Source organism: Oryza sativa, chromosome 1 (assembly GCF_034140825.1).
Source record: "Oryza sativa Japonica Group chromosome 1, ASM3414082v1".
Classification (NCBI taxonomy): Eukaryota; Viridiplantae; Streptophyta; class Magnoliopsida; order Poales; family Poaceae; genus Oryza; species Oryza sativa.
Genome location: NC_089035.1, coordinates 14771637 through 14838609, shown reverse-complemented (window position 1 = coordinate 14838609; position 66973 = coordinate 14771637). Strand labels below are relative to the sequence as shown.

Sequence of the window (66973 nt, the reverse complement as noted above, 5' to 3'; positions counted from 1 at the left end):
AAATTTAACTTTTGCGAGTTGCAACAAAAAGAACAAAATAAACTGAAAATAAACTGAAAATAGTTATCGTACATTCGCAGATATATTTGTTATTTTTATTATAACTTGTAGAAGTAAAATTTTAACTTGCATATTTGTGGAGTGATATATTTTATATTAATATATCTTACCATTTTGTTTCAAATTTTTTTATGACTATTTAGGTGGCATGTACGAAATGAGGGATTTCTCCTCGAGGGATGAAATCACTTTCCCATAAGTGAAGTAATTAGCGAACTTTAAAAACTATATCCATCAGATCTATGTTTAGATACAGGATAGAGGAGGGGGAAAAAGAAAAGCAAACTACAGATTTATAGCCAACTGCAACATGGGTTCCAAGACATCATGCGTGTATGAGAGTTGTGCCAGGTATTAATCGTATAGTATATATTTATATGCAAACTACTTAGTCCATAAGATTGGTTATTGGTTAAATCTTAGAGCTATTAATTGACTATACTATTTAACTTGCTCTTTCTTACCTTTGATGACTCCTGCGATCAAAGATGGTGTGGGATCTTGCGGCTGGCCAGGCTTGACGAGGGCGCTCATGCGGCGGCGGCGACCAGGGCTGGATGAGGACGTTTGTGCGGAGGACGTGAGAGACGGCGGCAGCCGAGCAGGATGAGGACAGGACTCCGATGGTCGCAATTGTCGATGAACACTAGTGAGGGTGGCATCCATGGCGGATGCAGGAGGCAGCCGAGTTTCTTTTCCATCTATGCCCCCACAACCTTAGGATGCGCCATACAACCAGGCGATAAATTAGTCGTTGGCTTGTTCCATGTCATTACAAAATCCTATAGGAAGTTGGTATCATCCATTATATATGTGCTCTAAGACGCTAACACCATTGGGTTTGGTTTGAACTGAAAGGTATGAGGTCTCAAATCAAACATGTTCATGCTCTGGCCAAGCCTAACCCAACCCATTGTTATCCCTGATGACTACTATAATTTAGATAACAAATCACCAACAAATTAAATTGTAATGGTGTTTAGCATTACATTTGTTTATATTTGGAGAAAAAATACATTTTTTTTAGCAAAGCACTAAAGTGAATTACTCAAACTAACACAAACTAGATTCTGATTGGAGTGTTAAGTATGCATGTGATGTGTTGATTTAATGAGTTCGGGTGTCATGCCTAATAAGCGTGCACATGGTGTGGAGAATGAATGCAATTACCTTCATGCATAATTTGCGTGCAGCATGATTGGGATATCTTCATTATTATTAAAAAAATCCACAAATGAATCATAATTTGCTGGCATTATATATTTTAATTACTTCTATTAATTATGCTGTCATTGTGAACTAAATTCTACAAAAGATGTAGAGATTAAATCGATGTTACATAAAGCAAGCAAACATGCGTCCATGGAGGTTCTAGAGCCTAGATGCACCAACATGAAATAAATCTAAACCTGTCTTTTCGTGATCCTTCCGATATATACACTCCTTTGTCCCCCAGTTCCATGCCTTGCCGGCCTCCTCACACTTGATTGTGTGCCCCCGCTTTTAAAAAAACTCGTACAAATATAGTGCGACTCCTCTTTGTCTGTCCATGACGCTGAACCTTCTACTGATATGACGGTGTGGCTGATTGGATTGAATCCGTTCTGCTCCCGCACCACCCCCTCCTCTGTTTCGGCCATTTTCTAGTGCCACTTGGTAAGGAACTTGTATCATATATTCATATGATTGGAGTATATGAGGTTGATTGTCTAGTTTGACGCATCTTCTGTTAGAATTGATTATATTTTAGAACGGGGAAAATGATGATAAATCCTCTCTCCCACCACTTAGACGATTTGATGGCATGTTAATTGGAAGTACTTCATAAATATTTATTATTATTTTTGATAATGGAATAAAATGTATACTTATTATGCTTGATTATTAATTTATTATAGCGAGAAAAATAATAGAGATTAGTATATTTATGAATTATATATATGCTTTCATTAAAATAAACCCGGTGATCATAAAGATTGTTGTAAGATCTTATACAACATGCTTTGCTTAACACACCCTCCTCTTTTATTCAATTCTAACAAGTACTCCATCCGTCCTAAAATATAACAATTTTTAGCACTCAGGATTTGTCCTAAAATATAACGATTTCTCCACCAACATTCCCTTCCCAACCAATCACAACTCTCCACCATTCACTTTTCCCACCTACCTCCACTTCTCAACCAATCACAACCTCTTTCTATTCAATTATACCTACTTTCTTAATAACCGTATCCAACTCTAAACCTTCTTATATTATAGGACAGAGATAGTATGTAATTAACATAAAAGCATCTCTAAGGAAGTGGCTATTTTTGACTCTCCAAATGTCCTATTTGGCAACTTACCAAAAATTTAGAGAGCCAAGTACGTTTTACTCCAACAACATGTCCATTACACTCTCCAATTTAATAGTGGGTCCCATATGTCAGTCTCTGTGTTGTTCTTCACCCACCTCTCTCCTCCTCTCTTCTCTGCAGTGCGGCACGGCTATGGAGGTGGCGCCGGCAGGAGTAGCGCGAGCGACGGAGGACGACGGGAGCTACACAGGTGGCGGAGGACAATGGGAGCGGCACAGGCAGCGAAGGCCGGTGGGAGCGATGACTATGGCGACGTCGAATCCATGCGCGCGAGGCGACGACAATGGCAGATCCGTTCCTTGCTAGCCTCGTCTTCCTCGACAGCCATCCGCCATATAGCCTCCCTCCTTCCCTTGCTACTCCCTCGCCGTCGCGCCCTCCCTCCCTCACCGTTGCGCCGCCGCCTCCGCTCCGCTCGTTGCACTGGTCGGCCGGCGGTTGACCCGCGGCGGTGGATAACGACGAGGCAGCGGACGGCGGAGGATGCGAGTGAGCAGCGATGGAGGCGCTTGACCCGGCGACGATGGCGAGCACGGGCAGAGGATGCAAGCGAGCGACGGTGGATAACGACAAGGCAGTGGACGGCGGCGGCCTCGGCAGCGGTCGACGGCGTGGCGGACAAGGGGCAGCGCTGACGTGGTCAATCTAGGAGGAGGGGGATGTTGCTCCCGGAGGGAGAGAGAATATGAGACGGGAGGAAAGAGGGAGAGGGGAAAAGGCGTGGGGCCCACGATTGGCTAGGCAATTTTAGCTGGCTAAAGTTGGCCAGTGCGAGGAGGAGTTTGGCCAGCTGGATAGCCATGCTAGTCTGCTGGAGTGTGTTTTTATCCGAAATTACTAAGTTTTAATTTAGAGGAGATAGAGAGGCGGTTGGAGATGCTCCGCTCTTCTCCTCCACCTCCTGATCTCCATTCTCCAGTGCCTCCGTCGCACATCGTCTCACATCTCTGCCCTTGTGTTTGATCGCGCCGTCGGTGTGCCACGTGGGAATCGAAGAAGGATAACACCATCGATCGGCGGGCGTCCAGTGTCGTGCCAAACGGCTGACGTGTGTAGCATTATCTTAACATACTTATTAATTTCAGGGTGCGACGATGAAGTACGGGACGTACGACGGCCGCGCGGCGCCGAACACGGACACACGCGTACGTACGTGCGTACAACGTGCAACAACCACGCGATCAAACACGTACGCACGCGGCGGCGCGATAGGAAGCTCCTCGTATAACATCAGATCGAGCCATCCAGCGCGGGGGTGACCAACTATCACCGCCCGCAAAACGGCGGGTCGGCATCGGCATGGGCAGCATCCGGTGAGGCCCGTGCACATTACGAAAATATACCGTTAGGAATTACTTCATCCGTTTTAGAACTTTTTAGTATTGTCTATATTTATATTGTTAATAAATCTAAACACACAAGAACTTTTTAGTATTGTCCATATTTGTATTGTTAATAAATCTAAACACACATATATATGTTTAAATTCATTAACATATATATGAATATGGGCAATGCTAGAAAGTCTTATAATATGAAACGAAAAAAGTATATATGTGCAGTAAAAATCTAAAAACTATTGTTGTATTAAAAAAATGAACGTCTGATATTCGTCCATATTATCATGAGTAAAATTTTTACTCGTAAATTTACTTATGATAAAAATTTTACTCATGGTGACATGAACGAGTCTCTGACGTCTATTTTTCGATTTAAGGGTAGTTTTCAGGTTTTCAATATATATATGGTTTGCCCCACATATTTTCATGTGCACATAAGCACAAGGAAAAAGTACGAATGACCTTGTGCATGTAAACCTAAAAATATCGTGGTCGATCGAATTAACCCCCCAAACTCGAAAAAACCAAACATTTTAATTCTCAACTCTTCAATCTGGATGAATTACACCCTCCAGCACTATTTTGAATGGTTTTTGGCTAGGCTGCCTGATGTGGCATTTTGAACGTGGAAAAAAATATTTCTAAAATAATGGGTCCACCTATCAGTGCTCCATATCTCATGTGTTCTTCTCTTCTACCTCCCCATCTATCCCTAGCGTGGGCATCGACGCCACCGACAAGCCCTCTCGCCACCTCTGCCACCAGCCTCTCCATCGCCGGTGCCGGCAGCCACATTAGCACCTCGACGCCCTCCTTGGAGCAGCACACACCAAGGACATTTAGGTACGTCTTCTTCCGCTTCCTCCCTCCGCCGCCGTCGCCTTTGTCCCCACACCTCTTTGACTTGGGCAGCGACAGTCTTGCCTTGAGCCCTTCCGCCTCATCCTTTCTAGCCATCGCCGATTCAAGAGAACCAAATGGGGATCAAGAAGAGGTGATCTGGATTTGCTGCAAGGAGGATGAGGACGTGGCGGTGTCGTCGACGATAGCGACGATGGCACCAAAAGATTTGTGATTTTGTAATCGACGGGCAGCTAATCCGGCAAGGTTGTGTTTGTCAATGAGGATCTCGAGCTCTCTCAGGGTGGCGGCAGAGGCTCGAGACGTGCATCTAGTGGTGATGGGCGGACGCGGAGCTAGGGGTGCGATTGGTGGTGATGGGTGGACACAGAGCTCGAGGTGCTGGTGGTGGATCTGGCTGCAACAGAGGGAGAAGGGGCAGATCCCGTTGTCGGCGCCATGAGACTCCAGCTTAACGGTAGCCGCTGTCGCTGTCGGTCATCAGCTTAGCTTGTATGGTTGCCTCCACACTGCCGACCCCGACGACTAGGATGACAGAGTGTTCGCCGCCTCCACCATGTCAGCAAGAAAAGCAGATAAGGGGAGGGGAAAAATTGCAGCATTGACAACTGGGCTCCACTGATTTGTTTTTTGTTTTTGCTGGCTAGGCTGCCATGTGTATTGTCTGCATTCCATCAATTTTGGTCTGAAATTTATTTAAAGATTCAAATTTCAGTTGTCAAATTTGTGATCAAATAATTCTACCATCTTTGTTTATTTTGCAAATAAGTGTTTTTTTTTGCATTGAGAATTTTGTTGTCCCAAATAGGCTAGCATATAAGTATGAGATAAGGGCAACATAGGCTCAGTTTGAAAGTTCGTTTAGCTTTTGCAATTCTATCATTTGTCGTGATCTCATTTTCTAAATTGTTAAACGGTGTGTGTTTGCAAAACCTTTTTACATACAAGTTTATTTAAAACAATACTCATTTTTCAATTTTATATTTGTTAATATTTAATTAATCATTCACTAATAACCTCCTGTCTTGTTTCGTGTGGAACATATCAGTTTACCCCAAATATAGGTTGGAACGCAGCCATAATCATTTTGAAGGAAAATTACACTTCAATAATATATTAGTACAAGTCAACTCACGATCAAAACTATTTGGACGAGGCAAAATTTATGTGTATAGCAAGGTTTGAGGGAAAATTTATGGGCTAATGTTCTAAAAAAAGAACTAAGCCGAAGTTGCCTAACACGTTTGAAAACGATACTAGTGGTGATATCCGTACCACTAAAATATCTCTAACTAGCGCTTGTCTAAATTTAGAGTTAAAATATCTTTATATTTTATATTTCAAGATGAATGTAGCATTATTCTAGTACTCCATACAACATAACCTCTCCATCCCATAAAAAAAATTAAATTTAAAAATATACTGTTCATCCAAGTTTTTTTTAAAATACCACCCGCGACGTCACGCCCACGTCATTTTCGTGCAATGGTTGTACGAAATCGACGGTATATTTTTGGAAAAATTGTGCATCCCAAATATCCTAGAAATTTTTTCAATGAACAGTATTTTTAAAAATTTAATTCCAAATATGACACATCCTAATAATATAATAATATGAGACGATTACAAGTCACAAATCGTATTATTATTATTATATTTTTTTAATGGAAGGAGCGATGCACAATCTAAACACATCGCAAGTCAAACAGAAAAAAAAGGATAAATGAATTACCATGAACGGTTGTTTGGAAAAAAAAAGCAGCCCAAATGCGACCTGGGCCTCATACTTCATCGATCCCCTCCCGACTTCCCTCGACAAGAAAATTGTGATTTTGCTATCGCAAAAGAATGATTTCGCTGGAATACTATTCTTTCAAAGTGATTAAATGCTATTTTGGGTCTTTTGGTTAGAAATGATTTTGCTCTATTTTAATTTTTGTTTTGACCAAAATACCCTTGTCTCTTTTACCTGTTTGACCAGATCGAATCGATCTCATCCAGCCTCTTCGGCTCGAGGAGGGAAGCCTCGCCGCCGTCGCCCATGGTGGCCTACGCGCGGCGCCGCCGGCGCCACACCTGGCTATAGGCGGGCTGAAGAGGGATGCGCTCTGCCGGCTAGACGCCACGGCCGAGCACAAGCAGGACGAGAGTGGCCTGCCGTGCCGCTGCAGCAGGGGCGGACGGCAACGTCGGCGAAGATCGAGGGCACCCGCCGCCGCATGAGCGACTCTCTTCCACGCCCTGCCGAGAAGCCTCGCCGCCGTCGGAGCCCACGTCTATTGCTCCCATGGTGGTGCTGTGCCTGCGTGCGGCGGCGGCGTCGCCGCTGCAAACATCACGCCGGCGCCCCCGCATCGGCTCCGGCTCTGGTGCCGGCGCCTGCCTCCGCCGCTCCCCCACCTGCGTCCCGATGCCGACGTCCCTGCTGGAGGAAGGCGCCAATCGCGTGCGCCGTGGAGGTGGCCGGCGGTGGCGTAGACGCTGGCTTGTTGGAGCGAGCACCGCATCGGGATAGTAGGGGAGGAAGAGGGGAAAGAGAGAGGAGGGAGTATGACAGGTGGGACCACGTCGAGGGTATTTTGGTTAGACAAAAATTAAAATAGAGCAAAATCGTTTCTAATAACCAAAAAACGTATTTCAGTGAATACCCCTTAGTTTAGGATAGCATTTTAATGAATCACTTTGAAGATAGTATTCCAGCAAAACCATTCTTTTGCGATAGCAAAATCACAATTTTCTCTCCCTCGACGGCGCCGCTTCCCAACGTCCAATGGCGAGCAGCCGGCTCTCGATCCGGCGGGTGTAGTCTCCGCGGCGTCGGCGACGGCAGCGGGAAGCTTCAGCTTCGGCCAGATCGACGGCACCCTCGCCGCCGGTCTCCGATGGGACCAGGTATGCCCGCCTCTACTCCTAGGTCTGTCCGTGCGCCGCGCTTCGGTGCCGATCGATCCCAGTAACTCGTTTTATCCCACATCGCCGATTCTGATCAAGCGCGACCTCTTTATAAGGTCAGTTCGACTCTACTTCATCGCCTCACCAGGGGCACCCGCCCCGACTGAATACAGCGAAAATTATCGCCCCTGTGTGCATCGGCTGGGCATGTTTGTTTATATACCCCCTTCCGGTTAATAGCTGTAAAAAGAAGAAAAAAAAGGAGCAGTGAAAAGATTCAATACGGCAACGATAAGGTTGTGTCAGTCGGTCCTCTGGTTGGAGGCAGCGCTAGACACTAGCGCCTTAGCTTTTTTAAAATTTGGATTTTTTTTTTCTGTTGCATCCTTTTTTAGTCTGTCTTAAGCCAAGAGAAGCTTAAATAAAGTCTTAAAACATTAAGATGGAGTAGGAGAGGAATTGCATACAGCTGTTTCGATATGCCCTTACTGCTAGCAGTTTCGCCTTAAGATGCAAAACTTCTATACATTGCTGTTTTGATATGCCCTTACTACTAGCAGTTTCGCCTTAAGACGCAAAACTTCTAACCGACTGAATTTCCATGTTTCGACTGGATGCCGGTCAGAGATGACTTGGCAGATGAATAATTTTGGATTCGTACTCTGCAGATACGATGGTTAGCATAGTATTAGTAGTGCCTTGTCATTTATTCACTGAATTTTGGCTTATATGCAGTTCTATTTTTAATAGTAAATTTCTCTGTAAAATTTGCATTTATATCTGAATTAATTTACGCTGCAGGACTATGGCAGTAAAGATTTGGCTGGAACATCCAATATTTTCAGCCAATTGTCTGAAGATGTGATTACCAAGGATGCAAATAACTAGCAACAAGAGCAGGTATGTGCAGAGTTGCAGACAACCGCTGAGACTCAACCGAATTCATCCAGGCATAGAAACGGAAAAATAGACCATAGCAGCAATAGTTCTGATCAGGTAGATGAAGAATCCAACATTTTGAAGAGTCTTTTATGTTGCTCAGGGATTCATGTAAGTAATAATTTCTGATCCTTAAGTCAAATGATTTTTTTTCCTTAATTTTTGTTTGTAAAAATGACTGTCCTTTTTTTAATTTTCTCAGAGTACATAAATATGCTGAAGGAAATAGCATTGTCGCAAAGAGATGCAAAAGGTGAAACATGGGTGCTGAAGAATAACTGCCAGTAATTTTAGCTGAAGCTGACCGTAGCAAAGTTTTGGTTAGTGTAGCGAACTGCAAACATTAATTTCATTCAGATGAGACATGCAAATTTGATTGAGAGGAAATGTCTCCCATGTCTTCTTAAAACCTTGTGGAATGGCTAGCTGGTTCTTTTTGTAGGAAGGACAAATCTGAAACAAGAAGATGTAGGTGACAGGTACATACTCGAATACAAACATTTGGTATTGACTGGAGGACTGAAACATTTTGTTCTTTCCCAGCTTTCAATGCCATACAGTATTGAAGCATGTCCTGGTAATACTTCCTTCAAATTCGTTCTTTTCTCATTTGTCAGGTTGCGAGCTCCAACAAATTTGGTGCAAAGTTTGTTATGGGAACCTGGTATGGAGTGTACACGGGAAAAAGGTATATCAACAGAATGATTAACTGATCATGCTTAATTTGCTGAGACCTTTTACAGTGTTTGCATTTCTAAAATAGTATAGATCTAACGGCTCACGATGAAAGGTGCCTTATGAAAGGTATCAGAGGTAGAAAGGTACTAAGGATTAAAAGGTAATTGATAACAGGGCAATTATGTCTAACAACGTATGGACGTACCGAAAGGTACGGTGTAAGTGGATTTGAAGGTACCACAAGGTACCGTGTAAGTAGTTTTTAAAGGTAACGTAAAATATGATTTATGTGGTGGGGACAAAAATTACATTCTCTTCTATTCGGTTTCCAATCTTCAGTCGTTCTGTTTGCGTCGGTTTCCAAACTTTGGTCCGATTCACGTGGTACATATCATATTCGCATGATCTTGATAATTATTTCCAGTTAGTCATTAATTTTCATAGCAATTTGGTGATCCATCGTTTGATGAATGTAATCAAAGATCGAAAGGACAACAAATTGAGAAGATTTACGCACCTAACAAGAACAAAACAAGTTCAATGAGGAAGATTTGCGAAAAAAACTAAACCAATCGTCTGACAGATCGAGACCATGCGGCCGCTTCTAGCTCCGGCGAACATAGGCAGTCCTGGACCACTTCCTCCGGGTCCTCTTCCTCCGCCGCCCCTCCCTCCAACCACCGCCTCCGGCCACACGTTCACCGCCAGCCCTCAATTCTCCACCTTTCAACTTATCGAAGAACACGTAAACCTTACGTACGAATAGAACGTATCTAAGAACGATGCAACGCAACAGGCTACAAGCTAATTCCATCGATACCTTCTCATACCTTTTCATATGTGTAAAAGACACATTTGTCATTCTAATATCATCATATTTACATTAATGCCACCTATTACAATATTTTCTTTCCATACCTTGCCCCTCGCAGATCAACGGCTCACGTCGCCCCACCTCCTTGTACCTCGCAAACATCGTAAAATCCCTCTAATTTGTTATTTTCTTTGAGATAGCAAGAAGTAACTGAACTCACTACTTGAATTTGATATTAGGCAAACATTATCTGACTAGTACCAGCATTTTAATTTCTTTTTTCTGATTGCCCATGCGGGAACTTATTATTCACTTTTGATGTTTCAACCATTTTGTACAGTTTGTCCCTGCCTACATAATTCCTCTCCATGTTTATCTAAAAATGGAAAAAGTATTCGCCATGTTTATATTTTACAGCTTTCTAATATTATGGTCTGCCTTCACATGTAGCATCAATTCTATAGCAAACATTTTGCTCTGCACTTCAATCAGTTGGGCTTGAATTTCTCTCATAAATCGATTATGTAATGGTTATGAATTGCACTTCAAATTACATGCAGTACCTGTCCAGGTCGTTGGTTATTTGCCTCCATAAATCGATCCTTCGTATTTTTTTGCCTCAGGTCTCTGCTCTTATATAGAAGTAGTGAATTTTTAATTCCCATATACTACGCTATCCTTCTTCGAACATCAGTGCTAGGTATTTGTCAACTACTGCTAAATATGTGGTAAACATTGTTTACTAATTGCTATCCTGATGGTTTTTCTCATGGAAATATAGCTGGACTTGGTTGTTTACCGTATACGAGGAGAACCATTTGGATTGAGGCAAGGTGATCCATTATCACCATATTTGTTGCTCTGTGCTGAAGGCTTTTCTGCTATATTACTGAAGGCAAAGAATGAAGAAAGAGTTGGTGGGGTTAAAATTTGCCAAGGAGCACCATGCATCTCTCACCTGCTGTTGCCGATGATTCTTTAATTGTGATTCGTGCAAACGGGAAGGATGCAACACAATTGCAAGGAACTCCCCAATTATATGAGCTGCCTTCAGGGCAAATGATAAATAACGACGAGTCGGCTGTAATTTTTAGCAAGAACACTAGGGATCAGAAGAGAAGTGAGGTGATGCAAATGTTGCACATAACAAAGGAAACACAAAATGAGAAATATCTGGGGCTTCCAATGTAGATTAGAAAATCTAGAGCTGAAGCTCTTGAGTATCTAAAAGATAAGACTGGCAAACAATTCACAGGTGAAGGAGATTATGATCAAAGCTGCACAAGCTATCCCTATCTACGCCATGGCATATTTTGATTTAACAAAGGGCTTATGTGACCAGATAAGCACTCTCATTTGTAGGTATTGGTGGATCCAGCAAGAGAAGGAGAAAAAACGCATTGGATCAGTTGGGATAATCTGAAAAAGTCAAAGAAGCAAGATGGGCTGGGTTTCAGAGACATTTATGCTAGGATCCTTAAAGCAAGATCCAGGCTCTGTGTGCTAGGATCCTTAAAGCAAGGTATTTCCCTACTGCTGATATCCTATCTGCCCATCTGATCGGGAATATGTCATACACATAGCGAAGTATTGTAAAAGGTGTTGAGCTGCTGAAAGAGGGCATTATTTGGAGAGTTGGGAATGGCTAAAGCATCAATATTTGCAATGATGATCCATGGTTACTAATAAGAGGAATTACGAGACCAGTCACACACCTAAGGGACACAATTTGATCCGGACATTTTCTGTAATCCTCAAATCTGAAGCGGCGTGGGATGCATATTGATACTAGATGCCATGTTTGCAGGAGGCTTGATGAGGATCAGGGACACCTCTTTTTCAAATGTAAGTATGTTAAATATATCTGGAGAGAGCTGGGATTAGAAATAACAAGAAACATGTTTGCAGAGATGTAATCTGTCCATGAGTTAGTTGAAAAGATTACTGATCTAAACTATCGTATGCAGCTTCAGGTTCTCTCTCCCCTAAAATCCTAAATAATCGGTGGCATGAACGAAATGGAATACAACGAAAGAAAAAAAAATATTTCTACAGAGGGCGCTAGGGGTGTACATAGCGCTTGGCTTTTAAAAAAATTGTGAGATGAAATTCTTTTTTTTTTCCGGTTGCATTAAGGTCCCGTTCTTTTTATTCAATAAGAGTTAGATGAAGATTAAGATTTTCGTGGCACACTTTTCAAACTGCTAAACGGTGCGTTTCGTGCAAAAACTTTCTATATGAAAATTGCTCTAAAATATCATATTAATCTATTTTTCAAGTTTGTAATAATTACAACTCAATCAATCATACGTTAATACTACTTTGTTTTGCAAAATAAACTTAATCTTTATCTTTAGGAGATTCAAACACCATCTAACTGGTTACTCCACCAATTCCAAATTTGTAAGATGGAGTTATTTTCTTCTTAAACTCGTTGGCTAATCCTAATCCACCGGTTCAAATTTCCTTTGGATAAAAATATGTTGATGAATTTTTTGTTGTTGAACTCATTGGTTATTAATCTACCAATTCCAAATTTCCTTTGGATAACTAGTTCAAGCACTCCATGATACTCACATTCAACATACTCTGATACTCGTGCACATGATATAAAAGCAATAAAGCTCACTACTTATCATAAGTCAATATTATAGCTAACATGTATAATATGTTATGTTAGCTACAAGGTTAGTTTTATCTTTGTCATCCTCTCTCGTTCTCTCACTATGAATTTAATGCATATTTCTTGCAGCTTGTGTTGAGCTAACTCGTGCATGAGAGCCAACACTCTCTACTTCTCTTTACCTGTCTCTTTCACATAAGCATATAGTTTGTTTATAGCTACTATTATTATCCTTGCTCTAAGACTGTAAGAGCAGATACATTGCTGTGTTGCTAACCTTCTGCCAGCAATTTCGCTGTGAAGATGCCAAATTTTCTAACCACCTTGCCGAGTTTCGATTGGATGCTAGTGACAGATGATCTGGCAGATGAATGGTTTGGATCATACCCAAATGTAAAGTACCCCTCCGTATTTTAGTGTATGACACCGTTAACTTTTTATAAATATTTGACTATTTTTCTTATTCAAAAAATTTATGTTATTATAATTTATTTTATTGTGACTTGATTTATCATGAAATATTCTTTAAGTATGGCATAAATAATTTTATATTTGCACAAAAATTTTGAATAAAACGAATGGTCAAACGTTGGTTAAAAAATTAACGGCATCATACATTAAAATATAAAGTGAGCAGTAATTTTCTCTGCAAATTTTCATTTGTAGTATCTAATAACGATACCAGATTAAATCATCTGTTGAGTAGGCTAGGGAATGCGCATGGAAAACTAGGGAAATTAGAGGTGTACCGATAGAGGAGAAACATAGTACTGAAAGACCCTATTTTTAAGCCAGAAACGTAAAAGGATTTCTTAACGCTGCAAGAAGATGGAAATAATGATTGAACTAAAACATCGAATATTCTCAACCAATTGTCTGAACATGCGAATGCCGGGGTTCAATATGAACCGAGCTCATCCATTCATAGACGAAGGATCCAACATTTTGACGATCCTTTTTGATGGTCAGGCAATTCATGGAATCAAAACAATATATGATCTCTAAGGCAAATAATTTGCCTCGGTTTTTATTGCTCAAAATGATGTCCTTTTCTTTTTTCTGATTATCTCGGTGTGATCAATCATGTTGCCATAGTGAATGCTACGATGAACATAAGCTGCAGCTAGAAGCAGAAGCTTGGCGCCAATCACGGATGCTCAGAAATCATGGTAGTTTTTCTGTTGCTACATGGACCGCAAGACCTTGTGCTGCTGTGAGGCACCTACCATCCTCTGTGTTCTTGAACTTGATGGGTTCTCTTGGAGAAGTTAGAACCACTCTCCTACACACGCAAAACAGAACAATGAACTAATGCTTGATTAGTTAACCACTCTCTTTATCTCAAAATGATCATCATATATATTTATACACTAAGACCAAGAAAATCACATTAATCAAGACACCATGCACACATCCTCCCACAATACATGTATCGATTAAAACATCATGTCAATTACACCGTAGCGTGCACACACTTCTCCCATATTGTATTAATTGTATTCCGATGAAATCCATGTTAATGCGGTTATATGATGTTCAATTTGAGAAGTTTTGGATTCCATTATATGATGATCAATTTGGTGAGGGAGTATTAGCTATCAGAAACTCAAAAAATGGATTAATATGATTTTTTTAAACAATTTCCCTATATTTTTTTTTGCAAAAAAAAGACGTTTAGCAATTTGGGAAATTTGTGCATAGAAAACGAGAAAGTGAGTTGGAAACTTAGGTTGAAGTCAACACTCAATAGCCTGATGCAGAGGCATGTTCAGATTACTGCCAAAATAAACCTTATTGCCAAATTTTTAGCAAGTTGACAGTATTGCCAAATTTTAGTAGAAGAGAATAAATATGTTGTGCCAAAATTTCCTATGCATTACTAATATTTGATAACTAACTAAATGCAACTATATATTTGTTTATTTTATTAAATAATGGTATGGTTTAAAATGATACCAATCTAAATAGACCCTTCTTAGCCACCAGAAACTTCAAACAGGGAAGGGCCAAAGTCTTCAAACGGGTACTCTATAAATGGCAAACTCTGTTGTCCTCTGCCAAACTTTTGGGCAGGATACATGGCTGCGTGAACAAATCAATATCCTTGGCTTACTTATTTCAACTTGTAACCGCTATAAAACCAAACAACCGCATTACCAATTTGAGCACAAACAAAAATCCTTTAGAAAAAAAGAAAAAGAAAAGAAAAACAGGCGTGGACTGGGCCTGCAGCAGCTTGGGCTCGATGCCCAGGCCTGAAGAGAGAAGCCTAGCCCGTATAGGGCTTGCATCGACACTTGAGTCGATGGGAACCCTCGATCTCCCCCCTCACCTTGTTGCTTCCTCTCCTCCCCCGACGCCGCCGATTCCCCAATTCTGGCTCCGGCAGCGAGCAGCTGGCTGCGGACGCGCCGTCAAAACTCCAGGAGGATCTGGATCTCCGATGTACTCTCCGCGGCATGCCGGCATCGGCGGCGCGAAGATTCAGCACCGGCTTAGATCGACGGCGCCCTTCGCCGCCGGCTTCCGTGGAGACCAGGTATGCTTCTGCCTCTACTCCTAGGTCGATATGCGCGCTGTTCTTTGGCTCGGACTGAATCCATCCGGCAATTAGTTTTGTACCATATCGCCGATTCTGAGACAACACGACCTGTTTATTAGCTCGATTTGATTCTATTCCATCGCCACCCTAGAGGCACCCACCCCGACTGCAATGGGCAGCGGTAGGGCCGTGTACCCGCCTACCGTTCAGCCGCAAAAAAAAAAGAGCAGTGTAAAGATCCCCTATACGGGGCACGGCAGGGGACCCCCTGCCGGCCAGCTGCAAAAAAAAAAAAAGAGGAGCAGTGAAAAGATCCCCCTACTTACGGGGGCACGGCAGGCGACCCCCTGCCGGTCAGCTGCATCCATAAAAAAAAAAGAAGTAAAGATGCCCTAGAGGCACACAGTCGGGTCTCTCGGTTGGAGGCAGCGCTAGACATTAGCGCTTTGCTTTTTTGAAATTTGTAGATTAGATTTTTTTTCCCTGTTGACATTGCTACTCATGGGATAATTCAACCAATTGCAAAATAGTTCGATTACTCCGTAACACTCCTCCATACAACATACTCCATGCACACAATAATCAGAAAACCGTGTCTTAAGCAGAGACAAGCTTAATGTCTTAAAACATTATTATATGATGGGAGAGGAGATGTGATAGTATATAGACTGATCATCCAATAATTTCAGTAAATGTTTGACTGAAACATCCAATATTTTCAGCCAATTATCTTAAACATTAAGATAGGGTTGGAGAGGAGATACATTGCTGTTTTGATATTCCCTTACTGCTAGGCTAGCATAGTAATGCTTTGTCATTTATTCACTGAATTTTGGCTTATATGTAGTTTTATTTTCAACAGTAATTCTCTACAAAATTAGCATTTTACAGGAAAACAAATGAGAAAGTAGTCCCCGTGAATAGATCTAATGTATTTCATAACCATATTGTAGCTCGCACAAGCATTATCAAACAAAAACAAAAAGGCATACAACACAAGAAGCATTCAACAAAAAAGCATACGCAGACTATTGGCCGAGAAAGAGTTCTAGAAACCTAGTGGTGGCATCCCACAGCCGCTTGGGTCGGTTCTGGTACAACAAAATGGGTAGTTGACACAACTACTCACTAAACTTAAAAATTTAGCAGAGGTGAAATTTTTTTTAAAGCCAAAGATGTGAAGGATTTGTTCGAACTGCAAGACGATGACAATAATGATTGAACTGAAACATCAAATATTTTCAGCCAATTGTCTGAAGATGTCAATATCGGGATTCCAAATGAAGCAATAAGATCAGCCATGTGCAGCTTTGGCTGCGCCGACAACCTCTGAGACTGAGCTGAGCTCTTCTAGGCATGGATGAAGTATCCAACATTTTGAAGAGTCTTTTTTGTGCTCAGGGCATTCATGTAAGAAAATAAATTATGATCTCTAACACGAATAATTTGGGTCAATTTTTGTTTCTGAAAAGAATACCTTTTTTCTACTTTTCTCAGAGTGCAATCAATCATGAGGACATAATGCATGCTAACGATTACCAGAAGCTGCGCCTAGAAGAAGCAGAAGCTTCACAGGCGGCATAAAGGGAAGCTGAAGCTTTAAGGTTTTATGCCTATCATGGATACTTAGAAGTTGTAACAATTTTTCTGTTGCTACATGGACTGGATCATTGGACGAGCTGGTGCAGTGGTGCTGTGGGAACACCGTTCTGTTTTCAGATGGGTGCTCTAAATGGCAAAGCAACTGTCCCCTGCTGAACTGTTTTAAGAACTACTAGGAAGATACTTGTTCATCCTGAAGTCCTGATCTGCCAATCTACACCTTCATACAACTGCATGGTGGTTCAGTCAGCTCAATGAGCGTAACTGAACATTTGAAGAGCTTTTTGTTTTTTTAACAAGAACCACAATCTATCCATAATCCATGGATATGCTGCTGTTTGAGAACCTGCTGTCATATTGGCTGAAAACCGTTCCGGATTAAGTAAAGGGGGTGATTCGTCCGGATTTACAAGTTCAGATTATCAAATGTCTGGTATTAGAGTTTAAGGGGGTAATTTAGATAACCACAATAGGGGGGGTAAGCAAACACAATAGCATGTACACGTAATTAACTACTACTAGAGTACTTTCTTTATCTAAAATATACTTACCCCCTCCTTAAAAAATAAGTGATTTTAGACGGATGAAACACTTCCTAGTGCTACGAATCTGGACACACTTATATTTTGGGAGGGAGTAATTACCTGAAATTTGATGAGACATATCTTAATCAAAAATCGGAGTATATGTTTCATTGAATCCTAGTTACCGAGGTGTATGGATGCGATCGACCGGTGGACGACATGATTTTACGTACGGGATAAGCAGCCTCGCGTATCGCGGCGGTACGAACGGAGGCCATCATCCCCATCTTGCAACTTTGCAAGACGAGCAAATATTTAACGGCCAACCACCATCTTTTGGAATTTAATTAACTTACTAAATGGGCCGGAGCATCAATTATATGCGGAATAAGTTCATTTTACGTCCCTCATCTATGGATCATTTTACGTCCCTTGACCAGGTATTTCGTATCTCTTCCAACTGGTAAAACCAGTGTAAATCAACCTCTTCAATAGTTTTGAGATCAGTTTTGGCTCATGTGGTTGCATATGTGGCAGGTTAACTTGGTTTTTATTTCGACATGGCACTCACCTGGCATCACAATAAGAAAATAAAAATTAGAATTTAAAAAGATGGATCCACATGTAAGTCTTAAAAAACATACTCGCTCCATTTCATATTATAAGTTGTTTGACATTTTTCTAGTTAAAAGTCCTTAAATTTGATCAAGTTTGTTAAAAATAATAACATTTTTAATACAAAATAAATATATTATCAAAATATATTCAATATTAAATTTAATGAAACTAATTTATTGTAGATGTTGCTATTTTTTTTATAAATTAGTCAAAATTTTGACTTAATATGAAACGGAGGAGAAGGACCGATGTGGCAGCGCATCTCTTCTCTACTATTATAAAAATTGAAGATGTTTTTACCGATACTTTGGTACGTCATCCGTATATGAGTCGGTATTTAAGTTCGTCCGCTTTTGGAAATACAGGTCCCTATTTAAGTCGGGTTTTAAATTAGTTCGCTTTTGGAAATACAGGAGGAGTCGTATAAGAAATCTCTTTGAAAAAGGATTTGCTATAATTCTGGTGACATAATTATCACCAGATTACAGTCGATTATCACCAGGTGACATAATTCTGGTGCCGCTAACGTAGTTCTCCTATGCGCCATGCCCTTTTTTTTTTTTGCGGGGAAATGCGCCATGCCCATTGAACATTGCACAACATACATTCATCATATTTGTTTAGGCAAACAGCAACATGTATCACCATTTAATTACCCATCAACATGAATTCATCATATTTATTTAGGCAAACAGCGACATGTATGACCATTTAATTACCCATCGTGTTAGGCAAAGAAAAGAGTTACTCCTATATATATATATATATATATATATATATATATATATATATATATATATATATATATATATATATATATAGTAAATTTGTTTGGTGCTCCATGGTGCCCGGGCACCATTGTTGAAATTGAGTATATACCCAATTCAAATGAGTATGAAACTTTTTCAATTACTTAGGTATTAACATTAACTACTTTACTAACTAGTTTAAAGCAAGTTTGAACTGAATTTGAACTTGTTTTTGTTAGATTTTGATTCTAGGTATATAGCATCCATACATATAATTAGTTAGGTATGTAATCATGGATTGTGAAATAAAGTTAAATTTGAGTTTTTTTGTTGATAAGTATAGGTATGAATCAAATTATTATAACTAGGTATATACTCACAATTTGAAAATTTTGAAAAATTTGAGTAATTTTGTGCATTAGATACCATGGTGCCCCATATGAGTGTCCTATATATATATATATATATATATATATATATATATATATATATATATATATATATATATATATATATATATATATATATATAGACACACACATATATATATATAGTATACTATATAGTACTTACACTTAAATTATACACTACTTTTATATATATTTATATATATATATATATATATATATGTAATTTAAAAACTTACATATGTAATTTTAAAACTTATATTGTAAATACACTAAAGTTACATATGTAATTTAAGACAATACGACGTAAAATAGCCTTCACCCATTGTAACGTACGGGTATATTTTAGATTAAAAAAAAAGAGATTATAGTGACCATATGAACTCTGGGACCGTCAATCGGATAGGCTACTCAAGTACTGAACGACTCAAGCTCCGACTGGGTCGGATTCGGCTGCCCAGTGCCCACGCAGCAGAGAGCTTTCCCGACGGCGCTAACGCAGTGTTACATTAATGGGCTAAATTTTATTGACTCGCATGAAGTGCTATGAGTAATAATACCACCTTAAAAGTAAAGAGGTCTCAACTTAAATATGAAGCTAGTGGATAGACTTTGTTGACCGGTTGAGAAAATACGGTAACTGATTCTGTATCGGTAATATTAACGAGCACGTCGCTTACTGAATTAAGCACACGGTTGATGGTCCCGAATGTTACTCTTGCGCATCGCTTACTGAATTAAGCACGCGCGGTTGATGGTCCCAAACGGTAATAAACACAGTAATTGATTCTGTTTTAATGAGCATATTGGTTATTGGGAATTCTCTCTGCGGTTGATGGTCCCGAACAGTAATAAACATGGTAATTGATTCTGTTTTAATGATGGGAATTCTCTCTCGTTTTGTAACGGACGATAATATTAACGAGCACGCGGTTGATGGTCCTGAACGGTAATAAACACAGTAATCGAGCGCATCGGCTACCGAATTAAGCACGCGGTTAATGGTCCCGAACGTTACTCTTGCAGTTGATGGTTCCGAACGTTACTCTTGTGCACGCATATACTCCGCCAAAGGGAATGATCTCTCTCGTTTTATAACGGACGATAATATTCACGAGCGCGTTGGTTATTGAATTAAGCACGCGGTTGATGGTCTCGAACGGTAATAAACACGGTAATTGATTCTGTATTGGTCATATTAACGAGCGCATCGGTTACTGAATTAAACACTCGGTTGATGGTCCCGAACGTTAGTCTTGCGCACGCATATACATACTCCGCCAAAGGGAATGATTTCAATAGTGCATGGTTCTTTTGTTCTTCCTCTATTCCTCTTGCCGGTTTCTCTCTCTTTTCCTGCCCAGCATGATCCTTCCCCAGTCCTGTTCACCTGCGTGCACAGGTGCACGGGACGAGCAGGTGCCTCCAGAACTCCGTCCGCTTGCGTACTTGCACGGATAGGCGGACGATCAAGTTTTTGGGAGCGCTATGCGCAATTGCTCCTGTTCGTCTTCCTCTACATCGTCTTTGCCAACATGTCGAACACCGGAGACGACAGCAACATTGGAGACAATGAGAAGGAGGTTCCCGTCAACACCAACGGAGGCAATACTGCCTCAAACTCCAGTGGAGGGCCATCCTCAGTGTATAACCTACTCACGTTATTTCCTCAAGTTCTACTGTTAGTCGCAATGTTATTGCGTTTTTATGTCTATGTTGATGCTTATTTTATATTAAGCATGCTCATGATGATTCACTTTATCAATTGCACTAGTTCATACCCTATATGTGTCATGTTTATTGTCTTAATATTTTGAATTAAAATATATCGAATTATGACCATATTTCCAACACGCAGCCCATCTCCCGCAGCATCTCTGGCGACGCTGTGCTCACGTGTCGGCGGCAGCCGACACACAGCACCCAGTTTAGCTTGCAGGTGATGGCGGCGACGGGTGGGACTTGTAGGATTGCAAGTGGGATGGGTTGTGGGCCGTCCCGCCCCGCCCCACACCAGCCGCAAACTCCCTATGCGGGCAAACGGCAGCCCGCCCCGCACGGCTTGGCAGATTTTTCAGCCCGACGGGCACCACTGGACAGCCCACATTGGCATAATATTCATCAATCAGCAAACAAAACTGTACTATTTTCACGTGAAAATATTCACACAAGCACAGAACTACTCCCTGTCCCAAATTTAGCTAGGATTAATCCTAGCAAGAGAAGGAATAAAGCTATAAAATTGCAGATTAAACCTACCAAGAGAGGGAAGAAAATATAAAATTGCAACATCAAGAGGACAGTGAACAGGAAACAGATTCAGAGCTACTAGCTCAAGAAACATGTCAGAGAACTCACAAATTCAGCAGAGGTACTAGCTCAAGAACATGCAAGAGAACTCACAGATTCAGCAGAGCCACAAACACTAATAATGCTAAATGACCTGACAAGTGATTAACAACATCAAACTGGTACATAAGGATGTTAGTATTAACATGTGTTCAACACTTCATTTTTCAATGACATAACAAGTATAGTCCAAGCCAGTCCTGGCCTGCTAACCATTCTTAGCGACTTGATCCAAAACCAAATCTCACCCAAATGCTTATTATTTAATCTGAAGTTCTTATTCAATAATCCAAATGAGTAGAAATCACTTCTCATCAAACAAATCCCCTGCTGCTTGAAGAACAAACAAATCTTGAAGGAGGAAAAACAATTGACCGGCCGTCGTCGCTGCGGCACAAGGTGTGGCCGGCCAATTGGAACTGCAGCCCTCTTCCATGGCAGCTCGAAGTTACCTGCTCCCAGTCTCCCAGGCCGATGGAGCCAGTGATGGGTAGAGAGTTGGAGGCAGCAGCACGGGTAGCGTAGCAGGCTCGCCCCGAACACACGTGGGGGTTGGGGATGGCTGCTGCGGCGTCGTCTCGCCGAGGAAGATGGATGGGCGACGAGGAAGACGAGAGTAGCACCGCCGCGGCGTCGTCTCACCGCCGCCGTCTCCTGTCTCGGCTGCGGCGGTGTCTCGTGTCTCCCAGAGACCCAGTCTCGTGCCCTAATGTGGTGGCGCCCAACGGGCTATGCGGGATGGGCCAAACAATTTTGCAAGGTCCATACGGGATGGCCCGCTCGCAAATTTACGGGCTTTTTTGTGGGGCGGGACTGCGGGCCATAAAAAAAGCCCGCCCCACTTGCACCCCTAGGTGGGAGTCCGGATTCCGTACGTGAAGGCGGCCACGAACACCGAATTTTTCCAACCCCTCCGACACTTGTTGGGCCATCATGCTCTTTAATGGTGCTCGCACTGAAGTCATCCCCCCGCGGCCCTCCTTGGTCGCTTGCAAGCATGCAAAGAAATTACGTGTAAATTGCGAGACGAATCTTTTAAACCTAGTTGCTCTATGATTTGACAATGTGGTGCTACAGTGAACATTTGCTAATGACGAATTAATTATGCTTAATAAATTCAGCTCACAGTTTATAGGTGGAATATGTAATTTGTTTTGTTATTAGTCTACGTTTAATACTACAAATGTGTGTCCGTATATCCAACGTAATACGTCAAAGCTTTTCACCCTAAAAAATTAGGGCCAGAAGTTTCAATAAAAAAAGGTATGTAGTACAAGTTTTCGACTTTTCACTCGTAAGTCGTGACGTGGTGTCCTCGTAGGTCGCGGCTATTCGCCACCCCGCTGTCTCCCACCTCCCCGGCCGCCACCGCCGCTGCGCCGCATACTCTCTCGCGGGTAAGGGTAGGCATTCGGTCTAACCGATAAATTCGGTTAGGTTCTTCGGTCTTTTGGAAAATTCGGTCTTCAGAATCACAAGACTGATCGGTTTTCAAGAAAACTTAAGACCGAGCACTTCGAGCACTTCGGTCTTCGGTTAGTTCGGTTCGGTCTCGGTCATAGACTGAACTAACCATAACAGCATATGAACAACAAAAAAAAATTAATCACACAAAAATAAGTACTCCATACAAGATCAATGAATCGAAGTAAGTCGGATGAAGAACTACAATATGATGCCGCATATGATTCAGAAAAAAAAAAGAAGCAAATCAAATCAAATCGATCTTGCCATGACTTGGGTCCCGTCGATCTCCACCATTCTACCGACTACCAGAAGCTCCAGATCCCATCCACCGGGGTGCGGATACGACGATGACGCGAGCCACCAAAGCAGAGGAATCCCAGGCAGGGCCCACCCTGCCGCCGCCGCGCCGGCCATGCTGTTCCTCTCAACGCCGTCGTTCGAACTCTCTGCCGGCGCGAGCCTACCCTCGTCGGCGCTCTCCCCCCCCCCCCTCCTCCTCCTCCTCATCCTCCTCCTGACGCCGCTCACCAGTCACCAGCTGACCGAGCAGCAGTAGCAGGTAGCGCTGGCGTCGGAAGCGGCGGCGCGGAGGCTATGGCCCACGGGAGGTAGAGGAACAGCCTGCGGGAGGCTATCCGGGAGCTCCACCGTCGGTCACCAGCATGGCTGCACTGGGGAGGAGGGGATGGGGATGGGAAGGGGGTGGATGGAGAGGCCGAGAGGAGGAGGTTGGTGGGGGTGGACTACTGGGGGGTCGTGGGTGAGGATAAGTTTTTTTCTGGTTTTTGGAGGAAGAGGTATTGGGCCTAATCCAGTGATATATTTCGGTTTTTTCGGTCAATTCGGTTAACCGAGCCCTAAAACTGAATTTGACCGAACTAAATTCGGTTTGTAGAAAGTGCTGATTCGAATTTTTCGGTCTCGGTTAGTTCGGTTTCGGTCTCGGTCTCGGTCATTTCGGTTCGGTCTTCTTTGCCCACCCCTACTCGCGGGTGAACCCCTAATAGGAAGGAGCTGAATCCTATTCCTAGCCGACAACTCCAATGCTGCCCCCACCACCACCACTTCTGCCGGAGATGATCCCCGGTTAGCGAATGGCCAAAGGGATCTACATCCCGCCCTTCCACATGACGGCACGGATGGCGACGAGGGAGGCCAACGACAGCGCTGCCTCTGCCGCCGAGTACCAGCGTCTCAGCTAGGACACCCTGAGGAAGAGAATCAACGGCCTGGTGAATACGGTAAGCGTTGCCAACCTCAGGAGTGTGGCACCGGAGCTGCTCGCTGAGAACCTGGCCTGCGAGTTCCAGTTAACAATTTAATTTAGCATTGTAAAACAAAAGGACAACTCCTCCACTTATAGATGTATAAAGACTATCATGTTCGTTTCCACTACAAAGAGTGGATAAAATATTGAATATTTATGGCACGCTTTTCAAACTGTTAAACAGTGTGTCTTGTGTGAAAATTTTCTATATGAAAGTTGCTCTAAAATATTAGATTAATCTATTTTTCTAGTTTGTAATAATTAAAACTTAATTAATCATATGTTAATACCACCTTATTTTTCGTAAAACACTTAATTTTCATCTTTATCTTTTATCTCCAGGAGAAAAGAACATTGGTTTAAGATTTAAGATTTTTGGATAAAGGAAGTACTATATGGCCGTTTGGTTCTCTACCTTACCAATGATATCATTGGTAGTACCAAATTTTTGGCATATTTTAACACTACCAAATCTTTGGTATGGTAGAGATTTATTTTTTTTGAACGACTCGCACTAAGACGGTGCGAAGTTCTATTGATAGAACAGGAAAAAATTACGAGATTACAACCCTAGATGGTCATAACCAGGAAAATGGAAAAAGTATACCACCACCTACACACCGACAACGCCAACACACATATCTAGGAGAAGGTTAGCACGGACCGGCCGCTGCTAAGCGTGACCGACCGCCGCTAGGCCAACAAAGGAAGACAGTCGAGATCACCCAAAACCCAACCCTTACAATCAACACAACGCTCCACTCTATCCAAGTCTTCACGATTTAGGGATTGAGGGTGAGAGAGAAGAATGTAACTCCTCTCCCCCTAGGCCCTCCTACGCGGCCAACTTGTAGAAACTAGAACGCCACCACAAAAGGACTAGAATCTAGAGCGGGGTTGCACCAATTGCTTGAGGGGCTTCGGCAAGGGGATGCCTCGACGATGTCTCTAGGGAGAGAAGCGACGGGAAACCGCCACCGCCGTCCGTCAAGGTCTCAAAGAGAACCGAGACTGAGCTTTCACCTGGCAGCCACCCTTGAGGGGTGAGATGGCATGACAACGCTCTAAGGAGGGGAATGGCACTCGAACGTCATTGTTGTCGATCCGGCCAAGGCCAGGCTGGGTTTTCACCCGCTGTCCATCACCTGCCGATCTTCTACAAATGCACCATTGCTCCACCGCCATCAACACCTTTGCCGGCGCATGGGCTTCACTGCACCAGCGCCCCCCGCTGGCCAGTCTCCCCGTGCTGCCACCTCACCGGTCTCCATCTCAACCAGCTTCACCTCCTGCTGCGCACTTTGGCGTGCCACACCGGCACCGCCGGCCACACTCCACGCGCTCATCATGCTGGTTGCCGGCTGAGCCATCGCTGAGCTGGCCATGCCAGCCGCAATCCCTGCCAGCCATCCACAGCCTCCGTGCGCCGCCGTTGCGTCTGCCGCTGCCTCCCGGGTCTCAGCCGTCATCGTGGCCCTTCTGCGCCTCCGCCGCCGTTGCAGCCTCATGCACCTCCGCGCACGTCGCGCCTGCCTCAGCCTCCAGCACCTCCGTCAACCGTCGTCGTTGCCCGCTGCTTGCCGCCGTCGCTCAGCCACAGTCATTGTCGTCGCCAACGGCTGTTTGGCCAGATCCGGCCGCCGTGGGCCAGACCTCACCCGCCACCGCCACCATCGGGCGTCGCTGCCGCCGTTGCCACCACAATCGTGCGCCGCCGCCAGCCGCCTCCCCACCAGATCCAAATGCGGATCTGGCGGACTTTCCCACCGCTGCCAGCACTCCCAAACTCCGATGCCACCGCCGTGCCGCCAGATCCGGCCGAGCAGCACAGATCTAGGCGGTTTCCTCCGTCCCGCGCAGCCCCCCTGCCCGAGCGCAACAAGGGGAAAATGAAGCCCCGCCGCCGCCGTCACTGCGGCCGCATGGCTTTGCCGACGGCCGCTCGGGCTTCGGCGAGGCGGAGGAGGAAGGAGGGGGGACGCACGCCGGCGGGGTCGTCGCCTCCCGTATCGTCCAAGGGGGAGGGGCGACGCGAGAGTCTGTTTATGTGTATAAGTATATGGTAGAGATTTATTACATATGCTTGGATTGCTTTAATATGATGCCAAATATTGATGGTATAGATAATAGAGAAAAATATTCTAGATTAGTGCCAAATTGAATATAGGCATTGCCAATAATTTTTACTTCAATAGGATATATTATAACATCAATTCAAAAACATCATTCTCGGCAGATTGGCATGGGAACTAGGCGGTGGCCATTCTGTTGGGTGGCCCGCACGCTCGCGCCAAGTATCAGTATCAGTGATCGATCGGAGCCAGCCGCGTAGCCGACAGTGACACGTCGACATGGCATCTGCGCTGGTATAGTTGGCCGGGCACAAAATCCAAGTGAGCTAAGCAACCGATCGACACCAAGAGGCGCGAGTCGACACGATCGATTCTAAATCTAAACGGTCGCGCGTCGCGACTAGCCTGTCATCTTTTTGCCTATAATTACTTATAAACTAAAATTTAAATTTTTAATTCTAAATTTAGAGTTGATTCTGAGATTTATTTTTCATCTTAATTTATTTTTCAGTTTTTATTTTTAGATTGCTAAAGACACATATGTAAAAGTTTTATTCAGGAATTATTTTTCATCTGCAAACAAGCCAAACGATGACCCCGTGGGCCATGTGGGACGCAACAGCCTCGTGGGCCGGCATGTGATGAGATGTGGCTTGCCCACCACAAAAGTACAGTACTAGTATGCTGCTGGTGCTGTGCCACGCTTCTTGTCACCTCCACGGCCGTGCCTTACCCTACACGAGGTTGAATTTCGCCCTTTTCTTTTCATTTCCGTTTACCAACCAGGTATTCCTACCAATTATCTAACTAAAAAGAAGACATTCCTACATTTTTCTGGTCACAAATATATACCGTATATTCTATTTTGCCATTATAGGACGGGTCTTTAACCACGGAATTTTAATTACAATTAACTTGTAAAATCTAACAAGTCTATGAGATTATGAAAGTATTTTTTTAACTATTATCAAGAAAAGGAAAGGAAAGTAATTTTCACGATAAATCTACCCCTCATCATCTTTAACAAATATTTCAAATATGTGGTCAAAGTTTTAAAAGTAAACGACATATGTTTCATTTGAGATAGTACTCCCTCCGTTTTATATTATTAGTCATTTTGTCTTTTTCTAGTCAAACTATTTTAGATTTGATTGGGTTTGTAGAAAAAAGTTATAATATCTACCACACCAAATTAGTTTTTTTAATGTAATATTGAATATATATTTTGATTATATATACGTTATGTTACTATTTTTTCTATAAACTTGGAAATCTAAATAAGTTTGTTTAGGAAAATAATCAAAATGACTTATAATATGAAACGGAGAGAGTAATTGTTTTTGGAAACTAAAATTACTACAACACCTCTCCGGTACATGCTTTGTGTAGTGTAGGTAAATCAAATACACATAGGCCTTGTTTATATTCCAAAAAAATTGGCAAAAAAATATCACATCAAATATTTGGACACATGCATAGGACACTAAATGTGAAAAAAAAATAATTGCACAGTTTGCATGTAAATTGCGAGACGGACCTTTTGAGCCTAATTACGACATGATTTGATAATATGATGTTACAATAAATATTTGCTAATGACGAATTAATTAGGCTTAATAAATTCGTCTCGCAGTTTACAGGTAAAATTTATAATTTGTTTTGTTATCAATCTACGTTTAATACTTCAAATGTGTATTCGTATACTTAAAAACTTTACACCCAAACTACTAAACACACGCGTAGTATTATTTTTTGCAGTCCTACCGACGATTCCAGCCCACCACACTATGCAAAGCACGTGCACCCCCCATTTGGTATCTGTCCATTTGTGCAACGGCACAAAATGCTTTACAGTAGTTTATCTTCTCCAGCCACAAGCCAAGCCAAGCCAACACCCCATCCTGAAAGATCACCACTTTTTACTGAAGAATCTTGAGGTTTCCACTACAAAATTCTCATTGCTGTTCTTTTTTTCCCCTCTCTCTTTTAATACTTTTAATAGTGGCTCCCGTGCCAACCACGACTCAGAATCACCATCAACCAAAAAAAAAATGAAAAGCACCAACGGCCACGCTACACCTGTAGTACTCCTACATGGCAATCTGCGGGTGACGTCACCTCTTTAAGCCCCCCCCTTTTTTTTTGCGCCCCTCAAAAAGCTCTGCGCGCATCAATCAATCATTCCCCCGCCTCATCTCCTCTCCTCTCCTCCCCCCTGCTTCTCCGACCAAAGCCGCGCCGCGCATTCCGCCGCCATGTCCGCCGCGCTCCACACGCTCCCCGCCGTCGCCGCTGGCGGCCTCGGCTGTCGGTGGCGGCGGCCCTCCGCGACGCTACGGGCGGCGAGCTCCGTGGGGACGGCGTCGGTGGCGGTGTCCGTGAATGCGGAGACGCAGCAGCAGCGGCAGGTGGGTGTGGAGGAGGAGGAGAAGAGGAGGGAGGATGCGGCGGAGGTGAGGACGGGCAGGGTGGTGGAGGCTCTCTACGACGACGGGTTCGGCGGCGTCACGGTGAAGGACTACTTCGCGGCGGCCAGGGCCGTCTCCAGCGACGACGGCGGCCCGCCGCGGTGGTTCTGCCCCGTCGACGCCGGCCGGCCGGCGGTGGACAACGCGCCGCTGCTGCTCTTCTTGCCAGGTATACGTTAATTACGTTGCTTCCGTCCAAATATTCACAGCTAATTACTGTTTGTTCGCGGCTACAATTATATTACAGAGTAAAAACCAGACTTAGCAGCAAATCACATGATGAGACAATTGCCATGTCCCTGCAGGATCATAATCCACATATTCATTTTTCATATCAGTATTATACCATTATATATTTTTTTTCATTTCCTGGGGTAGTGTTCAGCTATGAATATATATATATTTCGATATGCTAACTCGGATAAACAGAGGAATACTACTGTCAAAACTCTTGGAAAATAAATACAGTAAGTTCTAACTTGGTCCACATGTCAGCGATAAAATCACCGTGATTTTGAAGACATAGGATCCTGGTATGGAAGAAACAAAGGAAGATCTCCCAAAAAGGCTGTCGCCTGAGTGGTTAAATTAGAGTATTGCGTGTTAACAATTTCTGATTAGATTTGACTGCACAACAGGAACTGATGGTGTTGGAATGGGGCTCATTTTGCACCACAAGTCTTTGGGAAGGTGACTTCTTTCTTCTGATAAAGACACAACGACTTCTCTAGCTATATTTACACTTTTGGAGTTAACTAGCTTATGATCTTCCTTTGCCGACTTTATTGGTTTCCTTTCTGCAAAGTTCCATTAAATTATTTTGATATAAACACTTCCTTTTTTTTTTCTGCTTAGGTTATTCTGAGTTTGTGCCAGTAACTGTTGTAGTAGTAGTACTGTAGTACAAAAAACTACTTTTGTTTATATTTTTATATAAGTGCACTTGTCTCCAGTACTCAATCGTCCTCTACACCAAGTTATAGCTGTAGTCTTTTGCTGAATAAAAAAACCACAATTCAATTTAATTGTTTCCCCCTCCATCTCGAATCTGCAGGGTATTCGAGGTTCGCTGCTTGCATATACCAGTGAATGATCGTACGCCATTTGAAGGTAATAAATAAATAAATTATGTTATTATCCACTTAGGCTTCTTCACTATTATTAACAAAACTAGGAAGATTCGCGCGGGCATACGTGTACGCTAAATTTGAGGTATTTATAAAAGCGAGATATTAACCGGAGAACATCTACCACGATTTCTCCATAAATTGTTTTTTGTCAGCATTAATTAATTGTTTAATAATATTTTAACCTATTACCCTTATATATATCATATATAAGTAATATCTATAAGCAATTATTTATAATCTTCTTCATCATTTGAAAAGAAGGTAGATTTATTTTCTTTAGAAAATATGTCAACGAAAGTAAAATAAGTGTAAAATAAAAATAAGGTGTTTTCTTTTTTTAATTGTATAATATATTATCATAATATGTTAAAAGATGTATTGGGTGGGACATGAAGCTCCACGAAATACATGGGTTTAATTATATAGCCTAATATGATTGATATATTTTGAGAGACGATCTATCTATGAACATTTCATGTAGTGTGGATGAGAGACTCCACGCAACCTAGTAGGAATACTATAACAACGAAGTATCATTGCACAGTAATATTTTTGAAATGTCATGTACCATGAATAAACACTTTTTCATATATAAGATAGATCTAATGATTAGAAATAGTGGTTCTACCGGTTTAAAAGGCATATGAGTATTTAAAAAATGTAGCTTAAAAATTATGGTTGTTTTTATGTCCAACATAATAAAGTGAGCGTAGTTCAACTGGTTAGGTTTCTTGTTGTCAAAATTGTCCACCCATGTTATTAATCAGAAGGTTTAAAATCTATTATGATTTTTTCTTAAAAATATATGAATTAGTGAACAAAAGCTATAGTTCGTAGAATATATATGACTAAAATAATGAATTTCTTTAATAATATAGTTAATTTAGATTTTCAATTTTAAATTTTATAGTAAATAATCTAATAGTGTGCGCAAATAAAAATTATCTATATGATTTAGATAATATAATTGTTTAAAATTTGTTATCATAAAATATTTTTTCCATGTAACTAAAAGAGGAAAACAATATATGGGAGAGGTAAGTACACATGCATACTGGACAGGCAGGGAGGGTATACGGGCCCTTTTTTATCATTTTGTATTTGTATAAATCATAAAATATTTTTTTCCATCTAACTAAAAAGGAAAATAGAAGAGAAAGGAAATATATAGGGGAGGTACATACGTACGCAAGCACACCTACTGGACGGGAGGGGTGGGATATGCGCGTCCTTTTTATCCCTTTCTATTTGGATAAATAAATCTAATGGTAGAAAATAATGGGTCCACAGTATATTAGTGAAAATTGACGACTAGATGATTAAATGCCACGTGGCAGTGTAGGAGCGATTATAGAAATAGTATGTGGCGGTGTATAAATCATTAAATATTTTTTCTATCTAACTAAAAGGGAAAATAGAAGATAAATGAAATATATGGGGGAGGCACATACGTACGCAAGCACATGTATGGATGGGAGGGGTGGGACATGCGGGCCGAGATGGCTGTTGCGCGGACGTGTGCGAGAAGGAGTTTGCACGAACGGACACGTGGGCTGGGCTCATTCTAGAAGAGTGCATGCAAGTCTATCTGATCTGAAAAAAATATGATATATACATGTCCCTTTCTTTCAAGCTGGAAATACATGCATGTTTCGGTATATAAAATAATTTTGCATGCGGATGTAGTCATAATTATAATTTCTACTTATTGAGTGATTTTATCATATAATAAAATGGTGCATTTTGCGTATAATTTTTAAAGTCCTATTAATAAATATTTAATTGTTGTAGAAAGTTTCCTAAAGTTTATGAATATAAACATTTTCCATAGAAAGTTTGTGAATGGATTTTTTTAATCTTACATTTTTTTATTTTTTGAATCCCATGAGTTGATTTTTTTTAATTACCGAAGAAAGTTTCCTAATAGAATTTTTTTGCCATGTAAAGTTTATGGATACAAAGGATTATTTTTGTACAAAGTTTATGAGCAGATATTTTTTAAAAAAATTTTGAATAGGGCTTTAATATGAATGGCATGTTTAAAATTTAGGATATAAATTATTGAATATAATGTGTTGCTATTAAATACTGAAAAAAAATACCACACTAAATATGGTGGGCTTGCTACTTTTGTATGCATGGAGCTGAAATTTCTTAATAACACCTACGTATGCTAATTACACAGTACTAATTAACTGATGAGTGCTAATTAACGCTAATTAGGATATAAATTTATTACGTGTAGCATTGCTCATTAGGTAACAGGGATTCGACGGATCGGAGACGTTCGCAACAGGCGAATGCTATGCGGGCACTTCTTTTTATCTCTTTCTATTTACATAAATAAATCTAATGGTAGAAAATAATAGATCCACGGTATATTAGTAAAAATCGACCGCTAAATAATTAAATGCCACGTGACGATGTAGGAGCGATTATAGGAGCGCTATGTGGTGGCTTAATAGCGTTTATAGGATGTTTAATGGACTTTTAGTATATAATAGATAGATAGATAGATAGATAATTAAATGTTTAAGTAAAAGCTGTAACTCATAAAGAAAAAAGAGAATATGCATAAGCTTGTATTATTTTATTTCCCTATTTGCGTTAAGAATTTGATGTTTTCTACGCCTCTACCGAAGCGTATCCCCCAGTGAATGAAGAGCCGAAGCAACCTGAGCAGCTCGTCGTTGGGCAGCTGCGACGCCGTCTTGCCGGCGAGCGCGGCGGACCGCAATGCTCCGGCGATCCTCTCCTTGAACGCCACGACCTCTTCCCTGCTGAAACCACTTGCGACGCCGACGTCGCCGTCGCGGTCATCCTCATTGTTGCCGACGACGACGACGCCGCCATCTTCACTGCCGCCGCCGGCGTGTCCTTGGGCTAGCCTTAGCAGCTCGATGACCATCTCGTCCTACTTGAAGAGGACGCCGAGTGTCTTCCTCTTCTTCTTGCTCTTCTTCTTCTTGGGCGGCGGCTGATGCTGCCGCTGGAGCTTGTGCTGTCCGGTGCACGCGCGCGTGAACGCGAGCCACTCGTGGAGCTCGACGCCGGCGGCGAACTCCTTGGGCCGGGTCTGCTTGGGGCGGATCTCGACGAGGGAGGAGAACTCCGGCCTGCTCACGTCCATGAGCAGCCGCACGTCGGCGACCAGGCGCGCGTTGGTGGCGAGGAGGTTGCGCTCCCCGTGCCCCGGCGTGCCCATCAGCCGCCGCGCGAACCGCGCCCTGAACCGGTGGGAGCCGATCAGCAGCTTCGCGGTCAGTGGCGACGAGATCCCGTATGGGATGCTGGCGACGCAGATGTCGAACTTGGGGAGCTCGATCGCCATGGAGTCGCCCGTGGTCACCTGGCAACGGGAGAAGAAGAGAGGATCAGCGTTTTTTTTTTCTTCATTTTTCTTTGAGGCATTCTGTCGAACGCGTGGGCGGGGACCGTGAGCTTGTGCGCGAGGCCGAGGCCGGCGGCGAGGGCTGTGACGGCGTCGACCGGGCGGAGCGGAGCGCGGCGTGCGCGACGATGGCGTCGAGGACGCGCGGGTTGGTGAGGAGATGCTGCCCGCGCGCCTTGTGCAGCCAGAACCCTCCTCCGTGCCGGTGCCACGCCGCCGCCGCCGCCGCAGTAGGCGAGGCCGACCAGGAGCAGAGGTAGCGAGCGCCGCCGCGTTGGGCTCGGAGGAAGGAGACTCCTCCGACGTTCATGCCATCTTTTGGTCGACAAAAAAAAATTACAACGGTGAAAAACTATTCATCTGCATGGAATTTAGGAATTTTCGTGCACCGTGGTAATTTCAGCATGATGTAAGGCCATTCCCAATCTAAGACACCAGATATAGTTCATAAACTCCACGTCATCAAGAAACTAGGACTAGACAATAATTTTCCAATGCAAACAACACTATTTCATATTTAAATTTAATGCTACTTATCTCACAGGATGTCTTGAATGTTATGTAGAAATCATGTCTCATGACATGGTTTCCTTTTCTTTCCTTATTTATTCACTTGACACATCATTTTTATCATATGTGGCAACTTATTTAATGCTATAGACACTATTTTAGTCATTGGGTTGGGAATGGGCTAACAAAGCCCAAAGGCTTATTAGAATTTAGGAAATTAATTCAAAGCGAAATTATGACCTTGAATTTAAATCAAACTGCTAATGCGTGTGAATACAATGCATACAGGGTTGTTGCAGATTGTGGAAAATTCTATCAAATATGAGCATGCTATGTCACCAAACCGACCCATATATCTCATCGGGGACTCATTTGGAGGATGCCTAGCACTTTCGGTGGCAGCTCGTAATCCACAAATTGATCTGGTTCTCATACTGATTAATCCAGGCAGGTGAAATTTTCTTTAGTTCTATTTTAATTGGTAACGTTCCTTCTCATAAATTTGTTTGAGTTGTAGTAACAAACAACCTTCAATGTTGCCAGCAACGTCCTTTGCAAAGACTCCGTTGCAGCCGATATTACCTGTGTTGGAAGCAATGCCAAGTGAACTTCATGTCACAGTTCCATATCTTCTCAGTTTTGTCATGGGTATACCTCTTTTTAGCTTGTAAGTTCGTTAATATACATTCATTCTAGCTTTGTTGTTTTGTGTGTTTTGGCCAATCGGATGATTTGCTATGCTTGTAATGCAATACACTTTTTTGATCCAGCCTGAGAACCAAAGCATCTTTTTATTGCTTACTGTTCATTTATTTCTTATTATATTGGGAAACGGTCTTTGGTAGTCCAATGTTCCAAAAGGTAGCCTTAAACTTGGAAAATTCATGCCGGGTCACTGATCAACAACTCTAGTATGAAGCATACTAGTTTTTACATAAAAGCATATTAGCTTTTACATTTTTTTTTTGGAAATTTATCTTAGTATTTTCATCCAGGATTCTATCTCAGCATATTTACAATTAACACTCAACACTTCCTTTTGTATCTTTTTTAATTGATCTAAAGATGGTGTGTGAACAGGCGATCCTCTTAAAATGGCTATGGTCAGCGTTGAGAACAACCTTTCTCCTCCAAAAACTCTGCAGAAGTTGTCAGATAGTCTCACTTCCATGCTGCCTTTGCTTTCAGTATGTTATTATCATACCTTATTTTCATTTCCTCATCTGGTTCTATCTATTACTCATTTTTACATAAACAACAACATGTGCATGAGGAATATCTACATTTTTATGCTTTTAAACTTAAAAGTAATGACTAAATTTTAAAACATTACTAGCTAAATGTTGCCACTTTTATCTATGGATCCAGATAAGCATTTTCAAATAACTAAGTTTTTTGTAATTTGAAACTTTTGCTCCAATGGCAGAATACATGTATTGAAAGAAATGCTTTTACAAAGTAATGCTTTTTCAGATCACATCGTGAAATGTTGGGGCAGCATGTATTTCTTTTAGCTCTTTTTGTTTTTTTAAAAAAAAAACCAAATTAGCTCTTTCTTTTAGCCGTAGTGCAGCTGAAATCAGCTACAATTTGGGCATTCTCAAGGAGATACATAATACTTCGTACTATTTGAGAAAACATTTCATCTAATTATTTTTCATTCCTTTTTGTTATTTCTCAGGAATTGGCAGATATCATACCAAGGGATACTCTTTTCTGGAAACTCAAGCTGCTGAAGTCAGGAGCAGCCTACGCTAACTCTCGTCTTCATGCTGTACAAGCTGAAGTTCTACTTCTTGCTAGGTAGCCTGAATGCCTGATACATGACACTACAGCATGTATTCTGTAGTTCTATAATCTGGATTAATCCTATAAATTCGGTCTTATGCTGAAACACTAAATACTTTTATTCAGTGGCAATGATAATCTTCTGCCAAGTGGAGAAGAGGCAGATAGACTCTTCAAATCACTGAAAAACTGCAGAGTTCGGTACTTCAAAGACAATGGCCATACACTACTGTTGGTATGACGCATCACACTTCAATTTTATAGTAACCTGTTTTATTGGGGAATTGGCTTCAGATCCTTAGGAAACAGAATCTACAAAAATACCAAAGGAATCTCCTCATGCAAGCACTACCTAACTATTTTGGACAGGAGGACGGTGTTAATCTTTTATCAGTCATAAAAGGAGTAAATATGTACCGCCGTGGCAGACAACGGGATCCTGTGACGGATTACATTCCCCCGACATTGAGTGAGTTCAAGAAAACATTCGATGAAGATCACAAGTATGTTAACGCACTATGAGAATTCAAAATTCTATTTTACTTTTGCATGTAATTTTGCCATATAAATGAATCAGTAATTAGCGAACTAAAACTTCTGCAGATTGTTTCACCTTGCATTGAGCCCAGTCATGCTGTCTACCCTGAAGAATGGGAAGATTGTTCGTGGCCTTACTGGTGTTCCTGACCAAGGTCCTGTCTTGTTTGTGGGTTATCATGCACTGATGGGGATCGAGTTGAGTCCATTGTACGAGGAGTTCTTGAGAGAGAAGAGAACAAGTTTCCGTGGTATGGCTCACCCAATTTTATTTGGAGGAAAACATGAGAGTTCGCGACAGGAGCTGTCTCGGTTCGATACAATTTCTATGTACGGTGGATTACCAGTCACTGCGATCAATATGTATAGGTTGTTTGAGAGAAATCAATTTGTTTTGCTCTATCCAGGCGGTGTGCGGGAAGCTCTTCACAGGAAGGTGCGTTTAATATCTCTAATTTGCATCGACAAATATGAAATATATGGTCATAAATATATCAAGTCAGAATTAACTAAATCGCACATGTACTGATCTTGTCAGTCATGAAAAAATGTCAGTGTTCTGCATAGAAAAAAAAAACATCTTTTGCCCTTACTGTAATGATTCTGTTGTACTTTGCAGGGTGAAGCATACAAGTTGTTTTGGCCAGACCAACCAGAATTTGTAAGAATGGCAGCACGTTTTGGTGTTACTATCATACCATTTGGTTTTGTAGGAGAAGATGATGTTTTAGAGGTAAACTTCCATCTATTTCTCCTCCACCATATATCTAAAATTTTCAGATGTGCGACTAATTCTTTTTCAGAAGAAAATTTTGATTCTCTCTCTAAAAAAGGAGAAATGTTGCAAATATGCCTGTGATTTTTGCTGACCTCCTGCAAAATACCACTCTATCAGTTCTTGTGTGAAAAACAAGGATGCCATGCATCTTAGCACTGTTTCCTTTTTTTTCTTCAAGAAGCAGAGTCATCAAATAACCACACATGCATGATTGCTCAATATCTTGTGTGGTGGTGATGCAGTTTCTGTTTGTGGTTATCCATCTTGTTTCTATGACGAGTAAACATTCTTGTTTCTGCAGTTGGTCGCCGACTACAATGATCAAAAGAACATTCCCTACCTTCGGGAATGGATTGAGTCGATTAACCGAGAAGCCCAAAGAGTAAGGTAAGATTTCTATCATCCCTTCGTATTTTGGCTTTCTCAACAGGGGTAATCGCCCCATATCACGATGACTTTAGAACTTCGGCTAAATACTACAAAATTCAAAGCTTGACAAAAACATCACTCAGTTTGCCACAACTTAACCTCATGATAGTGCAAGTAAGAATATTACTACAAGAATCTTGCCACAAAGTGATGGGATTGCAAAAGAGCACACTTTTATTTGTTCATTATGTGTTCACATAATTTGTTTCAGGGATAGCGTCAAAGGAGAGGATGGAAATCAAGACGTTCACATACCTGCTTTGCTCCCCAAAGTGCCAGGCCGGTTCTACTACCTATTTGGCAAACCAATCGAAATGAAAGGTATGGATAATGTCGTCAGAGATAGGAAAAGTGCAAACGAAGTGTATTTGCATATCAAATCCGAAGTAGAGAGCTTAATGTCATATCTGAAGAGGAAGAGGGAGGAAGATCCTTACAGAAGCATAGCGCAGCGTGCAGTGTACCAGGCATCTTGGGGTGCTTCTGCAGAGGTCCCAACATTTGAACCATGAAGGTTGGGTGATCTCGTGGTACTGTGATTGAATGAGCATCGGCAATCTTGTGTTCCGAAGCAAACATGGAAAGGGGGTATTATCTGTTGGAAGTAAATAGCATTTTCAGTAGGCTGGCTGCAAGCCTGCAACTCTTGAATCAGTTACACATTTTGATGGAACATACCCCCAAATAGGCCATTATACAAGTGTATAGTAAAGTAGAACAGATATATCTGAACAGTTTTTTTTTTGTTATATATTTTAACCAATGTATAGTGATTGATATACAGACTAGTTACTGATGAATGGAATTCTTGCTCATACATAAGGGTTCCATCTTTTTTTTTTCTATAATACAAAAGTGATATTCTTGGGCTCTGAACTAAGGAGTTGCTAAGTCCAGTTGCCAGCTGAACCTGTTGTAACTACCTGATTATAAGACCACCTTTGCGGCTTTGCCATTGGATTGTACACATTGCAGCAGGGGGGGGATTAAGCATCACCAAATTTTTGATGAACATCCAGGCATAAAATTTATAGAAACCAGACAATATGATCTTCAAAACTGAAACGCGAGGAGATACTGGTAACTGATACCATATCTTTAAGGTACAAAATCTGTAACTGATGGAATGCAATGACCCAACAAGACCAAATTGAAGTTGAATAGTAAACTCTCTAGATTCTCCAGATTGCTTTCTCAAATTAAAAAAAAAAATCTCCAGATTGCAAAGTAGGTGTTTTAACATTTTGCGTGCATTCTAAGCTCCTAATTTCCTAGACGGCTAACAAGCTGAAACAATTTGCACATACTTCAGCTTTACTCCATTTCTGTTTATGTAGAAGTAAAATTTCATTCAACATCGAATCCCTTCTCTTGGAGTTCTTGTACGACCTCATTCCTCATCCGAAACCAGAGCTTCTGTGCTTCTTGGTCAAACTTTTTTGACTGCAATTGTTTCTGCATGTTATCAGAGTCCATGTTGGAATCAGCAAAACCTTTGGGTCCAATTGTGGTGCCTAGAGCACCTCCACTTTTTATGAACTCCTCAACTGCCTCTTCATCACCTGGGTATGGAAACATCCTGCGCTCGTAAAGGTGGGCCATTTCTCTTTCTTCCTGAGAAACATGGAAGATAACATATCAGAAAGGATAACTTGAATAAGAGTAAGCCGAAAGAAGTGTTAGGTTCTTAGCACATATATGGCCATAGGCTGTTAGCCACAATGTTTCAAAAGAGCTTTAGCTCACGTGGTAACAAAAATACCTATATCTTTCTGAGATCTCAATGGCAAACTATTTGTTTCTACACAACTATAATACATTTTTTTAAAAAGATATATCATTCTAATGTTTATGCACTTATGTTTCATCCTACCATTTCATGGTTGGGAATTGAGATGGATATAGGCGATACATATCAGAGGTGCTTAGGAATTGCAAATGAAGATCTATAATTGTTGGTTCAGTAAAGTATAATGTGGCATATGGACGATTAGGAGGCTACCGTATGCTATGTTTCATGCATCCAGCCAGCCAGAAAATTCATTGAATAGCATACCATCAAAATACAGAACATGCTTCTCATCAATTGATTTGCCAAAATCAACAGTGACTTCTTAAAAGAAAGATGAATACTTGACTAGAGTTCAGAATCAGGATGAATTGGCATTAGCTACTGGTGGTCCTTAACCAAGATGTTTCAGTAATTGGGTATAAAAACAGGATGAATTTATTTCTCTGCACATATATCTTACAATAAAACAAAATGCCACATCAGTTCGTTTCCACCTTGTCAGATTTCAGAGTTCAGTTTTAATTTGAAAAATATACACATGCTATTAATTAATCTCATTTCAGAGTTCTCACACCCAACTAGTATTATGCAAGAAGAATCAGACAGGGGATATCGGTGCGACTATGTGAGTTCTACCTAAGATAATAAATTCAAATAAATAAGCTTCCCTAATCAACAGTAATGTGCTAATATCTCAATGTGCTTACGGTACTTCTTTCAACAGAGTAAATAAGATTTAGAAATTTCCTAAACATAAGATGAAAGATTCAACAACACTATTAAGATGTATAGGAGATAGGAAAACAAACTGTGAGAGGAATGTCAGAATTAACAACACTGCACGGTCAACTTCTACGTCGTCTTTACAGATCAAAAAGGCTGCCAAAGTTTTCATAGATAAATTGCAGGATCAGCATTATGCTTAGGGTTTTTCCTTCTCGTTATCAATTAATTGGACTCCCAATGATGTCGCATATTTTTCAGTGCAACTCACTGTTTTTATCAACAGTAAATATTATAACCAAATGAGAATTTACAGGCCCTCCTTGTATAAAACTGTCATCATACATCACTAAGGAAAATATGCTGGTCGATTGTGCAATCAACATTACAGAAACATCTGCAAAATACCTAATCCTCCATGCTCAGAGTTATCTGTATTCAAAAATTCTGAAAAAGAAAACCCCCCAAGAAACTGATTGTATAGGCTTGGTTCCAGTTAAATCATATCTTCAGATATGCATCCCTAGACCCTAACTACAAGAAGAGATTACCTTGGGGCGCGGCTTGAGCGTCCACCAGCCGAGGGGAGAGGTCTCGTTCCAGAGCCAGGCGGCGCCGAAGAGCGCGTAGGTGCAGAGCATGCCCTTGCCCATCTGCTTCCAGAAGTAGGCGTCTTCCTTCTCCAACCCCATCCTCCTGAAACCAAAACCCCCCATACCCAGAGCGACGGCGCATCAAGAACCCGCCCATCGGTTGCGCAGGACAAGAAGAAGAACAAGGGGAGATGGAGATCACCTGAGGAGCCTCCGGGCCTGAGGGAATCCGCGCAGCATCGCGCCGTCGACCGGCGAGAGGAGAGAAGCCGCCGGTGAGCTTTTTATTTTCTCCCCTTCTTTTCAACTGAAACCGGTGAGCAACTATGTGTTCTTCCAACTGAAAAATATAGGGCCAGTTTGGTTACTAATCACAGGCAAGCCTATACTTAGAGCAAGTACAATAATTGACTATAAGCTTTTCATATCAACTGTAGCAGTGACGTAGAGGTGAGAGAAAACACCAGCGAGCCTAATCGACTATATTAGAGCAAGTTTAATAGTAGAGCTCACTACTTACTGTTAGTCAATGTTAAACCTAACATGTATAGTAGATTGGCTATAAGGTTATCTTTATTTTCTTCATCCTCTCTCTTTCTCTCACCATGAATTTAATACATATTTCTTGGAGTTTGTATGCAGTTAGCTCTTGCATGAGAGCCAACACTCCCCACTTTTTTTTATCTCTCTCTTCCACATAAGTATATAGCTTGCTTATAGCCCACTATTATCCTTGCTCTTATCGACGCTTTGTGTGCTCCTAGGCAGATGAGCAACTCACTGCCAATCAAGTCAGGAGTGATAATATATTGTGACAAGAAAAAATAGTACTTTAAAGAATAGTACATAGATCGAGCACTTCCTAAGTTATATTTAAACAATAGTTTTTGTTCATGTGTTTGTTTTGGAGTAAATAGTCAGCTCTATTATTAGACTTGCTCTTATATAGCAAGGCTATATGTTTGGAAAAAAAACTAGCCTTTAAGAGTAAGCTAAGCTTTAACTTTGTAGGACAAGAAAAATCTCGTTCATCGGGGAGAGCCAATTCGGTGGCAAAACTCCACTCGTGTGAAAAAAAGAGACAGTTGCACTCGTGTGAAAAAAAAAAGGATAAGAGCGACCCGGGTTTCTACATAATCAGAGATATTCTTCAACAACTCGTCCCAATCTTGTCGGCCTCTTCCCCCCACTTCTCACTTTCTCCGAAATCAAAGATATTCTTCAACAACTCACTCCAATCTCATCGGCCTCTTCCTCTACCTCTCGCTGGCAAAAAGTCTTTGCTGAAAATCGCCCTCTTCACTTACCCATAAAAAAGCCGCGGCCATTTGGAGGAAAATCAATTGGGAAAGAGGCTAACACGTCCGCAGAAACTCGATCTGAAGGGTGGGAGGCAAACCTGTCCATACAGCCGCTCCTAAATCTTGTTTATTCTGATGCACCAAGGCTTGTCCTCTGAATTATGAAATGGATATTCTATCTGTGAAGTATACAAACCAATCGAAATAAACTTATAGAGTGGTTTTATAAGTGGTTTTGGCCACATTGACTATTATATGGTACTTAACCTCTTAACTATGAAATGGATATTCTACCTCGTAAAGTATACAAATAAGTTGAAATAAACTTATTGAGTGGTTTTGGCCACATTGACTATTACATGTTACTTAACCTCTGAATTATGAAATGGATATTCTATCCCGTTAAGTATACAAAATAGTTGAAATAAACTTATAGAGCGGTTTTATAAGTGGTTTTGGCCACATTGACTATTACATGGCAATGGCATGTGTTAAGTATTTCTTTAACAAGCATAATGACTCTGAGAAGAGGCATATTGATGCTGATATGTAATTCTCGGGCTCGCAGATTAGTGAGAGAAATGAATCGGTTATGTTAACTTAGGCCAGATGGGCTCATGTGTGTACCATGTAAGCAATATCGTCAGCCATGTAAGCAATACCTTTAACAAAACCACTACATGGGGTATTTAAACCGGTTTGGGATTAAGTAGGCAAATCCTATATTACTCTAGAGGTTAAGTAGATTTTTTTTAAAATTTCCAAGTGTGCCCCTTAAGAGCATGTGCACTATCTAGGGACTAACTTGTTTTTTATTCCATGCATGTAAGCAGAAGCTGCTTTCTCATGCATTGTTTATCTATAGTTATTTTTTAAATTATGGGATCACCTTCTAAATAAACTAGAAAGAGATTTTTTTTTTGCAGTTCAGCGGGGTGCCGCAGTACTGAAGATGGACCGTTGGATCTCCTCAATCTCCAATGAATAAAAAATGATAGTGCTGCAAGGTACCATCGAGACCGATGAGTCTTGTCACACCTGGACTAGTACGTGGAAGAGCAGCCGCCGTAATTTCGCAAGAGTATAGACTGAATCGGCTTAAGCACATCAACCACAAACGATGTGAAACCCTAGTATTGACAGCGCTCATCAGTCTCCTTGCTTGCTGCTATCCTCGAGTATGCTAGGGTTTAGGTCACCGCCGCCGCCCTTACCACATTCCTCGGCAGCACTCTTCTCGCTGCAGAAATACTTAATGCCGCGGACCTCGCTGGCTGTATCTTCGCTGAGATCGCCGCCAATGATGTAGACCTTGCCGCTGCCACCCTTCTCCTTGGCAGCACTCTTCTCGCTGTAGCGGTACTCAATGTCATAGACCTCGCCGGTGGTATCTTCGCTGAGGTCACCACCAATGCTTCTCTCACCACCACCACCCTTGCCACGTTCCTCGACGATGCTCTTTTCGTTGTAGTATTTGTTATAAAACAATTTGCATGGATCGACATTTATCAAGTTTTGTTATCATTGAGTTTTTTCTTCCCATCTCGTGCCTCATTATGCCACACGACAGCGACGCCGATTTGCTTCAGAATCCTCTTCTGCTTCCGCTTATGCGCCGGCTATCGCTTGAGCGACCAAATGGTGGCGGTGGCCACACGACAAATAGCGCAGGTGGGGAGATGTTGCGGTCCGGTGCCGCTGTGAGATATATGCGCCGCTGAGAGAGAGAGAGATGAGGTGGGGAAAGGACTTCGGTGCTGCACGGACCTCACATGACACGTGGAGGAAAATAAATGAGCAGCATATATTCTCTCTTTTGTTACAAGGTCGCTACCCATCCTGCCCATCATAAACGGACTATCATAATTGATTTGGTACCTCTAGGTACGTATCTGGTGTACCATTTGTTAGACCAGAACAAACCTTAAATAAAAAACACAACTTCCACTATCTTTTACCAGCCATTGATGTCAGGAAATGTATTTTCTCCCCTTTTGTAAGCTCCCGAGTCTTGAACATATTTCTTTTTAGAGATAATACTCCCTCTATCCCAAAAATAAATTTACTTCTATAGATTCTTGACAAGCTTATCCACATTCATATATAAAAGTAGACTTAATACGCAAGGAGTAGATATAAATCCGGCCTCTATATATTTATAAGTGGATATACACAACCTCCTTAGTATAAGAATTATGGCGGCATTATCACTCATTATACTATCGCCGTGTTTAGTTCCAAAATATATCTTCAAACTTCCAACTTTTCCATCACATCAGAACTTTCCTACACACATAAACTTCCAACTTTTCCAATTTCAACCAAACTTCCAATTTTGACATGAACTAAACACACCCTATGTATCTAGGCATTTTGGACTTTTTGGAGGCTACATCATAGCCTGTGTGTTCACGGTCGCTGATTCGCCTTTCTACTGTCCCTCTCCCACCAGTGAAGCTCCAACCCCAGTCTCAAGCTACTCTCTTCCTCCCATGACCAAGAAAATTTGCAAATGGACTAAACCATAAACATAGCTTGTCAGTCTTGTCTTTCTGGTTTAAGGGAAGTAGTGAGTAGTGCGCTTTGATCCATCACAGAAGACAGGAACGAGTAATCTCTTTTAGTTTCCATCTCTAATGGATTATTTGAACCACAAAGACGAAAGACAACCTTGCCAAACACAGCAACATGATTGTGCCCTCACACACTTGATTACTTGAAGAACAATCATATGCCAACAGAAAATATGAGTACTTTTAACAAGAAAACCAACAACATAGTTATCGTGTGATCAAAGTGTTGGTGTGTTTCCACACGAAAGAACAAGAAAACGCCAACTACTACTATAACAACCTAAGCATAACTGTTCATGATACAACAATTATCATCTAGTCACACGTTCACTACTTTAGCCAAACCTGTGAGCTGTCATGCAATGGTCACACTCACACACTTTGCGCCTCAATTCAGTTCAGTTATTTCTGTTACACACAGCTGCAGATGCTTCTCTGCATAACTCCATCAGAGGTATTGGAAAAAAGACCATGAACATACATACCTCAATGAGAGCTTTGTAGCTTCACAGCAATGGCTACTCTTTCTCTTCCTCTCCACTCCCAGATAGCTCTGTGGCGACAGCGACGACGACGACACGACTTGTTTGAGAGGATCAGCAGCTGCCATCAGTTCAAGCATGCAGGCTGGAGATTGCAAGTGAGCTACAAGGGGCTTGAAACGCTTTACGACGATGGGTACCAGAAGGCTAAGGATCTGGATTATTACTACAGATCACTTGGAGAGCTGGTAGAACATGACAGTGGACCGCCACGCTTGTTCTGTCCCGTTGATGCCGGCTCACCCATTGAGGATGCTCCACTCATGCTGTATTTACCCGGTACAGTTATACCGAATGTTTGTGTTGTAGAATCCTCAATAGTTTTGTCCTGCAGCTTAGCCTTTATTTGATTTGATTTGGATTGGAAACTTTTCAGGGGTAGATGGTATGGGGATGGGGCTCTTCATGCACCACAAGGCACTTGGAAGGTGAGATCACTTCTAGATACTTTCACTTGTCTGCAATTTTTATCAGGCCTTCTCTTAGAATATGATGAGAGCTCACAATTTTATAGGAGTTGATTATAGGCAATTTAGATTACAATGATACTACATGGGTTCAATTTTTACGACTTCCGTAATAATACTAGACAAGTTGTCTTTGAATTCACAGGATTTTTGAACTAAGATGTATGCACATTCCCTTCCACGACCGCACGCCATTTGAAGGTATCAACATATCTGTGAATTAATTTCTGTTTGAAGTATTTCCATCCATACATGAATTTTTAAACTTATTTCATTATTTAGAGCGAATAACAGATAATGTGAAGTTCTCAGATTGCATGGTTTTAGCTGTTTTTCATTTTCAGAACTTGTTGAAATGGTAGAGGATGTTGTGAGAGCAGAGCATGCCACTTCACCTAATAAGCCCATCTACCTTTTGGGGACTTCTTTTGGAGGATGCATAGCACTTGCAGTAGCTGCTCGTAATCCTTGCATCGATTTGGTGTTGGTACTGGTTAATCCAGGTATATCTCCAAATAAATCTGCTGTTGCATGAATAAAATTTGTGATACCTAACTTTATTTTCCTTTTTTCCCTGGAAAAGCAACATCATTTGAGAAATCAGACATAAAACAGCTCCTGTCGGTTTCCAGCCCGTTGTCGGATCGTGCACGGATTGCAATTACATCTCTTCTGAACTACAATATTGGTAAGTATTTCCTAAGTTGCAGCACAGAAGATTTAGAAAAAGATATGTAAGAACGAAAATAACCAAGCATAATGAAACATTTAATTGGCTGAAATAACCTGATAACTACAGGACTGCTTTCCAGTTTTCATCATTTAATTTCTGTACTTTGCCATAAGTTGTCACATTTCCTGTTTAATAACTCTGCATCCGCTTCTTCTGTTCTTCCTGATCATGAGGGCAGACAATGAAGTTGACATGGCATTGAGTAGCATGAAAAGTGGAAGACATCCTTTAGAAGCACTAAACAGATTAACAAGTAATATATCATCATTCCTGAAGCATTCGGTATGTACCGTTCTTTTTTGTGCGTCCCGCTACTATGTCCCATTTTATCAAGCCAGGAGAAAGGGGGACGAGCAGTAGAAATGATTTAATTTTCTGCTTATATTTAATTAATGTGGCTTTCAAATTCTATAATTTCACTGTAGAACATACTAAATAAAATACCGGAGGACACTCTAGGATGGAAAATGAAGCTGATCCAACAGGCTGCTTCATATGCTAATTGCCGTCTAGAATCAGTTTCAGCTGAAGTGCTACTGCTAGTCAGGTTTCTTGCTACCTTAAGCAACCCATTTATCTCTGGTTTTCTACCTTTTCAATTTCACCGTTCTTGGACATAGTTTCAGTCAAGCTATCCCAACATGAGTATTTTGCTTCTGTTGGATCTCGATAACTACATTTCTGTTATGATGATCGAAAACGTACTTTGGTATGTTTGCATTCAGCTGTGCTGACAGATTACTTCCAAGCAAATCTGAAGCTGACAGGCTCCAGAGAATGCTACCTAAATGCAAAGTGTTCTTCTTCGAGAACCATGGGCACAGCTTACTGTTGGTGAGGTTCAGCAGCCATATGCAAATTTAGAAAGACATTTTTTTCAACTGAAAAGAACAAAATGTAGAAGTGAAGGAAACCCTGCTGATGGTAAAACTCAATAAAAAATTCAGGAGTACGGTGTTCATGTCTCGTCGATCATCAAATGCACCAGCCTTTACCGCCACTCGAGGCGGTACCACCGGGTTTTCGACTACATCCCCCCATCAGCCACTGAGCTCAAGGAGGTCGAGAAAGCTGGCAGGTAACAATTCAAAGTTTTGCTGAATTCCTAAACTTCTACCATCACTATGAATTTCTGAACATGTGCTGTTGAGACTTGAAAGTTCAGTACTGATTTTTTTTCTTTTAAGAAAAGACAAAATTCTAAATCTTTAAAATCACTTTGAATCTCTGAACATGTGCTGTTGCGACTTGAAAGCTCGGAGCTGAATTTCTGAATTTTTACCATCATTCTGTATTTCTGAACATGTGTTATTGTGACTTGAAAGTTCAGAGCTAAATTTCTGAACAAGTGTTGTTTAGACTTGAAAGTTCAGTACTGAATTCCTGAAGTTCAGTACTGTTCTTTTTTTTTTCTCTTTTCATAAAACAAATTCTGAATTTTTACTATCACTATGAATCTCTGAACATGTACTTGGAGAATTGAAAAGGTTCACTTCTGGATTTCTGAATCTCTGAACATGTAATTAAATATTGAGAGTAAGAAAGTAGAGTGGCTCACCATGCATCCATGAACATGGATGAAAATGGGATGGATGAAAAAGCAGTGACCTGAGGGCGAGGACGTGCCCGGCGATGTTCTCGACGATGGGGGACGGGGTGGTGGTGCGGGGGCTGGCGGGGGTGCCGGAGGAAGGGCCGGTGCTGCTGGTGGGGAACCACATGCTGCTGGGGATCGAGCTCATCTCGCTGGCGACGGAGTTCCTGCGGCGGAAGGGGAGGGTGCTCCGGGGGATCGCGCACCCGCTGCTGTTCCCCAACAAGACCAAGACGTGGTCCGAGGGCCACGACTTCTTCGACTTCCTCAACCTCTGGGGCGGCGTCCCCATGACCTACAAGTACATCTACCAGCTGCTCGCCGCCGGCGAGTTCGTCCTCCTCTACCCCGGCGGCCACCGCGAGGCACTCCACTGCAAGGTAGTACAGTACAAACTTTTTTCTTTTTACTACTGCCTTCATCCCAAAATTTTCAGGTCATTTATTATATATAAAGACTATCTTAAAATGCTGCCGCAAGTTTCTTAATTAGAAAATTGTCAAAAATATAACTATAATATAATAATTCCATCGTAACTATATTATAACTATAATACAACTTGTATATAAAAATAATAAAAAATATGTAACTTTTTATATCTAAATTATATAAAGGTTATAATGTAGTTGCAGCGTAGTTGCAATAAATTATAATTATTGTAGATATACTGTAACTACAACGTAACTTATACACGAATCTTGACACATCATCATATGGCTGAAAATTCGACCATTTTCCCCTTATTAACTACCTAGGCTGGCATGTACTATCTCGGGTTTCGAATTTGCTATATATTTGTGACAAATTTTCCTCCAAAAATTTGTCAGATGTAATTACAGTACAATCGTAGTGTAATTACACTGTAACTTGCATGTAATTACACTGTAACTATAATGTAACTTGTATGTAACTTTCAAGAATCTCTCGGTACTATGTTATTTCAGTAAAATAGAGGTCGTGGGAACAAATCCTTTCACATATGTGTGTGCTGTGATTTTTTTCTTCCTCACCAGAACAAATGTTGTAATAGATTTAACGATTCAAAATTACATGAAACTTAAATACAAGTGTAACTGTAGTTACATACAAGTTACAGTGTAATTATTACTACGATTATACTATAATTACATCTGTCAAATTTTTAGAATAAAATTTATCGATAAATATATAGTTAGTCCCCTCGGGTTTTAATGCACAAAGATTATCTGTCTTATTTAAAATTTAATATAAAAATATAAAAATATATGTTAATATTGTACCATTTTTTATAAAACAAGTCATAGCAAAATAAAAACAATTATATATTTTTTTAATAGGATGAAAGTCAATGGTGTTGTATATTGAAAAACGGCAGGAATAATATTTACATGGTGTATTTGTTGTTATCTTTTGGAATTGCGTTCAGGAACCCTACAAAGTTCATAAACAAATCACATTTTTAAGTTCAATTTTAGCAATTGGTTGGTTGTGATTTGAGTATTGATAGCAGGATTCGTAATTTTAGACCAAAATACTTGGAAAAAAACAGGGGTTTAAGATGTGCTTCCAGACGAAAATATTGTCTTTTTTTTAAAAAAATAATTAGCAGAACCTTACTTGGTCCAAGTCTAACAATTATGTTTCCAACTGATGATGCACTTATGTGTGCTCTGGAATCTATCTAGGGTGAAGAGCACAGACTGTTCTGGCCAGACCAGACTGAATTTGTGAGGATGGCAGCGCAGTTCAACGCCACCATTGTGCCCTTCGGAGTCGTCGGAGAGGACGACCTAATGGAAGTAAGCGAATCCACACGCATCATACTGCTCTACTGTTCTTAGAAAAAAATCATACTGCTCTGCAGCTAACAATTCAGACCTGCATTTGCATGATCGCGATGCACTGAGCCTGAGGATTAATTTGCTTCTGCAGCTGCTCTGCACTTTCGAGGACATTAGGAACGCACCCTTCGGCAAGGAGATCATGCAAGCATACAGCAACCATCTCAAGCTAAGGTAATTCACACCGATTTCATTCCAACTTTGAACAGTAACAGCTAAATTCATCCCAAATCTGACCAAACCATGAACCATTAATTTACTGAAAAAAAATGCAGGGACATCGACCACGAGGTGTTCTTCCCGGGGGTGTATCTGAAGATCCCGGGCAGGTTCTACTACCGGTTCGGGAAGCCGATCCCGACGAAGGGGATGCAGGCCGTGATGACGGACAAGCAGGCCGCCGGCGAGCTCTACCTGCACGTCAAGTCGGAGGTCAAGGCCATGATCGCCTACCTGCTGGAGAAGAGGGAGGAGGACAAGTTCAGGAGCATCCTCCCCAGGATTCTGTACCAGCTTGGTTGCGGCCACGACTCTGAAATCCCATCGTTTGATCCTTGAGCAGAGCTAGCTGAAATGTGCATGCATGGATGGATGCACACCTCAAAAGATCTAGATTCAAACATGGAACAAACAATTTATTTTAGTTTCGTGTCACAAAATTCATTGAGTAGGCCATACATAATCTTTAAGTTTGGATATGTGATGGTATGAATCGGGAGTCATTTTGCTATTGGGTGTACTTTTAGGCATTGTTATCTTTGTTGTTCTTGTAAATCTGATATAAACCAAGGAGATGTGACAGAATACATGGTACCCTCATTAAATACATCCCAAGTAGTTTTCCAAAGCAGATGAGCTAATAACAGTTGTGACGGTATACGACTGAACTTCCACCATCTCAAGGTGACACTCTACTGCTGTGTTATATCCCTTCCCTGTCCCCTCGAGAAAGAGAATTAACAAATCCTAATGCAAAGTGGCGAGAAACTCAAGGGCCACACTTCCTCCAGGCTTTCTTTCCACGCTATTATGGATAGTCAACTAATGGTAAAATTTGAATTCAATTGTCAATCGGTCCTATCAAAAATAGGATTGACTATATATTCGAGTCATAGCCAACAATAGGTATTTTAACATAAAATTTAAATTAAAATAACAAGTAATATAAAACAAAGAGAGTACTATTTCGTTAAACTGATCATGATCTCACAGATCATAATTATAGATTAGGAACCGAGGACCAAATAATGAACCTGAAAAACCTGAATTCCCCTTCTTCGGTCATTCTTTCAATCACACGATCAACTTGGATTGTTACTACCAGCTAACCGAATAAACCAAACACCCACGTTGTTCCAGGCCTCCAGCCCACACCCCCACCCGGGGGGGGGGGGGGGGCACCATACATCAGGAGTGAGGACGAGACCTAGATCTTATGGCAATTTAACTATTTGTCACTTTTAAGTTTGATAATTATCCAAATAATTAGCTGGGTGACCAATCAATTGCGCGGCTAGCCCCATACAAAATTATCAATCTTTTAGACATGATTTTTTTTCTTAAAAAATGTTAAATAGCCATCTCGTTGTTTCAGACTTAAAAACATTGAATCTACCATTATTGTGTTTTTAATTTTATAGTTTTTAAAATTTACACTGGCCGCCACCCCTTGCTTCTTTATCACCTCTTTATTTTTTTGTCCGACGTACCACGGTTTCTATCCATCCTTCTTGGCACCTTTAAAAATCAGATATTATAGTTTTAGAGTTTATTGTCTTGTTGGGTTCCTTTTTATAGTTCTTAGAAGTCTCATCAAACGCCCGTGAACCCTCTCTCTTTATGTTATTGGGATTTAAAAAATCAAACCTGATTATCGTTGGTTATTTTTTAGTTTCTAGAAGTCCCATCAACCGTCGGGACCATGTTATTTAACGATGCCTGTTGCTCCCTTTTTAATTGTCATTAGGATTGTGAAAATCAAACTTAATCATCATTGGGATTTTGTTTTATAGTTTTTAGATGTCACATCAACTTCCACCACTTGCCCGTTGCTGCTGCTCTCTTTATTGTCAATTGTCACTGTTATGTTCAAGACAGACGGTTCTTTCAATATTCTTCATTTTTATTCCTGAATTTTGTTATTTATAAATTGTATTCATATTTGAACTCTCTTTTTTTTATTTTGGAATGTATTTTATATTTTATTATTAATTTTATTTAATCTTGTTTTTTCTACGGCTACAGTTCTTTTAATATTTTTTATTCCTAATTTAATAAATTATTCCTCCTTGTACTCTCATATTTTTCTAATCTTAAAATTTATTTTATTTTATATTTTGAATTTTAATTGATCTCGTGTTCTAGATGTTTCTTGTCCTTATTTTTTTATTCCGAACATCAGTTATTTATAAATTATATTCCTACCGTGCACTAGTATAGAACTTCTAATATGTAATGGCATTTCCCGTGTCGGGGGCATGCGGACCGTCACACCGCCATCATCTCTAACGGGAAATAAACACCGACAAAGATATACTCGTACAAACATTATCCATATGCATGTATTTCGAGCCCGTCACCGATGAGACCTATCGGTGACAGGCTCATGTTTAGGCTCGACAAAAATTATCTTAAGCCCGTCACCGATACGTCTCATCGGTGACAGTCTCTAATTTAGGCCTGATGAAGATAATATTTAGGCCCGGAGGGGGAGATGAAGGGTGTGTGAGAGGCTGACTATTGGGTCCTGCACTGTTTTCTACCCTAGGTAGCCAGTTTGGCATGCCATGCGAGCAAAAATGATAAATAGTCAACAAGCCACCACCTTAGAGGAAAATAACAAGAGCAATTTTAAGAAGGGTATTTGGATAATTATTAAACCTAACAGTGGCAAATAGTTATATTCCCCAAGATCTTATCCCCTTGGCAACACCTCTGCTCCTCATCTCTATGACTCGTTGACTCGACGACATCTGTGCATCATAGAGCGAACGGCTTCGGCTCGAGACTGGGGAATCCCATCGAGGCACCATCGCGGCGGGGTAGGTGTGTGGCGGCGCTGCTAATGGTGACAGCCATGGCGACATACGACTGAAATCAAATCCGAGTGTCCGACCACGCCGTCATCCTCCAAGACGGCAAATGGCTCCCCAGCCTCCCTGCGTACAGGGCCTCGTTCTAGCCTCCGGGAGGTAGCATTGGTGCCTCTATCCTTTCCGCCTCGACCACTTGTTGTTGTCTTCCCTGCGAACGCTCTCGTCATCCCAGTCGAAGGGATTCCTGCTTGTTCGGCTCCGATGTGTGCCTCCGAACTGCTGCCTGCCGTTGGTTGCCTGGGCTTTGGGGAGCCGCTGCGATGTTCGGTTAAACTCAAACAAGACCAAAGACCGACCCGATAGCTCGGTTAACCGAATTATCGGTCAGAAAAGGAACTACCTAATATGAGCAATTTTACAGTCCTTAAAGAGATACCATGAGGTACCACTTTTTTCTATTATAAATTTAGTACCTTTTAGTGCCTAGGTACTATGAGATACCAAAAATTACATTAAATTTTTGGTACCTCCTCCTAAAGGACTATAAAATTACTAGCGTAAGATACTTTTGTGGATCACTTTTGGATCTGAAAAAAAATACAGATGGTGATAGAGCAGCACAACCACATATCGAGAAGAAAAGAGAAGAGAGAGAAGAAAGCGGCTACAGATTTGTAGCCAGCTGCAACACGGACTTCAAGACGTTATATGTGTATGAGAGGTGGGATCGGATATTAATGGTATAGTATATTTTTATAGTTAACTATTGTTTTTTTTTGCGGGGATAGTTAACTATTGTATGAATGGGCTATTAGATTAGCTATAGTTGATTTGGAGCCAGTAGTTGGCTATACTATTAAACTTGCTCTGATAGAGCAATTCTTGCTCGGAAGTTACGATATGGCCAATGTAGATATATGATGGTTCTTGATGGGTAGCGTTGAAATCTCGTAGCGATACAGGCTCCAATTTTGTTGGGGAGTGGAAACCGGCCACGTGCAGAATTCTGGAGCGTTACTCTACAGGACTCCTCGTACGTTCTGGCTGTCGTCGACTGTAAAATGCTGTCCACACGGACGGTCAGGATCGCGTGCACGTCGGCCTCAAGAGGTTTCGACCCAAAAACGAAATGCATATATACCGCAGTACCGCACGCATGTGGGCGTGGCAGAGATCGATAGATCACTCTGAAAGGAAGTTCAGAAGTCCACTTCCATACACGTAGCCCAGCAGTAAGAGATAAGCATATGATACCTGCATATTTTATTTTTTTGATGATAATGATATGAATACGGTGTGCGCAAATCAAAATCATTTTACTTGTATGACTATCCAACCAAATCCGTTGCTTTCCATGACCACACACGCACTGTATGTCAGTATGGGATATACTGTTTATATTTTACTCTGATTACGTGAAATACACACATATATGGACGAGGAATTATACCTAGGTTTGTGCGTCATTGTGTATTTTACTCATCCTGCTTGCTGCATAGTTGAACTGTATTCATTTCATCATACAATACCAAATTAATATCATCAAATCAAATGTTAAATATATTTGAATAGTATTTCCGTTTGTTGTTGAAAATATTGTTTTGTTTTCCTATAAATTTAATAAATTGACTAAGAAAAAAAATCAAAATGTTTCATAATACAAAACAGAGGAGTATTTATAAGGAAAAGAATATTTAAAGCTCGGTAACAAAGAGATTGAACCTAAACCAATCAGAATAGACAACATTATTAAGAATAATGCTTATGCAAAACATGGACAAATAGCATTCGACACTACTTTTAATCAGATTTTACCATCAGCATAATAGTTGGAATATTTTTAGGGTGACGGACCGTATTTTTCATATAACTCATGGCAATTAAAAAAATGGCCACGGTACTCTCTTTTTGTTTCAAAATAAATTAATGGTTAAAATATAACCTTTATATAGATTTTTCTTATTGATGTATATCGATTTATTTTGGGACGAATTGCGCATAGTATCACATCCACTATATAGTAGTGTCACCACCTCTCGTTCTCGTTCCCACCACAATTCAAATCACGCTCCCCTCTCCATCGATCCACCCCCAATATACGTGGCTCTGCTTCCTCTTCCCCTGTTCCTCCTCCCCTGTTTCCTCTCGTTCTTCTCCAACTCACCCTGTTTCTCTCACCAAATGCCCGTAGTACGCTGCTAACCATGTCCATGTCCATCGCGCTCCACGCCGTCCTCCCCCCCGCAGCCGCAACTCCCCGTCGGCGGCCCACCCGCCTCCGAGCGAGCTCGACGGAGGCGCCAGCGAGCGGGGAGAAGGGGCAAGAGGACACGGACAGGAAGAGTGGAACGGGGATGAGGAGGAGGAGGAGGAGAGCGAAGAAGGTGCAGGAGGTGGGGCTGGAGGCCCTCTACGACGACGGCTTCGGGGAGGCCACCGTCAGGGACTACTTCGACGCGCTGAGGGCCACGCCGCTCGACGGCGGCGGCGGCGGCGGCCCCCCGCGGTGGTTCTGCCCCGTCGAGTGCGGCCCGCCGGCGGTCCACGCGCCGCCGCTGCTGCTCTTCTTGCCAGGTCTCGGTCACGGCCCCGCCGCTCTCCTTGCTTTCGCTGATTCGCTCGGTGACACAATCAAACAAACACTTTGTGTGCACAACACACACAGAAACAAAAAAAATAACCATTTACTTTCATTTACACTGGAAATAGCTTAACAATGGCAGTTCATGTTCATGTTGCGAATTCTGAATTTCCGATGCGACAAGTTCGTGTTCCAAACTGATTTTAACAGTTTTGAGTTGTGGCTGGTCTGTGCTGCACTCTTCTTCAGGGTTTTAGGATTGTTAGAAATCCATAGACAAAATTAAAAGGTTTTGTCATATGCCTGTGTTCATGAATGTGTTTGTACTAACGCTGTTATTCGAATTGACTGAATTGCAGGAATCGACGGTGTTGGAATGGAACTTATCATGCAGCACAAATCTTTGGGCAAGTAAGTGCGTTCCCTTCTTGTGTAAGATATACCCATTTTAACTTTTCATTGTGCACGTTTGGATTAAGACTTTTTTTTTTCAATTCAAGATAAACTTTAGCTGCATTTCTTTGTTCGAATGGTACTGCTAAAGGATATGCCAAAATATAATATTGCAATTTATTTTACTAACATACTGTGCTAAATCATTGAATATCTGCAAAATATAATAGGGTGAAAACACTTACATTTGCATGTCCGTTCTTTTTTCTTTTTTTGTCATATAGGTAGTCTTCGTACATTTATAAATTACTCCTAAGTTTCAGACAAGTTCAGTTAGATGTTCAGAACGTGTAGCTAAGTAGTACTAAATAACTGACAATCAAGCTTTACGTAGTTTCACTGAATTAAATTACAGTAGATAGTTCACGTATGCCAACTGTGTCTTATATCCAACTTTTTTGGCTCTTAGGGAAATAAGGCTTCGTTCGATGCAGCATAAAAATCGAGCATTTCAGGGGTACGGAAATCGGAGCAAGCAATTAACACATAATTAATTAATTAATTATTACACATAATTAATTAATTGTTATAAAAATGAAAATTGGGTTCATTTGAATTTTTTAAAAAACTTTTATATAAAAAGTTTTTGTAAAAAATACACCGTTTAGCAGTTTGGGAAACGTGCTAGCGAAAATGAGGAAGTTGAAATTTAAAGTTGGAGTTTAGAAGTGCAAATAATTTAATTTCATTCCCTCCTTTTATCAACAGGGTATTTGAGGTCCGCTGCTTGCATATACCGGTCAATGATCGTACACCATATGAAGGTAATAATAGACGTCTTGTTTTAGATATGTTATCAGCGTCAGATTAACATGTCCATGTCCTGACAAGTATACTTGACTATATGTACTTGCTACAACTATAACTTACCCTAAATAGGGGAGCAGAGCATAATGTTGCCAAGTGGTATGCCATATATGGTGTGGACTCCATGGTGCTTGTGGTCATTGTCATGGTCTTGTGGGTGCAAGTTCTCATTCTTCTTGAAGTCAGAGATCTGCAGTTCATCTTTTTTTTTTAAATAGGGAACATATTAATGATTAAAATCAACACAGTAAAATTTAGTATTCTCTGATTCAGGTATGAAGAAAGGAAATACGAGCACTAATCAAGGTTCCCTTCACTAACATGTTTTGAAGTAAAATTCATACAGGGTTGTTACAAATTATGGAGGAATCTGTCAAATATGAGCACAATTTGTCACCAAACAGACCAATATATATCATTGGAGATTCCTTTGGTGGATGTTTGGCTCTTTCTTTGGCATCACGAAATCCAGAAATTGATTTGGTTCTTATACTAGTAAATCCAGGCAGGTGAAACCCTTTTCGTCTCAACATTAAATTTCAGTGTCATATAGCAATCCAAAAATAATATGGTTCTTACACTATAGATTTTAGAATATATTAATCTGTTTTCTACAGCAACATCATTTGCGAAAACTCCGTTGCAGGCAATATTGCCTCTTTTGGAAATGGTGCCAAGCAACCTTCCTGTCACTCTCCCTCACCTTCTCAGATATTTGATTGGTATATTTTCTTGTCTTCCTAATTTTGTCCCTCTTTTGGAATACTAGTCCCTATAAATCGATGGCAGAACTTTTACCTTTTAACTCCAGCTGTGTTTTAATAATGATATTGATAGATTTATGTTCAAAGTAAACTGTTGAAGATATAATATTTCAATTATTTTGTTTGCAGTTCATGCTCAAACTTATTTCATACTGTAAAACGTCCATGTTTACAGACAACTCAAAGTTGCCTTTCTTCTGCATTTTCTACAATTATCCCGAGTTGCAAAGGTCATCAATATGTAAAATAAACATCTTTCATACAATTTAGTTTAGCAGAATAGAAGCAGAAATATAAATGAAAATAGTCTCAACAAACAGCATTTTCTAATTCTTTAAGTTTTTATTTTTTCATCCATGTGTGAACCACTCTAGCTCAGCTCCTGAAGTATAGTTTTTTTTTCCTTTCTTTTTTATTTTGGTGCTAAAATGTTAATCAATGGTTGACTCTGGATCTGCCTAGCTGGTTTAGTCAACTTGAGAAATCAAAACCTTTTTAAGATGTTCTTGTTGTGAAATAGGTGATCCTCTTAAGATGGCAATGGTTAGCATTCAGAACAATACCTCTCCTCAAGATACTCTGGAAAGTTTTTCAGACAGTCTTTCTTCAATGCTACCTTTACTTTCAGTAAGCTATAATTTCCTTCTCCTTTTTCATTTTATATATGTTTTCATTTGCACAATAAGCATTGGAATTTGTGTAACATAGCAATTTATTTTGTTCTATAAATATGATATATAGGTCTTAAATATTTTTATCACATGTGCAAATAATCTTTGCATAAAAAGTAGGAAGAAGCATCCCATCCTTGTTTTGATATCCTACTGAATGAAAGAAATCAGCGAAAACACAGATCGTCATATTAGTCTTTCGAACTTCATGGTTGATAATTCTCAGGAATTTGGACATATCGTACGAATGGATACTCTTGTGTGGAAGCTCAAGCTTCTTATGTCAGGTGTAGACTATACAAACTCTCGTCTTAATGCAGTACAAGCAGAAATTCTGCTTCTTGCCAGGTGCCCTTCCTATAAAAATATCTCATATTTGGCAATTTTCTACTCTTTGTTGTATTTAGATATTTACATATTTATTCTTGAACTATAAATATTTGATATATATCTGGGTTTACAGTGGCAATGACAATCTTCCTCCAAGTGGAGAAGCAGATCGACTGTTTAAGGCACTGAAAAGTTGCAAAGTTCGATACTTCAGGACTTCCAGCGATAGATTACTCATGGTACATACTTTTAATAATTTTCTCACAATTGCTTCTATTTCTCCACTTCATTGGTCATTTCCAGTGCTTAATTATGTATAGAAATTATATATGTACTATTATTTATCTGTTGTGTTGTCCATTAGAAAATCTCAGCAATAGAACATTTCCACAGGAGAGCAGCTTTAATCTGCTAACTGTCATAAAAGGAGCCAGCATGTACCGCCAGGGCAAACAAAGGGACACTATCACTGATTTCCTCCCACCTACAATAAGTGAATTCAAGAGAACATTTGGTGAAGATTTCAAGTATGCATTCAGATTCTCAAATATCAATTGTACTTTCGTTAAACAGATTGAATTGATCAAAAGAAAGCTGGGAATTTCTGCAGGCTGCTTCACCATTTGCTGAGCCCAGTCATGCTATCTACTCTGAGAAACGGCAAAATCGTCCGCGGCCTCGCCGGTGTTCCTGACAAAGGCCCCGTCCTGTTGGTGGGTTACCATCAGCTGTTGGCAATGGAGATCACTTCAATGGCTGAAGAGTTCTTGAGGGAGAAGAAAGCAGTTCTGCGAACTTTGGCTCATCCAGTGTTTTTTGTGGGGAATTATGAGATTTTGCGCCAGGAGCTATCTTTTTTTGACGTAGTCCCATTGTATGGGGGAGTACAAGTCAGTCCGATTAATACATATAGGTTATTTGAGAGAGATGAATTTGTTCTCCTCTATCCTGGTGGTATTCGAGAAGCTCTACATAGAAAGGTTTGCTTGAAACTTTACATTTATCAACTACACTTTTGTGATGTCTTTTCCTTCTCAATATATTTGTTCTGCTGAATTGGGCAGGATGAAGACTACCAGTTGTTTTGGCCAGATCAACCAGAATTTGTAAGAATGGCAGCACAGTTTGGAGTTACTGTCATACCATTCGGTTGTGTAGGAGAAGATGACATGTTAGAGGTAGTTTGCTCTGGCTTTTAACAGTAAATCATCTGAAATAATATGGTTTCCAAATAGCATATATGCTTTCTTATGATGTGGAATTTATGATCGGTGCTCAGTGGAATATAAAACTGTATCTGTTCTTTTTTAGGGATAATGTATTTATACCTTGTTTGTACTTTTCACAGATAGTTCTGGATTACAATGAACTAAAGAACATCCCTTATATCAGAGAAACAATAGAGTCGTTCAACCAAGATTGTCCAGGAGTAAGGTCAGATCTCTGTACTTTGTCTTTTCTTCCTTTTGTTAAAAAAAATAAAGGAAAGCATACTGTTAATTGGCAGCGTATCCTATGCACACACCTATCTTGGTGCACTCATGCACTCGGCCACTGTCGGCCTTTCGATTCTAATCCAAAGGCTAAAAACGCAGGTGCGGCATTTTTGCAGAAAGCCGCCCGCAACACCTGTGTATGTTTGCAGAAAACCCCTCACTTCCCTTCGTCTTCTCTCGTCCAAACCTCCTCGATCCAGATCTCATCTCCATGCGATGGGGCTGAACAGAACGACGATTCATCTCGATTTTCATTGAATCCTGCTGCTAGGGCTAGCATCGGCCGACACGCCAGGCTGCGGCTGCCTCGGCGCTGTCCTTCACAGCCGGCGTGGCTGTCCAGCTGCTCGCTGAATGGTTCGTCTCCATCTATAGTGTCCGCATGGAGCCATGGAGGCCGTCGTTCCGGCGAGTCTCTTCGTGTTTTTTCTCTCGATTCTTCAGCTATAATGTCCATGTTTATTTGTTGATTTCTCTTCTTGTTTTTCTCCTGGTTGGACATGGCCTATTTTAATTATTGATATGGCAGCCTCGCTGCCATTTTTCCTCGATTGAACACCACGATGCTCCCCAGTCATGTCGCTGCTTGCCGGCCAAACGGGCCACTGTGCTGCTTGCTCGGCCAGCTCGATGTTCAGCTGCGTGTAGATGGACACAAAATCGCCAACAGCCATGCTGCAGGCGCCGACGACGAGTCCCGCCGGCCCCGACCGAAGGTGATAGAGCAGATTTGGGGATCGACCTGGATCGAGGAGGTTTGGACCAGAGAAGACGAAGGGAAGTGAGGGGTTTTCTGCAAACATACACAGGTGTTGCGGGCAGCTTTCTGTAAAAATGCCGCACCTGCGTTTTTAGCCTTTGGATTAGAATCGAAGGGCCGACAGTGACCGAGTGCATGAGTGCACCAAGATAGGTGTGTGCATAGGATACGTTGCCCTGTTAATGACGAACCTATTTTGAGTCCTTTTTTAGGGTGCAACCTTTTGTGAGTTTTGTTTCAGGAGTACTGTAAAAGGAGAGGAAGGAAATCAGGTCTTACACTTGCCTGCTGTTCTACCTAAATTACCAGGTCGGCTATACTATCTATTTGGAAAACCAATTGAAATGAAAGGAATGGACGGTGTACAGAGGGATAGGGAGAGTGCAAACCAATTATATTTGGACATCAAGTCAGAGGTGGAGAATATAATGTCTTATCTGAAGAGGAAGAGAGAGCAAGATCCTTACCGAAGCATCACAGCGCGCACGTTTTATCAGGCAACATGGGGAGTTACTGCTCAAATCCCTACTTTCGAACCATGAAAATTAGGTTCAAATGTATTTTGTGGGAATGAGATTAATTTATGAACATTGACAGCAGAAAGGGTGGGAAAGAAGATAAGATAAATACCACCTATTGCTTGTTCTATTAAAAAAAAAAGAACAAGAAAAGGACAGGTCTGTTTTACTTTCTTCTTCAGGATTCAGGAAGGCAAAATTTTCACAATTTTTGACAATTTGACCCTTTGAAAAAACTAATTTTACAAATGAACCGCCGCCAAAACTTATTTAAAAAATGACCCTTTTGTTCAGTGCCAAATCATCTGGCGCTGAACTTAGACACCTCAGCGCCACGTCGACTGGCGCTGAATGTCGTGCCACTGCGGACAGGAGGCTAAGTCAACATGCCAACGAACATTCAGCGCCACGCTATTTGGCGCTGAGGTGTCTAAGTTCAGCGTCACACGATTTGGTGCTGAACAAAAGGGTCATTTTTGAAATAAGTTTTAGTGGCGGTTCATTTGTAAAAATAGTTTTTGTAAAGGGTCAAATTGTCAAAATTTGTGCAAAATTTTGGGATATGTTGCAGCTTGTCATGTACTTCCCATATTCCATATGCCAATTGCATTGGAGTAAACTCTTAGATTAATGAGTTAGGCCCAATTAAATCCTAATAAATTCCATTGGCCCACATTTAGTGCTATGGGTAATAATACCACCTTGGAAATCTAAGTGAAGAGATCTCAACTAAAATACGGAGTTAGTGGAGAGTCTCTATTGACCGGTTGAGATGGTGGGTGGATAGCCAGGCGGGGCGGGGCGAGGCAGGCAGGCGGCTGTTGCTGCTGCTCCCTCTCTCTCTCTCGTTTTGTAACTCTCTTGTTTTGTAACGGACGGTGATAAACATGAGAATTGATTCCGTATTAACGAGCGCGTCGGTTAAGCGCTCGGTTACGGAATTATACACCGCGGTTGATGACCCTGAACGTTACTCTCGCGCTTGCATATATGCAATCTACAGCGACCAGAAGGATGAACAGAAGAATAACGAGTTCTTCAGTTCTTCCCGTCTCTTGCACTTGGACTCATCATCATCATTGCTTACATGGTTCAGTTCTTCAGTCGCGAATGCCACACATTGGACTTATCATCATCATTGCTTACATGGTTCACAACTTTATTACACATATCATCCAAAGAAAAGCAGAACAAGCCTCCACTGTCATAACCTTTTCCAATAAAAGTTTCATATTTAGATACGACACGTTATTGGATTCAAACACAAGTCTAAAACCATCTCTACACAGTAGAGAACCGCTAACTAGATTCTTCTTTATTGAAGGGACAAGCTGCACGTTCTTCAGCTGCACGGTCTTTCCCGAAGTGAACTACAGATCGACCGTACCAACACCATGAACAGCCGCAAGCGATCCATTTTCCATCAACAAGGAGAACCTCTCCCAACCTGATAAGAAGAAAACAGGAAAATGTCAGCACACACATGAATATTAGCATCAGTGTCAACCCACCAATCAGGTGAGTGACATATGGAAAGAACTGTAGGTAGAAATTTACCATAACTCGATGTTCCTCCGCCCTCACTAATAACCATGTTTGCAGACATCTTGTTCTTGCGCTTAGGACAATCCTTGGCCCAATGCCCAGACATGCCACACACAAAGCAATCTCTTTTTGCCTTTCCCTTGCCTGTTCTTCTTAAAATGTGTTGTAGCCTTGGGTTTGACGTCAGGTTTGACTTTCTTGTTGTTGTTGTGGGATGCATGAGGGTTCTTCTTTTGCACCAAATTGGCGCTAGAATCTCCCTTGATCTCAGTGGCGAATCTAGAATGGAAATATAGGGGGTGCTCCTTTCTAATGTGTTTTACAAAGTATGATGGAAGCTTGCATGCCATCTAAATAGTTCTAAACAATTTGAAAAAAATTTGACAACATGGATTGATATGAAATATATCACTCTGCAAATATATAACTTCTACAATTTGCAACAAAATTAACAAATTAAATTGAAAATAGTTATCGTACATTCACAATTATATTTTTTTTGCAACTTGTAGAAGTTGAATTTTAACTTGCATGTCTGCGGAGTGATATGTTTCATATTAATCAATTTTTTAAGATTTTTTTATGATTATTTAGATGACATGTACAAAACGAGGGGATATCTCCTGAAGGGATGAAAACGCTTTCCCATGATAGAAGACATAATACGACAAAGACACAACCACAAATTTAATAACACAATTGTTGATAATTGTTGGATTACTTTGTGAGTAAAAACCACTCGCTTCCCTAATCCCCTGATCGTTCCATCCATTAAAGTAGACAAAAAAAAAGCAAAAACTAATAGGTTAATAAGGAAGGCCTAACAGCCAATTAGTCCACTTAATCATCCATGGACCACGCCATGTTGTCTTTGTTTGCTCCTCCTTCCTTGCCACCTGGTTGTTCTGCACTTGTGTTATACGCTGCTCCTCTCCTGACGCTGTGTGGCTGCTGCTCTGCATGCAGGGCAGGGGTTTCTGCCGGCATGTAGCTGGGGCTCTAGCCCCAACGTTTGCTCTCGCCTTTTCCTCAACACCCAAAGAGCCAATGAGGTTAGTAACACTGAACTTTTGCCTCTTGTGTTTAGATAAGTAGCAAAGTCCGACCAAGAAGGTAGCAATTTGGCAATAATGCCTCCTGCCACAAACTTGTTTGGCAACTCGCAGTTGTTGTTCTCAAGTTTCTTTGGCATCATCTGAATCTCATGAGCATGTTCCACTACAGAACGGTCATCGGCCATCTTGTAGTCATAGAACCGCTCCATGACATACAGCTCGTTGCCGGCGTTGGAAACTCCAAACTTGGCCTCAAGAGCATCCCACATGTCCTTCCCTAAAGGGATGTGCATATACACGTCCACAATATTATCGGCGAGCACACTTATCAATGCTCCAGGGAACAAGCAATCCGCAGCCTTGAACTTAGCCTCCTCCTCAGGAGAGAGAGGCGGTTCACTCAGTTTGCCCCGTGAGACAAAGAAACATTGCATCGCTGTCAACCACAAAAGTGCACGTGATGTCCATCTCTTATAGTTTGAACCATCGAAAGCGTGTGGTTTTAGTGATGCAGCAAAGCCAACTACCGAAAAGGATCTATCAAGTTTTTTTGAGATGCCACATTTTTTAGAATGAATTTCATATGAAAAATGCACCTAGCACCTCTAGTCAAGAACCTATTTTATCCCCTGAGCACTTTACGCCGATAGAACACATTGATCAAACGCATGAGGAAAATCCTGAGGAGGATAGCATTGTAGCAACTCGAAAGAGTAAGAGACAAATGACTGCAAAGTCTTTTGGAGATGACTACATTGTATACCTTGTGGATGGCACTCCAAGAACCATTGAAGGGGCATATTCATCTCCTGACGCTGACTATTGGAAGGAAGCAGTTGTTAACAGTGAAATTTGGTAAGCCCTAAAGTCATCATCGGCTGAAAATCACTATCGGCTGCAGCATCACGGAATCAGCCGATGGGAGTTATCAAGTTGCCAATAGTCGGATCCCTGCTATATTCGGTTAAGGAAATCAATCTAATAAAGAAAGTTTATCCATAAGCAATCGAGTTCAAAGAGGATGCGGCATGGCAGTTTATCTATTAATTAGGAATAGTTTGTTAGTTTCCTTTTATCTTTAGAAAAGTATGTTTAGTGTCCGATAAGGACTTTATGTTTTCCTTTTATCTTTAGGATAATTTCTTTCTTATCCGACAAGGACTTGTATCAACCCATGGGTATAAATATGTACACCTAGGGTCTATGTACGTAATCTATCACTCTCAATCAATAATACTCTCGGCGCATCGCCACCCTCTTTACCGAGGTTTTTACTTATCTTTCGGCGGGATTTGGGCACCTGATGCGAGGCTGCATCGGCTTTCGATCTCCGGCGAAGGGGTAAGTCCTACGTTCCATCGGGCCCTGGTGAATCTGTCATCTACGTCGGCGTTGTTCAAGGCTGCGTCGCTCTGATATCTTGGATTGCTCTGGTTTGGTTGATTGATGTACCTACCTGATATCTCGATTCTATCTTTAATTGCATTGTGTTTAGAGACTCATCGGTTTAGTTAGAACTGTCTCGGTTAGGTCCGATCTTCTGTCTTAGCCAATATATCTCTACAATCACAATGTCGTTCTAGATAGATTTGCTATATCCATCACGTTAGACAGATCTATCGGCTCATCGAGTATTAGATTATCATATACAATCTCGTGCTGCATCGGTTAGGTTCGACCTACTAGATTGTTGTTGATAATATAAGTCTTGTTAAGCCGATAGGTTCATGCTAATGTTCTATCAGGGTGCTAGCCTATAAGTTATCTGGACGTTGCATCGGCTTATAAGGATTACATATACATACAAGTTGGATTTAGCCGATCGCAACAAAGGTTTCACTGTTTAATCTAATCTTGTGGATTTTATGGCATCGGACCTCCAGCCGATGTATGCTTTAACCTTCGGATCAGTGCTTATTCTATCATATCATTGCTAGCCGATTAGTTTATACTGGATCATATTTTTATTTTATTATATCATCATCAGCCGATTGCCTTTATATCATTATCTATATTGGACATATAGCCGATTGCTTAAACCCTATCGCTATCGGCTGGTATCGGCATCGACTGGGATTACTCCATCGGCTGTTTAGCCGATCGGCTATTTGATCTGTTATTTGTATATCTTGTCAGTTGCAGGATCAAACTGACTAGCACGCTCGCATCTCATCATCCTTTGGACCTGCACTGGAGCTAAGCAGATCTCCTAGGCCAGTGTGTGTTTTCCGCATCAACAGCGGTACGCAGTGAGATGGACTCAATTATGTCTAATGGTACTTGGGAAGTCGTCGAGCGTCCATATGGATGCAAGCCTGTAGGATGCAAATGGGTTTTCAAGAAAAAGCTTAGGCCTAATGTACAATCGAAGAGTAAAAGGCAAGGCTTGTGGCCGAGGGTTATACCCAAAAGGAAGGCGAGGACTTTTTCGACACTTACTCACCGGTTGCTCGCTTGACCACGATTCGAGTATTACTCACTTCGGCAGCCTCTCATGGTCTACCCGTCCATCAAATGGATGTTAAGACAGCTTTCCTCAATGGAGAGTTGGAGGAGGATATCTATATGGATCAACTAGATAGGTATGTACTAGAAGGTCAAGAGGGAATGGTGTGCAAACTGTTGAAGTCCTTGTATGGTCTCAAACAAGCGCCTAAGCAATGGCATGAGAAGTTTGATAAAACACTTACATCTGCTGGCTTTGTTGTGAATGAAGCTGACAAATTTGTGTACTATCGCTATGGTGGGGGAGAGGGAGTGATCTTGTGTTTATATGTCGATGACATATTGATCAAGGACTTTCTATCCAAAAGCTTTGAAATGAAGGATTTGGGAGTGACTGATGTTATTCTTAACATTAAGCTACTGAGAGGAGATGAGGGTGGGATTACACTTGTGCAATCTCACTATGTGGACAAGGTCCTGAGTTGCTTTGGTTATAGTGACTGCAAGGCAGCTCCTACTCCTTATGATCCCAGTGTGCTATTAGGGAAAAACCGAAGAGTAGCAAGGGATCAACTGAGATACTCACAGATCATTGGTTCATTGATGTACTTAGCTAGTGCAATGAGGCCTGACATTTCATTTGCTATGAGCAGGTTGAGCCGGTTTGTTTCAAATTCGGGAGATGATCATTGGCATGCTCTTGAAAGAGTAATGCGCTATCTAAAAGGGAGAATGAGCTATGGAATTCACTACGCCGGGTACCCAAAAATGTTGGAGGGCTATAGTGATTCAAACTGGATATCTGATGCTTTTGAGATAAATGCCATAAGTGAGTATGTGTTCACGCTTGGAGGTGGCGTTGTTTCCTGGAAGTCTTGCAAGCAGACCATCTTAACGAGGTCAACAATGAAAGCAGAACTCACAACTTTAGATACTGCCACAGTTGAGACCGAATGGTTTCGTGAGCTCCTGTTGGACTTGCCGGTGGTTGAAAAACCAGTACCAGCAATCCTGATAAACTGTGATAATCAAACAGTGATTATTAAAGTGAACAGTTCAAAGGACAACATGAAGTCATCCAGGCATGTAAAAAGAAGACTGAAGTCTGTCAGAAAGCCGAAAAACTTCGGAGTGATAGCATTGGACTATGTCCAGACGGCTAAAAATCTGGCAGATCAGT

At 41.2% G+C, this 66973-nt stretch overlaps 4 protein-coding genes, 3 long non-coding RNA genes and 1 pseudogene across 16 annotated transcripts; 5 read left to right on the top strand and 3 right to left on the bottom strand.

The window, feature by feature from the left end:
* Positions 1-7333: 7333 nt before the first annotated feature.
* LOC9266820 (uncharacterized) lies at positions 7334-11898 on the top strand. Of its 3 annotated transcripts, XR_003242306.2 has the most exons (6): positions 7334-7513; positions 8315-8563; positions 8655-8931; positions 9070-9140; positions 10568-10644; positions 10726-11893. It is a non-coding gene; the product is annotated as an uncharacterized lncRNA (long non-coding RNA). The 3 variants fall into 3 exon arrangements; XR_001545035.3 differs by lacking the exon at positions 10568-10644 and having other exon boundaries at positions 10726-11898; XR_001545033.3 differs by lacking the exons at positions 10568-10644; positions 10726-11893 and having other exon boundaries at positions 9070-9468.
* Positions 11899-14874: 2976 nt separating this feature from the next.
* Positions 14875-17128, top strand: LOC107280213 (uncharacterized). Its single transcript, XR_001544076.3, has 3 exons — positions 14875-15106; positions 16355-16519; positions 16607-17128. It is a non-coding gene; the product is annotated as an uncharacterized lncRNA (long non-coding RNA).
* Positions 17129-28320: 11192 nt separating this feature from the next.
* On the top strand, positions 28321-38012 carry LOC4325812 (phytyl ester synthase 1, chloroplastic). Its single transcript, XM_015791971.3, has 13 exons — positions 28321-28801; positions 29271-29322; positions 29687-29742; positions 33952-34110; positions 34207-34311; positions 34744-34850; positions 35345-35466; positions 35578-35686; positions 35821-35954; positions 36055-36424; positions 36608-36721; positions 37068-37153; positions 37407-38012. Exons 1-13 carry the CDS (start codon positions 28420-28422, stop codon positions 37705-37707), a joined length of 2097 nt encoding a protein of 698 aa, XP_015647457.1. The 5' UTR covers positions 28321-28419; the 3' UTR covers positions 37708-38012.
* On the bottom strand, positions 32280-33489 carry LOC136356809 (ribosomal RNA small subunit methyltransferase, mitochondrial-like; annotated as a pseudogene).
* Positions 38013-38247: 235 nt separating the features above from the next.
* LOC9269555 (uncharacterized) lies at positions 38248-40621 on the bottom strand. Its single transcript, XM_015792003.3, has 3 exons — positions 40506-40621; positions 40262-40406; positions 38248-38809 (listed from the first exon to the last, which is right to left on the bottom strand). The coding sequence occupies exons 1-3, from the start codon at positions 40541-40543 to the stop codon at positions 38543-38545; spliced, it is 450 nt and encodes a 149-aa protein (XP_015647489.1). The 5' UTR covers positions 40544-40621; the 3' UTR covers positions 38248-38542.
* Positions 40622-44336: 3715 nt separating this feature from the next.
* LOC107281786 (uncharacterized) lies at positions 44337-46349 on the bottom strand. The gene is made up of 3 exons (XR_010735070.1): positions 45973-46349; positions 45599-45863; positions 44337-45177 (listed from the first exon to the last, which is right to left on the bottom strand). It is a non-coding gene; the product is annotated as an uncharacterized lncRNA (long non-coding RNA).
* LOC4325809 (phytyl ester synthase 1, chloroplastic) lies at positions 44692-50180 on the top strand. 2 transcript variants are annotated; one of them, XM_015791983.2, is made up of 13 exons: positions 44692-44998; positions 45096-45147; positions 45332-45387; positions 45531-45689; positions 45770-45874; positions 46098-46201; positions 46345-46466; positions 46645-46753; positions 46867-46997; positions 47524-47893; positions 49178-49291; positions 49425-49507; positions 49609-50180. In XM_015791983.2, exons 1-13 carry the CDS (start codon positions 44692-44694, stop codon positions 49889-49891), a joined length of 1995 nt encoding a protein of 664 aa, XP_015647469.1. In that variant the 3' UTR covers positions 49892-50180. The 2 variants fall into 2 exon arrangements, with proteins under 2 accessions (XP_015647469.1, XP_015647478.1); XM_015791992.3 differs by having other exon boundaries at positions 44850-44998; positions 45514-45689.
* Positions 50181-54418: 4238 nt separating this feature from the next.
* Positions 54419-62428, top strand: LOC4326030 (phytyl ester synthase 1, chloroplastic). 7 transcript variants are annotated; one of them, XR_010741679.1, is made up of 15 exons: positions 54421-54942; positions 55309-55360; positions 55812-55859; positions 56111-56166; positions 56556-56714; positions 56827-56931; positions 57494-57600; positions 57871-57992; positions 58108-58213; positions 58368-58501; positions 58585-58954; positions 59039-59152; positions 59323-59408; positions 62073-62266; positions 62351-62428. XR_010741679.1 is itself a non-coding variant. In XM_026025462.2 (14 exons), the coding sequence occupies exons 1-14, from the start codon at positions 54573-54575 to the stop codon at positions 60770-60772; spliced, it is 2130 nt and encodes a 709-aa protein (XP_025881247.1). In that variant the 5' UTR covers positions 54419-54572; the 3' UTR covers positions 60773-60921. The 7 variants fall into 7 exon arrangements, 6 of the variants coding, with proteins under 6 accessions (XP_025881247.1, XP_066167142.1, XP_066167146.1 ...); XM_026025462.2 differs by lacking the exons at positions 62073-62266; positions 62351-62428 and adding an exon at positions 60472-60921 and having other exon boundaries at positions 54419-54942; XM_066311045.1 differs by having other exon boundaries at positions 62073-62428.
* The last annotated feature ends 4545 nt before the right edge of the window (positions 62429-66973 follow it).

Coding starts and splice junctions, on each gene's coding strand:
- LOC4325812 (XM_015791971.3), top strand. CDS start 28,420: ATGTCCGCCGCGCTCCACACGCTCCCCGCCGTCGCCGCTGGCGGCCTC. Junction 28,802..29,270: donor GCTGCTGCTCTTCTTGCCAG/GTATACGTTAAT, acceptor ACTGCACAACAG/GAACTGATGGTGTTGGAATG. Junction 35,687..35,820: donor ATGGCCATACACTACTGTTG/GTATGACGCATC, acceptor TATTTTGGACAG/GAGGACGGTGTTAATCTTTT.
- LOC9269555 (XM_015792003.3), bottom strand. CDS start 40,543: ATGCTGCGCGGATTCCCTCAGGCCCGGAGGCTCCTCAG. Junction 40,407..40,505: donor CAGGCCCGGAGGCTCCTCAG/GTGATCTCCATC, acceptor TTTTGGTTTCAG/GAGGATGGGGTTGGAGAAGG. Junction 38,810..40,261: donor CGCTCAAGCCGCGCCCCAAG/GTAATCTCTTCT, acceptor CATGTTTCTCAG/GAAGAAAGAGAAATGGCCCA.
- LOC4325809 (XM_015791983.2), top strand. CDS start 44,692: ATGGCTACTCTTTCTCTTCCTCTCCACTCCCAGATAGCTCTGTGGCGA. Junction 45,875..46,097: donor TCTTCTGAACTACAATATTG/GTAAGTATTTCC, acceptor TCATGAGGGCAG/ACAATGAAGTTGACATGGCA. Junction 49,292..49,424: donor GAGAGGACGACCTAATGGAA/GTAAGCGAATCC, acceptor TTGCTTCTGCAG/CTGCTCTGCACTTTCGAGGA.
- LOC4326030 (XM_026025462.2), top strand. CDS start 54,573: ATGTCCATGTCCATCGCGCTCCACGCCGTCCTCCCCCCCGCAGCCGCA. Junction 56,932..57,493: donor CCTTCTCAGATATTTGATTG/GTATATTTTCTT, acceptor GTTGTGAAATAG/GTGATCCTCTTAAGATGGCA. Junction 58,214..58,367: donor CCAGCGATAGATTACTCATG/GTACATACTTTT, acceptor ACATTTCCACAG/GAGAGCAGCTTTAATCTGCT.